The sequence below is a fragment of the Lipophrys pholis genome, assembly GCF_963383615.2.
Source record: "Lipophrys pholis genome assembly, chromosome: 9".
Taxonomy (NCBI): Eukaryota; Metazoa; Chordata; class Actinopteri; order Blenniiformes; family Blenniidae; genus Lipophrys; species Lipophrys pholis.
Window position 1 is genome coordinate 15,194,462 of NC_137639.1, and position 62,396 is coordinate 15,256,857.

The 62,396-nt window shown below is 41.2% G+C and overlaps 3 protein-coding genes across 5 annotated transcripts; all 3 read right to left on the minus strand.

The window, feature by feature from the left end:
• Positions 1-28,944: 28,944 nt before the first annotated feature.
• On the minus strand, positions 28,945-32,167 carry lratd2b (LRAT domain containing 2b). Its single transcript, XM_080472216.1, has 2 exons — positions 32,074-32,167; positions 28,945-31,820 (listed from the first exon to the last, which is right to left on the minus strand). Exon 2 carries the CDS (start codon positions 31,608-31,610, stop codon positions 30,786-30,788), a length of 825 nt encoding a protein of 274 aa, XP_080328342.1. The 5' UTR covers positions 31,611-31,820; positions 32,074-32,167; the 3' UTR covers positions 28,945-30,785.
• A 3,174-nt stretch (positions 32,168-35,341) lies between these two features.
• nsmce2 (NSE2 (MMS21) homolog, SMC5-SMC6 complex SUMO ligase) lies at positions 35,342-42,320 on the minus strand. 3 transcript variants are annotated; one of them, XM_080470664.1, is made up of 7 exons: positions 41,928-42,307; positions 41,684-41,826; positions 40,428-40,534; positions 39,977-40,130; positions 38,679-38,770; positions 37,189-37,295; positions 35,342-36,519 (listed from the first exon to the last, which is right to left on the minus strand). In XM_080470664.1, exons 2-7 carry the CDS (start codon positions 41,796-41,798, stop codon positions 36,390-36,392), a joined length of 705 nt encoding a protein of 234 aa, XP_080326790.1. In that variant the 5' UTR covers positions 41,799-41,826; positions 41,928-42,307; the 3' UTR covers positions 35,342-36,389. The 3 variants fall into 3 exon arrangements, with proteins under 3 accessions (XP_080326790.1, XP_080326791.1, XP_080326789.1); XM_080470665.1 differs by having other exon boundaries at positions 41,684-41,763; positions 41,928-42,198; XM_080470663.1 differs by having other exon boundaries at positions 41,684-42,320.
• A 31-nt stretch (positions 42,321-42,351) lies between these two features.
• Positions 42,352-57,174, minus strand: washc5 (WASH complex subunit 5). Its single transcript, XM_080472377.1, has 29 exons — positions 57,121-57,174; positions 56,319-56,591; positions 55,310-55,455; positions 55,008-55,092; positions 54,736-54,836; positions 54,214-54,406; positions 53,584-53,736; positions 53,287-53,400; positions 52,717-52,888; positions 52,116-52,243; positions 51,597-51,726; positions 51,204-51,316; positions 50,285-50,451; positions 49,381-49,456; positions 49,131-49,241; positions 48,542-48,682; positions 47,749-47,829; positions 47,160-47,261; positions 46,727-46,906; positions 46,455-46,579; positions 46,106-46,268; positions 45,867-45,969; positions 45,686-45,765; positions 45,488-45,591; positions 45,033-45,162; positions 44,829-44,925; positions 44,194-44,347; positions 43,501-43,588; positions 42,352-42,720 (listed from the first exon to the last, which is right to left on the minus strand). The coding sequence occupies exons 2-29, from the start codon at positions 56,502-56,504 to the stop codon at positions 42,664-42,666; spliced, it is 3,480 nt and encodes a 1,159-aa protein (XP_080328503.1). The 5' UTR covers positions 56,505-56,591; positions 57,121-57,174; the 3' UTR covers positions 42,352-42,663.
• Positions 57,175-62,396: the final 5,222 nt, after the last annotated feature.

Sequence of the window (62,396 nt, forward strand, 5' to 3'; positions counted from 1 at the left end):
GACCATTCATATAATCTCAGATACTCATCATCTGAGCAAATTTCTGTTACTGGAAAAGTTACTGCTACTCTTTTGGTGTTGACTAACCATTGTTCTTGTTTTATTTTGTATAAATTTTGTTTGTGTCTCTTCAAAATATATAGATATCTTTTTTTGTTCTTCAAAGGTTATTGTAGCAGCAGCTCTTCCTTCCATTCCATGCATTAGAGAGGAATGCAGTGTGCAACAATTGTAAAAATCTACATTTAAAGCATCCAAATACAAGAATATCAATTTTCACATATTGTAAAAAAAAAACTAAACTGAAAAAGCATAAAACACAGTAAAAGTGGGTTGATATTGACATTAGCAGAAGAAACACAATATCCATCTCAGAAAACTACTCTGAAATACAGCACCTACCTGTTTTTCTTTCCTTTTTCCTTTTTTTTTTAACTGGGGGTACCTGTATTAAAAACAACTTCTCAGCAGAAAATATGGTGTCTTGACATTTTCCGGTACTTTCTTCCTCTTTCCTCTCGTGTTGATGCTGTGTGACTGTGTGTTCCTCACTCTTTGTAGGAGCGTGTTGCGCTCTGTTTGTTGTTATGGTCTCTTTCCACGAGGCCTGTGTGTACATTCCTTCCTCTAAAAATAGAGACCTCTTTGGCAACCCTGCCACAGACTCACATGTGAGATGTCAGAGAGCTTTCTCAGTATCTGTCTGGCTCCATCACTTAATCTTCAGCTCTCCTTCTATGTTTTTATTCCTTTTCTTCTTCCTCAAGTGTTACATTCTTTCATGTTCTTACACCCACACAAAACCTCTTTTCCCTCTCTATATCGCACATTCCAATTCGCTCCATCATCTCTATCTCTGTCTGGCACATGATTGTAGCTGTAAAAGCAGCACTGATATTTGATAACACTCATTTTGTTGGCCGCTCACTCTGCTGGCTGGCTGCAGGAGCAAACAGAGGTATAAAAAACAGGATTATGTTACTGCAAAGGCAACATAAACACAGAGATTCGAATGGGTCGACATTCAATATAAAAGTGTAATGACCTGCAAAACATGCTGTCGCCAACCACAATTTTAGAGCAAAAGAACTGACCACTGGCTCAGTCCAGGTTTTTCAGACTTAGATCCCATCAGTAATTAGACTGGGGCTAATAGAGAAAGAACAGAGCGGTTTTACCCCAGCCATGTGATACTATGCTAAATGCACCTCTGTGGCTTCCGTCTGCCAGACTGCATTCATCTTTGGAGCATTACAAATATCCCAATTTGACTGTGCATCAACTGCCAATGCTTTCATTTCACATCTTTGTGTTTTGTTTTATTTTAATCTCATTTCCATGTCATTTGTTAGACGCTTCCTGAAACAGATGAAGCTTGTTCTCTGCAGTAGCGGCTTGCATGCAGTGCTTCACACAAGGTGGCAATGCGATTGCTTATCCATTTCTTGAATTTGGACAAAAATCAAAGCTTGCTTAACTTGCCTATCAAATGTGGCCATAAAAAACAGAAAACTGAAATATGACTAAAAGGCATTTTCTACCATCAATGTGCCATGTGCTTCTTGTCTCAGGGTTGTTTACAGAGCTTGGAAAATGAGACATAAATAAGTGTTCCACTGCCACTTGAGTGCCGGTAGACTTGTATGGAACAACAACAGTCTCCAGCTTATGAGGATAAAGCTCTTGTGTGTGTTGCCCATCTGTGTTCCGTTCGGTGATTTGTGGACAACTCTGCATCAAACACAAGCACAGGCGCCTCTGACATGGTTGCTCCAGATACGCCAAGTGCACAGACTGATAATGATAAGCTTGATATTTAGGCTGGGGTCAAAAATAACATCATGCATGACACCACAGAACGAGGACCACCTTCACAATGCAGGCAGTCACAATTACCCAGCGCCATCTAGTGGATGTGTGAGTTAAAAACTCAACCTCGTCATTTTTGGACAACCATTTTTCTTTTTTATGTAACTTTTTCCTGCGTTTGACCTTTATTCTGTGAGATTAAATACATTTATGCATCTACACTGAAACAACATCGACTATCTTGTTATTTAGTAAATTCTTATTCATACCCACGGGGCAAAGCGGACAGCCTCACGCAACAAAATATTAAAGATTAATGTCTGCCCATTTTGCATGGCACTGACATAAAAATTGTCTCATCGATTCATATCGTCAAGGGCAAAAGCTTAACTCGTTTGGCCAGAAGACTGCGGTGTCATTTTATCACTCACAGTCTCATATTCTGTGCTGTGATTGCATCCTTTAAAGTTAAGCACATTGTCAGCTCTCTCTGTTCCTTCACCTTGATTTAAAAAGAAAAAAAAAAAGGACTCATTAATGTCTGCCTGTAGGCAACAAGTTATATTAAAAGTTAGGGCTGTGGCACACACTCTGCAGCAGAGCATTTTCATACAGCAGTGTAATATTTGCCACCCACCACCCGTTGCTATGTCTTCATATCACTAGATGATTATCTTCTCATAAGCCCATGGTCTAATAGAGCCTACACCCCGAGGATTCAGATCCAAAAGATAAGAAATGTGTCTGGTGTGAGCATGTGTGTATGTGTGAAGGGCAGACAGCTCTCCTTGGTTCAATAAAAGACCATTTGAAAGCAACGTGGGCTGTTCTCTGCTCTTCACTTGATTTCATTTGACTGCACTCTACTCGGTGTATTTTGTGTTCATTGTTGTATCAAGTGATAATCTTGGACGAAATTGTATGTTATATTGGAAATATTTAACAGATTCAGCAATGCAAATTTAAGAAAATACAAAGCACTGGCTGTAAATAGGGCATTGGAGAACGCTTTTATCCAAAGCATTTATAATGATTATCTGTGGGCAGTTAAAACTGATTTTATGAATCCAGTATGAAAATGAATGACACCCTTAAAAAAGGTGCTGGTTCAGGGAAGAGCAAAAACAATTTGTTATCTTGCAGACGAATCTGTGCTTTTTAATATTACTGGTCCAGTGCTCACAAGTGACTCATAGGTCGACCAAAACCACAGAAAATACCTCCCTGTTCAGATTGCTTCACTGCTCCTTGATTCTGAATTTCTTCCCTGAATTTTCTTCTTGTTGTTTTTGCAATGACTTTCAGATTCTGTTTGAAGTAGGCTGGATTGTCACTCTTTCGTGTTTGTTTGGATGGCAGGCCTTGGTGCTGGGGGCACTGATTCAGCGCAGGGCGAAGTTTGCTGAGACGTACAACCCAAACAAGCCCTGCTTCCACAGCCGAGTCAAATAATGTTGTCTGAATACCTGTGATTTGTGCCACTGGCATTTGCATGGAGCGGCTCAAGGCAGCCACATGATCAGGAGAGGATGAACACTGTCTGAGGCAATAGGATGCCCAAGGCTTTATGAACCCTTCACACTGAATGGGACGTACGTACAAGAGTTCTGAAAGGGTTTCTGTTTTGTTTCTGATTATGTCTTTAACTGATCCAAGTACTAGAGCTCAGTTTTCAGCTCTAACTTTCACTGTGAGGTGATGCATCTAGCAATCACTGCTTACATTAGGTTTCATTGTTAGGAATACTAAGATAATGGTGCAATGTGCTTGTATGTGTATGTAATGTTTTGTGTAATGTGCATCATTTTCTGTAAATTTCCTGTGTACCGATGGGCCCCACCACAGAAAACGAAAACTGTAATGAAAAAAAAGGAAGCTTGTTGCATGTAAACACCTGCAAAGTATACGTTTGGAAAAAATGACAGGCTCAGGAATGGCCCTTTCTTCTGTAAACTTTAAGATTAATAAGCTTTATTTTTTCATCAATCTTCATCTGCAGGTAGACACTGTGCTGTTTGTTCACTCTGATGTGATCTCCACTCAGATATTCACTCCTGCTGCAAGTTTAAAATGAATAGGCTGACTTGTTTGAACTTCCTTAAGAATTCATATCACATTTGCAAATGATCAGTCAAAGTAAAATATTCAATATGCAGACTGGGATCCTCATACAGCCTCATCTGAAAACAACAATCATGTCAAAAGCAAACTGATATTATATTGATGTAACATTAAGTCTGACATTGATGATTTTATCAGCACAGATGAAGAATTGCACAAGTTTTGCTTTAAATGTTGTCCTTCCAAGAGCGTGTTCAGCTATCATTGTATCCACTAGGTGTCAGGCCAACGTAATTCAAATATCAAAGTGGTAAAAAGCTGACTTTGTCCCCAGTGACTTGGCATCAAGGCCAAGCGCTCAGTCAGTAAGTCAACATAAAAGATGCATAAAAACTGTGAGATGGGAGTTGTTTTCTATTTTTAAGCTGTTTATAGGCTTGCAAAACAAAACACCTTCTATAAATACAAATGAAGAAATGAGTCTATTAATTCTTTGAGAAATCCCTAAGCAGTTGTTTCTTTCCCCCTTTGCAAGCAATAATTTATTGTGTGAAATTGAAAATTCTCATTTTGTTATAGATAGCCAAGGCAATTGAAACAGACATTGAAGATCAAGCGATAGCCTCTTGAGTCAGCCTGCACTATTATTCTCGGGTGCGAGGAGATCCATGGCGAGCAACCCTGAGTGCAGTAATCTGGCTTTGATGGAGCGACGTCCACACATAAATCGACAAAGAGAGAAATCTACCAAGAAAAAAGGAGGGAGGTTTGAGGAGCAGCCTACAGAGACACAAAGAGGGGGGTTGTGTGTGTGTGTGTGTGTGTGTGTGTGTGTGTGTGTGTGTGTGTGTGTGTGTGTGTGTGTGTGTGTGTGTGTGTGTGTGTGTGTGTGTGTGTGTGTGTGTGTGTGTGTGTGTGTGTGTGTGTGTGTGTGTGTGTGTGTGTGTGTGTGTGTGTGTGTTCCTGCACATACATACACATGCTCCGGCAGGGATGAGGTCTTAAAGGGCTTATAGTTAGCTGCTTAAAATTCTTCTGATGTAACCAACACATGCAGGACATGTTATTTGGGAAGAAAAAACAAAGTGCATTGTAGCTACAAAACTGTGGAAGGGGAGGGGCAAATGCTATCATTGTGCCCTCGACTGAAGCTCTCCCAAGGTTCCTCTGTTGTTGTTGTGGCAGTCATTCAGTCACTGCAACTGTGCGACATAGCAAACACATCTATTCTTTTCATGTCTGCTCCAACAGAGCCAACTTATATTGTGTGGGTTAATGGGCGGTGCATTGATAGCGGATGGGTGTCTGTGAGTTTGTGCTTGCCCTTGATGTGTGTTATATGTTGCTGGATGTGTGGGTAGGAGGGGTTTGAACGTGTGTATGCGCGCAGCAGATATTGATATTCCACGAGCAGCAGAAGCTGAAGCCAGTGTCTTTAAAGTGTCAGCCCTCAGCAGCCAGCCAGGTGTACCTGAAGTACAGAAGCGAGAGGGCGAGTGAGGGAAAGGAGTAAAGAGAGCAAGGGGGTGAGATAGAAATAGAAAGATAGAGATAGAAGGAGAGAGGCCATGAAAAATGGCTAAAATACAAAGGCAGAGGAGATGAAGAGACAGACATAGAGAGGAAAGTGCCACAGAGAGAGAAAAGGATAAGAGAGGGAAATATGGAGAGAGGAGGAAGGGAAATAACACTTTGGTGGGTTTTCTGGAGGTGAAATTACTCAGATGTCTTTGAAGGCCTCTATGACTGTCTTCTCCCTCTGTATTCTGGGCCACATGCAGGCAGGCAGAGAAACAGATGGACACAGAGGGAGCGGTGGCTGCAGGGACAGCCAGTGAAAATGTCAGGTTTCAAAACAGAACAAATGAGCAGTTTAAATGAGCAGCAAGGGTCAGTGACTCCATGATAACACACGCACGCACGCATGCACGCATGCACGCGCACGCGCACACACACACACGCGCACACGCACACGCACACGCACACACACACACACACACACACACACACACACACACACACACACACACACACACACACACACACACACACACACACACACACACACACACACACACACACACACACTCACACTCTGCTTAGCAGTGGACAATAGTAAGGGTTCCATTCTGATCCCGACATTCCTTATTCTCTATTGTTTTGGGTGTGGGCTGATGATTCAAACAGCAGGTAAACATTCTATTTCCTGCCCCATCTTTCTCAAGTCCACTGTTTTTCCAAGGTAACCGAAAGAAAGCCGGAACAAATAGCACAGGTCTCCGTTGGGGGTGGAAATAGGTTTCAGATGAAATGAAGATTTTCCTTCTTTGTTGTCACAGATTCACCGATGACCAGGATGAATGTTTTCAAAGGGGCTACATATGTATCTCTGCATGTTCTAAAGATAAATAAAAACAATTGCATCATGTGACCATAGTTTAAGGTGCAGTAATGAGTGAACACCTATCAACCTTCGAATTTACTAGTTTGTGTCACTGTTTTGTTCTTTTAAATTGAAAACAAGCAGCACTACAATGGGAGTGGCTTTATAATCCTATCAAAAGGTTTTCATTGGTTTCAGATGTTGCCAATAGGGTGGTACAGCTCTTCTGTACCTGCTGGAGCCTTAAAGTAAGAGTTACTGGTTTTTAGCAAGTTTTTATATGTGTGTAAAATAATATTCATATTTAACATGTTAGGATAAGATTTTTTCCGATGCAGAATTTTGTGTAAGACAAATTCACCTAGGGCAAGACATCCGTCAAGCACTTTGCATTGCAACTGCTTTATCCGATCTATTCCGATAAATATCAGTGTCACCTTTTCCTGAAACGAAGATGCAAATACAAGATGGTTTTTTTTTCTTGACATGTTGTTGTGTAAATGGGTCCAAAAACAAAAATGTTCTTACTTTATCCACACTTCACCCATAGAGAGCATACATTCACACGTGGAGGAACAGAACAGTTTGGAGACCAAGGCTCTTGCTCAGGGAGCCCCTCCTTAGTGGTAATAAGCTGAGGCTGTACTTTTTGGTGTTGAAGTTTATTTTTATTTTTATTGAAAGGATACCTCATACCGCCAAGTTTTCAGCTCAAGGCTTTTAATCATATGACGATGCTGAGTGTGCTCGCCACATATACTCTGCCTCACATCCTCACTGTTGCTTCATGGAAACCTGTTACACCTCTCTTCACCTCCCTCATTCCTCATGGATTCCTCACTCACTTCTCCCCCTCATCGCCCTCCCTCGCTTTTCTAAACACCTTCCGAATTTATGGGACGTCTCCCTGTGTGATGCAGCTTGGGGATGATGACTGTACTGACCTTGTCTCATATTGGCAGCGTTTTGTCAAACCAGACCCATTTGTGCTTAAGAGAAGCATCCGAAGCTTATCTTATAAACAGCACTATCTAAAAGAAAACATTCCAATGAAAGAAGACAGGACTCTGTTCTGTGAACACAGTGTTTAGCTCTGAATCTGTTTTCTGGACAAATGCGTCTCTTTCCTGGAATGCCTTCATATTGATACAGCACCAGCTCAAGTTTAGCATTTTGGCCAGTGATCAGCATGTATTCAGTATTTGTTGGAATAGACATCAAGAATTTGCTTTTAGGTTGGAGCATTTCAGTTGAGTGTTTGCATGTTCTTTCTATGCCCGTGTGTGTGTGTGTGTGTGTGTGTGTGTGTGTGTGTGTGTGTGTGTGTGTGTGTGTGTGTGTGTGTGTGTGTGTGTGTGTGTGTGTGTGTGTGTGTGTGTGTGTGTGTGTGTGTGTGTGTGTGTGTGTGTGTGTAAGTCCTAAAATCCACACTGACCTCCTTTGTCTTGTGTCGTTCAGCACAAGGTTGTTGTCTGAACACCATCAGGTCAGGTGATAGAGCTCCTCAGTGTAGTGGGTCTAATCATTGTCTTTGATGAGGCCCAACACAGTGGCGTCGTCTGCAAACGTGTTGGCAGACGACTGATGGCAGAACAGTCATGTGTGTACAGTGTGGAAATGACTGGACAGAGCACACAGCCCTGGGTCATCGCTGTGTTCAGAATCAGGGTGGATGATGTCCGATCCCCAGTTCTCACCACATGAGAATGGTGAGAAAGTCTCGGGACAGTCCTAGGTCTTGGAGTTTCAGTACCAGTTTGTCAGAGATGACAGTGTTAAAGAACAAGCTGAAATTGACGAATTGGATCCTTGCATAGGAGTTTGAATGTTACAGGTGGGACAGGACTATGTGGACTGTGAGAGAGACTGCCTCTTCCGTAGAACAGATCCCCCAGTAGGCAAACTGAAGGTCGTCCAGACCAGCAGGGATGGCATCCTTGATGTGTTTTAGAAGGAGCCTCTCAAAACTCAAACTAATCATTTAGGCAGGTGACGGCTGATTTCTTTGGCACAGGCACAATGATGGAGGACTTGAGGTGTCAGGCAGGGTGGGATCATGGCTGACTTGCTGGTCACGTTGTTTGTAGTCCGTTAAAGTCCCGATGCCTTACCATATTAGCAATGCTACTTGCTTCTCTACTTACATTTCAAAATGATATCTAAGCGAAAGCTTTTTCTTATTAATATAATTTTTATTATTTTGCTGAGCTGAATGATCATTTTCACAGAGTGATATTTTTCTTTCCTCTGAGCATGTTGAGTTAGCCCAGGCCTTTTGTTGACAAAGACGCAGTTTACATAACGAACACGTTTGCATTGCTGTTCCATTTACCACAAAAAATGTCAGCCAAACTAACTTCACTGCATTTAAAACTTAAGGAATATTGTGAAAATGTTTTGAAGAAAAAGGGGGGGTTTAAGCTTGCGCTTTCTCATCTAAAGTTTTATCTTAGGTAACAATTCCTTGCCCACAATTTTAACAACTGCGAGAATAGAGTGCACCAATATCTTTGCTCTACTTGATAGAAACAGTTTATAGAAGAATTATCTACAATTGTACTCAAATAAAGAATTTATATAAAAATAAAGCTGAAAGAAGATGAAAACTTGTTTCTCGCAATAATGAGCAGAAGACTCGAGGGATGACTGTAGTCATACAGATATTTATCATTTTTAGGCTTAGAATTCTTCTCGTTTCACCTTAAAGGTATTTTAATTATTGAAATAAATTATTGGAATTCTAACCTAAGCCGTGCGTGCTGAATCCTGACTGATGCAGCAACTGGAAGCAAACTTTGAATGACTTTAAGGTGAATTATTGATCATAGTGAATGCCTTTTCTTTTATAACCCACCAAATAAATAAATAAGATGGTAATGAATTTGTGACCTTACAGTGACAATGTCCCTGGATCAAGAACAGGTTGGGCCTGGAGACTTTCTTGTATGGAGTTCCTCTTGGTGTCCCTGTGCATGCAAGGTTGTTTTTTTCGTTTTTTCCCACAATCCAAAAACATACAATTGATACAAATTTGTGTTAATGGGTTTGCACCGGGATGGACTGCTGACCTGTCCACTGTGTCGTCAGCTCGGAGAGGCTCCTGTGCTATGCGACCTCAGGTAGGATAAAGCAGTAATGAAGGTGACTGGAAAACATGTTACTTTACATCAAGTTGTTATGAAAAGCTGATTAAGATTAATGATGGCTGCTTCATATTTGGGAGACATTTTTGAAAATGGTACTCTTGAGATGTCTGTTTAATCAGGCAAGCGAGATTAAAGAAAGAAAAAGAAAAAAAAAGGTGAAGACTGAAATACCCTGTGCATGCATACTGTGAAAGATGGAGAGATGCAAGAGCACAGTGTTCGAAAACCCTCAGACTGCTGCCGAGGGGCTACAAAAGTATGGAATGACCACGGAGAGCTGAAGAGCTGGACTTAGAGGCGATCTTGCAAGCAACAGGTTGGGAGAGCCCTGGCAGTAAAGGCGAAGCGAGAGGCGTAGCTGAATTGACCTCAAGCCTAAAGACACTGGTTGCTCCTCCACCTGCTCAACTGAATACTTCCACGACATAAGGTATGTCAGAGCAAACGCATTGCAGGGGACATGAATCCCTGTGGAAGGACATTGCCATATAATGACTGGGATCACTGACGCTGATGTTCATAGATTTAATTATGAGCCGAGAATATGTGAACATAAATATGAACTTGATCCAGACACTCATCTGAACAATCAGGTCAAAGTTTGCAGGCTGCATTGAAGTAAACAATAATATCTCATTAATTAATTTAAATTGTAGTCTTTGCGCTACTTTCCATAAAGTGATGAATTGAAAGTATTAAGTGGACAATTTAAAATGATTCCATTATGAGAGACTTGGTTACGAGATGAAAATATTGAAAAATTTTATTTAGAAGGATATGAATTTCATCATTTAAATGGAGGCAACAAGAGAGGAGGGGGCGTGGCCCTTCATGTAAAGCTTGAATCAAAATGTTGATTAGTGCAGACGATGACTGCTGTGGTAGAAGATTTAATTGAGTGTATAACTGTAGAAATAGAAATGGAAAGACAGAAAAACCTTATTGTGCCATTGTGTGTACAGAGCTCCTGGCTCAAATGTGGAAACCTTCACAAAGAGCATAGAGGGAATTCTAGAACATTTAAATGACAGAAACACTTACCTCATGTGTGGAGGTTACAACTTCGATCTCTTAAACTTGTCCAAACATAAAATAACATAAAATCTTCCTGATTCGATGTGTAGTAAAGGGTGTCGCCCTCTCATTAATAGGCCCATACAAATAACTATGGACTCTGCAACACTTATAGACAATATATTCAACATTTCTCTGAAGCAGTCAAATATGGTATTCTGATAAATGATCTATCAGATCATGTATCTACATTTATTACTTATCAGCACTGTCATACAAAACCAAAAGAAGATCCACAGAAAGGATTTGTCAGACTAAGTACTGAAGAATCAGTCGGTTCAGAAAAGACTTGCTGGATGAAGAATGGGATGGGGTTTATGTTGAAGGTGTAAACTCAGCTTAGCAGTATGGGGAAACACATACACAACCACCATCAAACCGTTGATAACAATACAAAAAAAGCAATAACAATCATACATAAAACCCATGGAAGAGAACATACCAACAAACTATTTATAAAATCAAAACTACTAAAATTACAGGACCTTGTAAAATTACAAACACTAATTACAATGTATAAAGCAAGACATTTTCTATGGCCTCAAAATGTACAAATCTGGTTTTCAATCAAATCTGACTCATCTTGCAGGAGAAACTCAACTTCACTCTCCCCTTTGCCAGGACTTGGATTTAAAGCACTCCTCCACTGTACACCAATTTAAAAGACATTTCAAATGGACAACAATTAAATCCTATTAGCCACAATAATTACGTTAAATGTGACATTGATGTTGATCAAACGAGATTTGTCTGTGAACTGCAGGTAATGTTGTTTTGTAAGCTACGAGCTAAAATAAGTTACATGCCACCTTGATTTGATCCTGCTGTAATGACATGATTTGCATCTGTGTGACTGATTTGAATATTCTGTAAATTGTGCATTAGTCCATTTTGTATATCTTTTTCCTGTTATTGTGTTTTGACGAAAGAGGCACCCACTATAAGTTTAATCTTCTTTGTGCTCCCTTTCAATTATGTAAACATTCAATGGAATGAGCTTCACGAAATCTGAGAAAAATAAAATAACATGATTGAAATGAATAGAAAGAAAGAAAGAAAGAAATGTTTGAGGTTAACTCTTGACCACAAATTGCCCGTAAGTCTGCAGGTGTGTGTGTGTGTGTGTGTGTGTGTGTGTGTGTGTGTGTGTGTGTGTGTGTGTGTGTGTGTGTGTGTGTGTGTGTGTGTGTGTGTGTGTGTGTGTGTGTGTGTGTGTGTGTGTGTCTGAATGTGTGTTTCTCTGTTTGTCCTTAGTGATGACCTGGTGAACCCTTTGATTGATTGATCTCTGTGCTCTGCGACCCTGAAATGGAGAACTGTTCTGAATATGTTTGAGAAGTTATTTGTCGTATTGTTGAGCTTTAATAGTGGCCGCTACGAAACTGGAAAACGTAAGTGAAGTGCTAATGAGGCAATGCAAATGGAGAAAGCTGCTCAAAGCTGAACATTTTCCTCATATAAATCCAAGGTTCTCCTTTTTGTTTTTCCTTAAAAATAAAATTATGAATGTGAGTGCAATATGGTCTTGACATGCTCAAGGTCTTGTTGTGTTTGGCTGGCTGCCTATTTGTGTTATTATTTAGGAAAGCGAACACAAAGATAACAGTATCGGTTGCATATGCAATAATACAATATTACCACCCAGTAAATAATAAAGTTTATCAACGATTGGGCCATTTATCAAAATCACATTGCTTTATTGTATTTTTTTTTATTTTTAGGTCGTCCATCACCCGATGCCATAAAAAGTCACATGTTTCCTGAATAATTCAAAGTGGTTCAATTTGCTAAATGTTGGCGTAGTCTTCAGTATTTGTTTTTGATGATTCAAGGCCAACTTTAAAATGAAGTTAACTATCAACTTAATAATAATGATAATAATAATTAGGTTATACAACCTTGTGGATGCCTGGTCACGTCAGATCTGGGAAGATAAGCGAGGTAGGGCCTCGTCAGTACCTGGATGGGAGACCGTGAGGGATCACTAGGAAGCCTAGGTGAATGCAGTGTGAGAGTGAGTGGTTGGTGGTCGGAGGGGCCGATGGCACAGATTGGCAGCCTCGCTTCCATCAGTCATTATTATTAGTAGTTAGTGGTTAACGTGGTTCTCTTTCAAAATGGTGGAACCTCTGAACCAAAGGAAATGAAATAGAGTTATTGTCATATGCAGAACTTGAGGCCCTGCTCTCTTTAAATAACAAGTGAGCAAAACATCCAGAGGGCTACAGGAGACTTTCATGTGGTTTCCCATGTCAATAAGAAGGAGAAGGCAGGTGGCTGGACCTGGACCAGAAGAGGCTGTGATGATGCTCGAGTCAACAGGAGGGCTCATGGAAGAGTTATAGTTCACCTTTTCTTCAATGAATACCAAACACTTCTCAGATCCATCCGAGGAGGCAGAAGGAGCCCAAATCTCTTCACATACTTTAAAACCAGTGAAGCTAAAAGAAAGCTCTTCAGGGAGCTCCACAAACCTGCCACCAAAAATTGTCCAATCTGGTCGGAAAGTCAAGGAAAAGAAACAGCCATAAACATTCCGGTATCAATATGCTTTGGGAAACAGTTTGTCAGACGGTCATTTAAACTTTGAGTGAGGTTTTCATATAATACATTACCAAGGAACACAATACCCTCAGCCTGGTATCATTGGCAGTAACAAGTAATGCAAAGAATTACATTGAAGAATCCTAACACAACGAACGTAAAGTTTAATTTTCTCCTATAATTTTTTTGAAGTCGGTGTTAAAGTGTGCTTTCATGCGTACAAGTTATGCTACTTCATTCTGCAGTGGTGAGCACTCTGCACCACTGAGAACATCCCTGGTTTGAGTCTGGCTTAGGTTCTGGAACCTTTCTGTGTGGGGCCTATAAGTTTTCCTTGTGCATGCATTGGTTTTCTCTGGGTACTCTGGTTCCCTTCCACAGTATAAAGACATGCTTTTGATGTTAATTGAACTTATGTGTGAGTGTGAGTTTGTGTGTGTGTCTCTCTGTGTCGAAGTGGTGACTTGTCCAGGATGTACGATAGTCAGCTGAGGCTCTCTCCGGCACCTGCTCCCCTCAGATGATTAAAGTGCTATAGAAGATAGCCACATGGCTATCACCCGCCACAGCTTTAGGTAAGATATTGTTCGCTTGCTCCAATTCAGACCCTCTTTAAACAGTCTTCATTGCAATATTTGATCTGTCACATTGAGTTCTTGTAATTCTGGTTATCATTTGTATAACGTGCGATGACTCCAAATCAGTCTGAGATGCTTGGAGCTTTGTGACATGGCCACACCGTAAACACGAAAGCACGGACATGGTCAGAAGCAAAATATTCATTGAGGTTTGAGTGTTTAAACTTTGCTCCGTTGGAAGTGAGAGGGACAGAAGCGTGCCAGCAAAATATCGCCTACACTATTACTCCACTAGCAACAGCACCAGATCCATGCTTTTATGGTTATTATGGCAAATTATGACCTTACCTGCAGAGCAAATTTGAATGTTCATGTGAATATATAAACAAGGACTTCTCTTTTTCATTCTCATCGAGAGATGGCTTTTCCTTCTCTTTGGCTCCTTAAAGGAGCCACAGCTAAAAATGATGCCTTGTCTGTTATTATTGGGTCTCTGTCTGTCCTGCACCGGTAAGCATGATTGACCTAGACGTGTTATCTTAAGAAGTCATTTAGTGAGTGAAAAAAAGAATCCCCCCTCCCCCTTATTGACACAAATTATGACCATTGTCTTTATTTAAGTCTAATAGAAAAACAGAGCAACACTAGTCTACTCTAATGTCTCCCTGGTTAAATATGAACAAATGTGAGCGCGGGGAGTGAGCATTATTAAAAACGATCAGTCAGTCAGATAGCAACTCACACCCTCACTGCACTGCTGCCAGCCTAAAGCTGTATGTGTCTCTGTGGAGCCCCTGATATTGAATAAAGACATGCCACACTCACAGAAAATAGCAAGCCTTTAATATGCAGCGGTAGAAACTTTTCTTTTCCCTCAAGGCATTAGATTTTAGAGTGCCATATCGTGTAGTTCTATGGTCTGGTCTATGTGGAAACAGAGTCAAACACAGATGAGAAGGGACCTCTTACAGGAGTTGAGAGAAAGTTATTCAGGGTGAGGCAGGCCTGTACACTTTTTACAGTCAAGGTGCATTTCATTCTGGCGCTTCTGCTTTAACTGTATTTTGATACAGATTTGAGCCACTGTGTCCAAGATTCCAACCAAACCTTCAGAGAGCCACTGAGGACAACGCTGGCAGGGAGCGCATAGCCCAATCAGAACCCTGACACATGAACAATTGTCCAAAAAAAAGTTGATTTCCATTTTTGACGATAAAGAGGAATAAATAATATCACTTGTATGCCCAGCAAAAAAAAAAAAAAACATTTTCAATCACAGCCTTTTTAGACCACTTACCCCAACCAATCAGTTACTTTCATTCATTCTGCATCCCTGCCTGAAAATAGTTATTTGCTAGTTGACCTAAATGGAAGAAACCAGCAGGACCAGAACTACTGAAGTTCAGTTGCTCTCTGTGTCTCTATTCTCTTTATTTCTCTTTATTCACACAATCTGTAATCCCATGGTTGGTTGTCCTGGCAACGACGCCGGCCATGGCTTCGCCATGTGAGCAATGCAGCAGGGGCCAGAAGTAAAGTGCCCAGAGGGAGCCATGCAAATCACCTTCCGCACCCAATCGGAGATTCCTATAGAGATAGAAGGGTTTCAGGGTTTTTCGAGCAATCATGGTGTTACAACTGTCTGTGTTATTAGTGCTCTGGTTTGGTCACACAAAAAAAAAATCAAAGCAATTCCAGAGCTGGTATTTTTTTTCACTTACAAATTGATTTTAGTGCTGTGTTTACAAGCAGAGTATTTTTCTCTGCTTATTTGCCACTTCTCAAATCAATATTCACCAATAAGCTGGTTTTCTTTTTCTCGGTTTAGGCTAAGTTACAAATTGATGTTTGCACGTCAACAGTTTAGTCCCACATTCTCATATAAGCGAGATCTGACATTATAATGTTTGTTTTTATCCTCTCTTTGAAAACAAGTACAGCAGCAGGATTCTATCGTGTTGATGTGTGTGAACTAGGTAGCGTGGGAAACTGCTTTCCAGACCTTAAAAACATACCAAATACATGTCCACTTGCAGTATCAATACTACGTGTGGATGATCATGAGCTATATAATGCCAAGTGGTTTATACGTGGCAACAGTAGGATTCATCAGGCTCACTGTTGTTGAAGACTAAGCTCATAACCTTGTGCACCGCAACTCACAGCCTCTTCCATAATCTCTTCTACAAACTTTGAGTGAACCCCGGTGCACATAATACGGCCATTCAGGAGTCAGTTGCATGTGGAACAAAAGCTCAAATGCGCCGATCCTGAACACCTATTTTGTGGCAAAAACAGCTGAAAAACCACAGCGTACAAATGAATAAAATACCACACATAGATTCTCACAAATTGCCATACTCTTTATGTGACAGACTATATATCTGGTCTATGCTGTAATAAATAGACTTTCTAAGCACACAAACTCCACAAATCAAGAAAACATGAAGGCTTGTGACTGAAAGCAACATATTATCCAACACTGATCCTGTCATTCCTCAGACAGTTTTGCATATAATGAGACTGATATTGAACTGTTAATCAAAAAGAGTAAATGCTAAGAGGTAATTACACATGTCAGCTGCTTCGTGAATATATTTCAATCACAGTGACAGAGTAGGCTGGTCACTTTGATGGTGGATCCTCCCTCTACTGTCAGCGGGGAATGAAAGTCCTCTTCCCCGACTGGATTTCCATTTTGCTGTGTCAATTTCTTTTCTGCCTATTTTCCTTCATTTTCCATGTCCCAGCCTTTTCCCCGTGCCATCCGTCTGTGGCGAGCACTCAGATTTTCTATTTGAATCTCGTTTGCAGCGATTGTAAGGACCTACAATATGCTGTTGGTTATCCACAAAAAAACAACAAAAAGATGGCAGATATAAATTTCAAACTCTTGTCAATCATCACTAAGTATGCTCTGCATTCCACTCTGTTCAAAGTGTTATTTTCTCCAACAAAGTGACGGCAAGCAAAACAAAATAAATCTGTCAAAAACTGATGACTTGGATTAGTTCTGATGTTTAATGTGAACATAATTTACTATCAGCAGTTTACACACAGAAACTCAGTGTGACTTATGTGGATCACTTGTGCAAACAAGAGGACATTTGAAGTTGAATGGTATTTCAGTACAACCTACAGTTGACAGAAATCACTTGAAGCCTGTCAGGTCGCTTCTTTTCAAGTGTATAATTTAAATATCTTAAGCATTACAGGGATTGCAAATGTACTTGATGTCATGACTGATGGATGACTGATGAGTTCATCTCTGCCCTTGTTGGCTCTCTGGTAAAGGTCTTTACAGCAGAGCAGGACCTGACACCTGTATCATGGCTCGCACTCTTCACACTCTCACAGATTTGATTCGCGTCACATTCTCTCCACGGAGCTCTGTCACTGTGTACCAGACCTGTAAATACTAGTCCTGACCTTGAATTGCCTGCCAGCCCCCAAGATAATCCCGGCAGCCTCACAGAAGAGCGAAGAAACCATGTAGAAAAATCTGCAGGGAGAGCGTGACTGCTGGAACACTCTCTCTGACTTCTCTTTCTTGTTCATCTTTATGACAGTGGGTCCAGAGAAGGGAGCAAGCGAGACATGGGTGGGTGGGGAGAAAAAGGGGGGGGCTGTTTAGCTCTGCATGTTCCCGCCTGTTGACAGGCAGGAGGGAGACAGCAGCAAAGGAAAGGGACTCGGAGGCCAGAGACAAGCGCTGCGATGACAATGCATGTCACATTGATGCAGCCACGCCACGAGAAGTTGAGAATGGGGTCAACCTCACATGCCGCCTCGCAGTGTCTTAGCTCGAGGCTCTAACTCCAATTTTCACTGCTATCATTTGTTTGGTCTCTCTCTGTCTCTTTATTTGTCATTTCATCCTCTATAATCTGCTTCAGTTTCACTTTCCCCATCCTCCGTTTTACTCCCTGCACTGCTTGTCATTCTCTACTGTCAGTCTCTTCAAACTGTGCATTTATTTTCAAGGAAACAAGATTGCGTCCAAGAAAAACATACCTAATATCTGCTGTCACTTTTTACTCACAAATACTTAAGGAATGAATATATTATCATCAATTGCGCCATTGTCAGAGCACAGCAGGCCTTTAATTATACTCCAATCATTCATGTTTCTGTATGTTCAGACATACAGAAGAATGAAAAAAAGATTATTCATATTTTAATTACAGATAAACAACTGAATAGAAGCAATGAAAACATTCCAATGAATGAAATGTGACATCTGACAGATGAAAAGCGGTGTAAATAAATCATATCTGAGTATTTTCACAGTTCTCTAGAAATAAAATGCTGTGGCTGACATAAAAATTGAGGCATTTAAGAGGAAAAAATGTCTCCTGTATCTGGTCATTTCGATATTTAAGATCCAGTAGCACCAGATAAAGGTGAGGAGTTAAGAGGCTGTATGATGGATGACAGCAACATGTAATGATTTCCCTCCCTGGTCTCTGAAGAAAAAAGTGGTGGATGTTGAGCATGGGCACACCAATGATTTTTTTTTTTTCCCTCTTGCTGTCCTGAATGTTTGTTGCCGTCTTGTTTTGTGACTGTTCCAAACCAGTGATGAATGTGTAGAGAAGTGATTCGATCACGGTGACGTACAAGTGGCTCCACAGCTGCAGATGCATACCATACTGCCTCTGCCACTCATTTTCAAGGAGGGAACTGATGTTTGTTGATGTCTCCCGCTTTCAGCACAATGATTATTTGGATGTTGTGACTTGGAGGCGGTGACAAGCAGCGTCTCCTGAAGTTCACTGGCATCTCCTCAGCTGTACCTTATCCATATTCTTTTTTGATGTCGTTGACTAAATTTAGATCGACTTAACATAAGTTTACCAATGCTAAACTTTGAAAATCAATACTTACACTAGTACAGGTAATAGACCGAAAAAAAGAACTTGTTTGAGATTTCAGGGTGATAGTTAATTAGATTTTTGCCCTTTGTGGCTGTTTTCCTTGTCCAAGACTGTTAGAGGTGAGTGTGCAAAGAACATTTTTGATAGCTATGGACAAAGACAGAAAATGATTTTCAACTTTAATATCCAGTGTTAAACATATATATTTTTACTACAGGATATAAATACTTACTGCCTTGTGTTTTTCTGTCTGCCCTCTTTCAACTCAACACAAAGCGGGGAGGGTGGCAGCCTGGGTGGGCAACACCAAGGTGTCCAAAATCTCTGAGCAGCCCACTGCTCCACCGAGCTGCACAGAGGAGCTTAGGAAGAAAGAAAACAGTGCTAATCATTACGCACGCCCTCACCCTCCACCCTCTCCTTTCCTTTTTGCTTCTTCCCACCTCCTTCCGCTCATTAAAATAAGTCCGATAGAGCTCGCCCGCATACTGATGCATTGTTAAGCACTCTTAATTGAACTTGAGGATTCTTAATGTGCCATCATTCAAATGCTTAGTCTGTGTGCTCTCAGCTGCTTAGTCCGAATTGCCCTCTGTGCTGCATTTATCTCATCCCCCTCCACTGCACGTCCATTCAACGTTTGGTGGAAGGGAGAAAGGGCTCTGTGGCAGATTTGTAATGTGCGGGCACGGAGGAAAAGGACATCGACTCCTAATACAACAGAGGGAACAAAAGCCTTCTCCTGGTGCCAGTAGGGAGTTTCATCACCAGCCAGGAGAGCGAGAGAGAGAGAGAGAGAGTGGGAAAAAAGCACAAGAGTGAAAAAAAGTTATTGGACTCGATTGGGCCGGGTGACATCAATAGCATCCCAAGCAGGGCCACAAATTAGCCGGGCAAGAAGGAGCACAGCATGGGATCCGACAGCTGGGGCCCCGTGCGCACTGCCACCAGGGGATTAGCTGGGTTTCAGGATCTGACACAGAGGGGATGAGCGTCACGGGCAGAATAAAGAGCAACGCGGGGATTAGAGAGCTTCCAGACACTCCACCAACACTCATGAAGAGCTTAAAAGGCTATAGATATCATTAATGAATGGACAGGGAGTGATCAAGCGAGAGAGAGAGAGAGAGAGAGCGAGAGTAAGGCTGCAGGTTTTTGCTTTTGTTCGACCCTGACCCCCTTCCCCCCATGTTGCCACTCTGATTTTTAATGATTAGACATTCCATGTACATACATTAAAAATCAATGAGAGGCAGGCCAACAAGGCAAACTGCTCATGTGTTGATCATTCAGCATAACACACAGCACACCAGACAGAGATGGCCAGCAACTGACTGTATGCTAAATTCATGCCACCCTCTGAAGATTAGACCTGAATTATTCATCTGAGAATCGTGGTGAAAATGCCAAACACACATTTGAATATTTGTATGCTTTGGTATGAGTATACAGGAAAATAAAATGGAAAAAAAAAAAACAAAAAAAAAAAAACAAACAAGGGGGTTTTCATTGAGGTGTGCTGCGGGGATCTGTGTAAGTGTCAAATTCTGCATTCAGAGGCTTGTATGGAGTGATTTGAGGGGCCAGAGATGCTGTGTCTTGTTTTCTAAAAAGGAAATTGCTGAGTTGTCTAATAAACACCCCGTGGCTCCAGATAGGGACAGCCCCACCACCGAGCCTGCATGCCCACAACTGGAATATGACACAGAGATAACCTTTGTTCTAGGAACTCACAGCACAGCTAAAGAAGAGATAATGCTATCGAGCTAATACGGTATTGGAAAAGGCTGAACCCAAAGTTTACAGAATATCAGAGCAATCTTTGTACTTAAAAATACTACTGCCTCCTCATTCCATGGTAATGACACTGCAGCTGAGACTCATGGGATATCCTTGACAGGAAGGCATGAAGAGATAAGTCAACATGGAGTTATCATCTTCTCCGTCCCTTCGTCTTATTCTCCTCCTCATCTTCCTCCTCCTCATTCTCCTCCTCCTCCTCCTCCTCCTCAGGGTTCCGTGTATTGCACTAATGGAGTATTTATCATGAAAGAGTTAACTACTTATCACTGGTTTATTCCTGTAGATCAAGAGTAAACTGGGTTTGCTGAAGGGGCCGAATGCACTTTGATGAACTTCAGTCAAAGTTTAATGAGAGCATATCTGCATCCACAGCCAGGCCTCAGCTCGCTCCTTTTAATGGAATTTTCCTCTGTGGGAGCACGACAGGTGTTGTTTTTTTTTAAATATATATACAGAAGCCTTTGCGTAAAATACAAGTCCATGATAGGACTGTGTGTGTGTGTGTGTGTGTGTGCGTGAGAGAGAGAGAGAGAGAGAGAGAGAGAGAGAGAGAGAATCCATCAGGAAACGTGACACAGGGTCACCGATTTTGTCACATCTGAGGATAGAAAATGATTGCTTATTTCATTCTTCGCAGCATGGACATCCCATCAGTGTGCTCACTATGCCCAGATAACCGCATTCAACTTGTTTTGGGGAATGAATTATTTTTGGTGCACAAGCGTCCCTGCCTCCTACTGTGCACAAACCCGTAACCCGCTGTTGTCCAACTGTGTCTGGGACGCCACACCTTGTCCTTGTGTATCCCACCATTGTCCTCAGAGATCCCTTGAGATCCCCAGGAAGGGGTGTGTGGATGTACCCCTTCTTTCTCATGCCTCTGAACAAAGGCTGTATGATCTGCCGCAATATGCCAAAGGAACAAAGAAAATAATGCTATGTCTGTGAAGTTGTATCAATTTACTGTACCTCTTGTATTCTGATTGATGTTACACAGAAGAGCCTTGTTACAATTACTGTGCCTCTGTAGTCTTGTTGCAGATGCACACCGCAGTATTGTTGGTGACAGGTGCCTTGGAGGGAAAAAAAAAAAAGGACTTAGTGAGAGCTTAATTTACAAGAAGAAATTCGCATAAGTGAAGGAAGCATTGCAACACCAATAAAATACCATAATTGCTGTGATGGTGGCGTAGGCAATTTTTCAAAAAAGTTTTGATTCGACGCTCATAACAACAAGCCGTAGAAATTTGAACACAGCCTAATTACTTCTTTGTTGTCAACATACTTTGTTAAAGAAAAGAAATCAAGAGCTTTGTTGACAATAAATCTCAAAGTCAGATCTTAAAGAGAAGCATTAGCATTGCTTCAGAGCAAACGGCTCGAGTCTTGGAAGACAGTGCAGTAGTCATTACCGCCTCCCATTTTCACATTGAGATTTTAATCATTGGCTACAGTATTTCTGATTGATGTGTGAGTGTGTGTGGGGGTGTGGGGTGTTGGGGGGGTGTGGGGGTGGGGGGGTTGTGTACCCACATACATCAGTGCACACGGGGGGGTTGTAATGCATCTTTGTAATTAGTCTCATAATTATAAGGCAATAAACTGCAGTACACATGGGAGACTGATCCATCTCTGGGATACTGCAATTACCCATCTACGATGTGTTGCTGTGACAAATCTCCAAGAAGCTCGCTGTGCACTGTTTCTGCTCAAACACAGAGCACAGTCTCGGTTCAACATCCACAAATCTGTGTTAGATGTATGAGTTTGTTAAGATAGAAATTTTATTTGATTTATTTATCCGATGTCTTGAAGTGGACAACGTGCAGAGTAATGACCCCAGAAACATGAGCTTTTCCCTGATTTCTTTTCAAATTACAGTCCTGCTATCTTGTCTTACTTTATCCACTTTATTGTTTATTCTTCTCCAAAGCCTGTCTAGGCCGCAATCCCAAGTCCTCAAATACTGATGCACAACAGCTTGTCTTTAAGTGCTTGACAATCTGGTCGACGTGGTGATATCAGACAGCTACTGAGTGAGTCTAAATTGGCTTTACCTCCATTAGCACCAACAGTGCCTCATTATCAGCAGCCAAGATCTAGCCTGCAGGGCCAGACCTCTGTTACTCTGCCACCCACCAGTTCACACACACATACACACTCAGGAAGTCCCAGGTATGCACACGTGTACAGGGATGCACTCCGACTCTAATACCTCCATTTCCATATCTTTGATTAAGCCAGCAGGATGTTCAGTTTGCCGCCGACTACATCTGCTTTCATAGCATGCACCCACAAAGGATGATGGGATGCTTATCAGCTGGAGAGGGAATGGGAAATCACAGTTCTTTCCACTGGTGTGCAGCTGGGACAGCAGACTTAGCAAGGCCTTTGCCACGAAAATATGACATTGGAAATGTGAACCAGGTCCCCATTTGTAAGTGGCTTTGATTTGTTTGATTTAATATCAATGAGTGTCAACCTCAACAAATTTATTAACCACTCACATACACCGATGCATGCCAATGTCCTCAGAGCAAAGGTTATATTTGCTTGGTTTCATGCGCAAACAGATAGCGACACAGAGGAAAATGTCACATGGAGTCTAACCTTTTCCAACAATGTGCAGACCTTTTTTCATTCAGCATCAGTGGTCACAGTGTGACTCTAGCCGTCATGCCTGCAAGTCATGCTACAGAAATAATTGATCATTGAGTCGTTCCCAAGTGCATGCTTTCTCTGTGTTGCTATCACGCTAAGAAAATGCTACTAATGACAGATAGTAAATGCCAGGTTGAAGGCTTCAAATAACATTCACAACTAAATTAGATTCCGAGACGCATGGAATTTAATTCCCATATTCTCAACATTTAATGGGGGAAGAGACAGACTGTCAATTTTCACTTGCTCTTCTGCAAAATCCCACCAATAGATTTGGATTTTTATTTGGTTTAATGTCTATGGAAATTAGTTATTCGAAATGACTGATTGTTACTGTTACTGTTCTGACGCCTGGAAGTAATGCACGTAGTAGTTACTTCTGAGTTGAGGGCATCCATATGACTGTATGAAACAGCATTCCAACAAAATTCAGCAACACATGAAATACAACCATGCCGATTAAACCAACACTATCGGTTTCAACTCTCCACCTGTGGAAATAAGAGCTGCTTTTTGTAGCGTGCAAACTGTGCACTCGAGAACAAAGGCGTCTATTTGTACCTCGGGGCTGCACACTGATGTGATGGTTAGCACTCTGGCCTCGTGGCAGGAAGACTACGGGTTAAAGTTAAAATGATTGCAGGACAACTCGTCCACGGACGGCACCATCAGTGGACAACTCGTCCACAAAACTGCAACCCCGGACAACTCGTCCACGGATGAAATTTCTGAATTTTGGGGAGAAAATAAATCCTGTACAATGTACTTTTACAAATTGTTATTTCTATTTGATTTTTTTATATATTTTTCATGTAGCTAGTATATGTCCATATTTATGTAGTCTAGTATCATATGGCTTTATTTGTCTTTGTTTACCTCTTAATGGTAAACAAATTGAACAAGTGCATGAAAATTAAGTTTTTGGAATTGAAAAGCTTGATTTGAAGCCGCATATAAATATCCCAAAGTCGTAAATAGCCAGAAATATTGGCATAATGTGATCAGTATTAGATCAAAATTCACTCAACTTATTATATAACTCCCTCATTCTTCCATATCTGAGTTATGGTGTGGAAATGATTATAAAACAAACATTGATCCTATTTTTTTTTTTTTTACTTAAGAAGGCCATTCGACTCATAAATCAAGCTGATTATTCTGCTCCAACAAATCCTCTGTTTGCCATATCAAAGACGCTAAAAATACACGATATTGTCGACCTTAATACACTAGCTGTAATGTATAAGGCGCATAATTATAATCTTCCAACTCATATCAAGAAGTTATTCGAACAGAGAGAGTTGTTATGGCCACTGGGGTACTGGGTTTTTTGTGTCAAGTATACTTAATAATCCTTCCAAACGTGTCAAATATACTTTGAAGGTGACCAGGTTTCCTTCCACAGTCCCAAAACATGCAAGCAAGGTTGAGTGGTAATCCATAAATGGTCTGTGTTCACACTGTGATGGGCAAACTGTCCTCTGCATTTTACTCCTTGTTAGTGCGCGTGGGCTCCAGTGGCCACAAACACAATGAAGCAAAAAAGATAACTGCAATACGCTTATTACAGAGAGCAGAGAATTTATATTTTTCATTTAGATGCAAAATGTCTCGATGTAACGTAGAAAGGTTCTTCTTTTAACTCTCTTTAATTTTAGAGATACAACATATAAAAGGATAAAGGTGAAAGTCGGTGGGTTTTATTTGCTCCGTACTGAGAACGGTTGCTGTTTTCATCTTTGCTAAACAAATTTTTGCACGTGACACAGAGCGTCATGTTTACAAATATAGTAGGTGCATCTAAAAAAAACCGATTATGATGACAAAGTTAATTTTGACATAATTTAACATAAACAATATATAGACCTATTCCATAAGATCAGACCTTATCTTTTTTCATAGGCTATGATGAAAATTATAACAATAACATTCAGGCAGACTTGTAACATTGTGTTTCATTTAGAAAAAAAATCTTGAGATGAACCTTGAGATGAAGATTGTGGTGTGGATTCTGAGAATGATCATATGTCTTCCTTCAAGTCATAGCGATGAACTAATATTAGTGTCAGTATTCACACCACAGCTTTTCTTCTCCAATTATCTATAATCAATCTAAAATTTGACATTCATACAGACAAATGAGGCAAGGCACGAACGGCAGATCTAAGAATGTCTGACTCACAAGCGTCATTTATCTGAAACGGTTCAAAATTAAACTGGCAGAGGATTTTGTTTGTAACAGGAAAGCCAAAAAGTAAACACGGAAGCAGGCAAAGAGGAAGGATGGGTTTCCTCTCCATTTTCTTCCCCGTCTGGGACTTGAAAAACTCGGCTCTATCCCTGACAATTAATCTGACAAAGCACAGGAGCAGCAACATGGAATTAAAATTTGAGGAACAGCAAGAATGCTGATAAGCACTAATTTGATTCCCTGGGATCTGGGGGGAAGGTTTTCAAAAGACAGCCGCAAGGGTAAGCTCTATTAATTGACACGGGGAAAAAAAAGAGGCTCCCTGAGGATTTTCACTCTGGCTGTCTTGTCAAGCACACTCCATGCAGAAAAACTGACACTTTTCTAAAGCGGTGCAAGACCTTTTCTAGACTAATGTGGCCTTTATTCAGTGTTTATTGATTATGGAGGATACATAGTGGTGGAGTGGTTAGCACTCCTGCCTCAAAATGAGAGTATCCCCAGTTTGAATCTGGGTTGGGCTTTGGGATATTTCTATGTGGAGTTTGTTCTTCCTGTAAGTGTGAATCTGTGTGTGTGGGGGACTGGTTCCTGCACCCCGGAGCGCTAAGATGCATGGATGGAAGTATGGATGGATGGAAAACAACCTCTATCTAAAATAGTTGTCATTATTTAAATTTTTTTTTAAATCTCTTCAACTGGAAAACAAACCTCAATAGGTCTCCATTTGTCTTATTGCACAATTTTAAAATTGTAATTTCTGTTTTAAAGCCAGTAAAGTTAAATATATAGGGCAGGAAATCCTGTGATGACTCAGAATGAAATAAATGTTGATCGCTCTTGACGTTTGGCAACGAGGTGAGGAAGCACTTCTCAACTTAGTTCAACTTGTCAGATCGCTCATTCGTTCTCACTTTAATTCATTCATTTGTTCGTCTCCACCATCCACAAAACGGTGTCCGTGTTCCCGACAGTCTCCTCGAGCACTTTCTTGTTGTCTGACTTTGCTTATGTAAACCACACAGACTCGACTGACCAGACACGACAGCCCAAGTGAAAATCGAGCCTGATTCCATTCTGAGTAGCTCCACTTCAGCACTCTGTTGACCAAGTTTTCACACTCTCTTGTCGGATTAAATCAAAGATTCTGCAGGGCTGTCACACAAAGCAATCATTCCGCATGACTTCTTGTATGTTCACTGACGCTAACTTGCTACTTTGTGTGGTTTCCTTGTTATTTCACTTGAACGCCACGGTTTCTTTGAGCTGATCATTTGTGAACACCGCACTTCCTCCGTGTGCGAGCTTGTAATTGTGACTTTACCTCCACAGTCCTACCGCTCAGTCCTACAAATGTACTCAAGGAAAGTCAAAGAGGCCACAAAGGAACGAAGGAAGGAAGGAAGGAAGGAAGGAAGGAAGGGGACATTGATTGCTAGCCTGGCCACTTGTATATGAGAGCATGTGCGGGGGACAAGAAAAAAAATCCGGTGTAAAAGCAAGCTGTCAGCCCACAGCAGGACAATAAAGAAACACAGAACAACACCGGAATAAGACGAACTGTAAACAGAGTCCAGTCCAAGACCAGTTGGCCGGAGTCCCATGTAAAATATTAACCCTGTACAAGTACATCCTATCAGTTGAGGGGAGGTTTACAGTGAAAAGACACCAAAAAAAATGTAATAAAATCTGCATGAGTTGCAACACTTTGGATCAATGCTTGCTAATGAATGCAGTCTAGTCCATTTTAAAGTTACAAGGGCTCGTGGAGTTTCATTATGCTCTCTCTAATTCACAGGAAATGGAAACGTCTCTCATAAACATGATTCAGGTAAGAGGGTAATGAAAATGCCCTCACAAACAAAAAACGGTGGCGCTCTTCCCCTGCCTAAAGCGCAGGTTATTTATAGGCCCTCTTATTTTCACAATTACCTGTTAGCATGACCCCATAGTGACTTGATGTTTGAAATGACACTCTTCATATTCATATGATTGTCTGCAGAATGTTTCATCAACAATACCTGATGCACTGAGCGCAGCGCTGCTAATCGAAAGCTTCCAGACTCGTATAATCTCTTTCAATATCTTATCTAACACGCACACTGCTTTACCCATCAGCCATTCAGAAATCTCATTCTTTTCTCTTTAAAAAGGAATCCATCTATCGGCCAACACCTCTGCAGCTCACGCATGTTGTTGGTGCTGCACAAGATCAAGTGGTGGAAATCTGGCACTCTGATAAAACTCCTCAGGTGAGATTTGCATTCGAAACAGCTGAGTACATCACATGAAACAGTCAAATGTGCTCAAACTAACCGTCTTTTTAACCACACAGTGTTTGTCCCTCTTGGATAACAATCTCACAGCGGCTGGAGGCCACGTCCAAAATACCCTCTTACTTCCTGCAGGGCTGTCAGATACAATCTCTTCATGAGCAAGATCCTCTTAAATTCAGACATGTTTATTTGCACTTGAAGAAGTTTGTTTTTTTTCTCTCGTTTTTTGGAGATAACGACATTCTAAAACATAGGGTGGGTTTGATTTGAGCTCTGGCTTGTCCCCAACTTCTGTAACGTTGCCAGTTTTGCCTGAAGGGTGTGGGCTTTCCTCCAAGCCTCCAAAGGAAACATGACAGACTCGCTGGGAAAACGGCTGACATGAGTGAGCCAACATGTCAAACCAAAAGCTTCACAGTTTTTTTTCCCACCGCGCTTTGAACCAAATCACTCTCACTTGTCACATTTTGTGCAGTTTGGTTACAGATTGCACTGGTGGCCTTTTCTCCTGGAGTAATTTCAGCTCCGTCAAGCCAGTGGCTCAGATTACATGATTTTATTTGGAACTGCATTAATTTTATGTGGAAACAAGATAAATAACAGCGACCCTGTGGAGAATAAAAATGCTATGAGGCTAAATGTTATTGACTAGTTCCTTTTGATTGCAATGTGAAAGTGATGTTAGACACCAACATGTCAAAACTACTGCAAATTTATAGTTGTAATTTAGTACGTTTCAAAGATTTTAAGTGAGAAATATTGTTTATAAAATAAGGACTCTTCTCTAAAACTACTCAAAGTATTGCTTACTTTTTACTGAATTTAATTGCAGTGCCAGTAGCTTCAACATATCTGTATTAAACAGGGCTAAAAGCGCATTTCTCAGATATTATTGAAGTATATAAAAATTCAAAAAGATTTTTTTAAAAGGACTTTATGCTGCAGCTCAATTGATAGAGCATCTTCCTCAATTTTGTCACTTTATCTTTTTTGAGTGAATCAGTCTAAAGTACTCCGAAGAACTCCCTTAAAGTGTTTTGGAGAGAAATTCTACAAGGAAACATAAAGCTTTGCCTTATATATATTTTTTTGCAGACAATGACACCAGAGAACAGCTTTAACTTTTCATCAACATACACGCTACAGGATGAAACAATACTCACGCTTACATTAACAGAGCTGACGGTGAAAACAGGCTTCTCCTCTGCTCAACAGCTGTTTTTTTAAAAGTTTATATAACGAGAAATACTCTTCACAAAATTTTGCAGAGGATGCTGAAATGAATGTAATATGTGATGGTGTAATTCCGTTTGTGCTTTGTCACACATGATGAAAAATGGGAGTTAATATTCACAATTACACAATCCCACTGGCAGCTGTGGAGCTGTGTGCCGTCGCTCATTCCTGCGGCTGCTAAAATATATGACTGAATATCATAAATATGCATCATGTTGATCCACACAATTTGTATTTTATCAGCATGGTGGACCACAGAGAATTGAAGAAATGCTAATGTGTCCAGCAGCTTTTATATCTGGTACCTGCTCTGGTGATAATCCTGCCCGGGGTCCCAGAGGGACCTCACCTGCAACAAAAATCACTCCCGAGTATCATCCCCATACGAAGGTTACCCGCGCAAAACGTACCAGCAAAAGTAACTCATCTGCTGACTGGCTATGAAGACTGCAATGATCAGCTTCCTCTGAAGCACAGACAGAGCGGGGGGAAAAAAACAAGACGTGGAGCGGTTCAAAACAACCTCAGAGCCAGCTGTAATTTCCGTTGCAGCCTCTGTATATGTGAACACATTACAAAGTGTTTCACAGGCATTCATTGTTCAATGGCGGCTTTTAGATTTTCATAAACATTTCAATTTATGGATCTATATCCTTGTTGCAACCTCAGATTTGCTCCCATGCTGCATTTTCAATTTGGATTTATAAACAGCAGTGGCATCTTAAAGGCTGTCTGCAATGTGATTTGGCTTCAGGTAAAAATTTTGCCTATTAGTGCCTGCACACAAATAAAACTGCACCTTTACCCTGCATTTAATAAATGTTGTAATTCAAGGGTAAAGCCAAATATGGAACACTTCGAGCCTGTGGCTAAACTTTCATAAAATGACTTCTCTTCAGTTGGCAGCGGTGTAAACAAAAGCAAAATGTCCAGTACTGTTTGAACACAACTTGACAAAAGCTGATGCCTAAGTTGTTTCAAGGGGCTGCCGCTGTGAGGAAACTATTTAGAGCAAAACTGGCAGGAATGGCTTCAACTGCAGAGTTAGCAGACACACTTTTCTCACAGCAGCAAGCAAAAGGCGGAGCTCTTACAAGTTGAACAGGTAGAGCAGAGGCTCTTCCAGGGAGTGAACTGGGATTGAAATGGTCCAAGCGCTGCTGCTATCAAATCCTCTGTGCACTGCAAAGGCTACACTTTTGTGTAACAGAATGCAGACTTTGCTTTGAATACAAAATAACCTCTCCTTTTTCTGAGATTCGCAGTCTGAACCTATTGATCAACATTGTACCAACATTCAAGCAAAATTCATTTTAAGGTCAGTCACAGCTCTTCACTACAAAAACAAACATTACTTTTCAAATATATAGATATTTATTTCAATAATCCTTTATACAAACATCCTTTTCTATTACAAAAAAATAAACTGTTGGAATGGGTGAATCAATAAAAGTGCACAGTTATGGTGTCCACAATGTATTTCAAGAGTAAAGCTGTGTGATGAGTCGATACAAAGCAACAGAGGGAAGAGTTTGAGGTTGAGACAATAAAAAGCACATCAAGGTCTATCTTCCATGCTGTATTGGTCTCCAACACCTGAGATATACAGGAGCAAACACTTTCAGTCACCTGGACAGACACAAGTAAAAAGGACAGGTTCTGCTCCTCTGTGCAAAATTTCATTGATAGAAAAATAATCATGAATATTTAAGATCCGACTTCATCCTCCTGATAACGCTGCAGGTGCAGCTCTTATGCAAACACACCTGTCACAAGTCTCGACTCCAGGAGTTGGGTGTGAGATTTAATATTCTTATTGGGATGTGTGGAATACATTTTGGTTTGACCCTTCTGATCTTCTTTGTTATTCGATATGAGGGTGAGGATGTTTCCCCTGGTGTGAGGCGTTGTCTTTTTAACACATTAAACATAATTTTCAAACTTCCTCTTAACAGGTGGGCCACACCAGTTGCCCCAGTGGCACATATGTTCCCAGGCTTATGGACAGAGCTCTTAAGTGGTTAATTGGAGGCATCAGCTGTCCCCCACCAGCACTTTCAGTCCAAGCGCATAGCTGAGCCTTTTCATGGAGCTTCTCCTACAACCGAAGCTCCAAACGCTCCCTGATGACCACGGCATCCTCGTGTCAGTTCACAAAGCGCTCCTCTTTAATATCATGCGTTGCATTCAAATGGTTGGCCAGCTCTTGCATGACAGCATCTTTGCCAATTTGATCGTTCCTCCTCTTTTCCATGATCACGTCCTCCAGACTCTGAAACTCCAGGACGTGACTCTTCTTTTCGGAAAACATCAGTTTCAACCTGTACGGCTGCTTCCCAATCCGTATCTCCCCTCCGATTTTGAACTCCCGCTTACCAAACCGACACCAAGCGGCAAAACACTCGGAGTTCCTCCAGTACAACTCTCTGTCTCTGGAGCCGACATGGTCCAGGGCGTTACGCACGATTACCTCCGGCGGGAGCGCGCGGTACCGATACAAGCCGTTCACGATCCTGCCTTTTTTACCCTGACTCACATCTGTCAGGAAGTTGTTCTTGATCTCAGCCCGGTGCAAATGAACTACCTGGAAGTCCCCGATGTACACGGCCCAGTGTGGGTACTGGCCGGTGGCTACAAACTCCAGCAGGTCTCCCGGTCGGCACTTGTTCAGCAGACTTTCCGGGGAGTGCGCGGCGGCTCCGGAGCTCCTCTCGTAGACGCACTCGTCCCGGTAGTAGATCGCGCACTCCAGCTCGTCCTGGGGGTCGAAGGGTTTTTCCTCGTGGTTCACCGCGCGGCTGTCGGCAGAGAAGCGATCCATATGATCGTCCTGGTCGTCATCGTCGTCGTTGGAGAAGATGTAAGAGACGCCGATGCGCGGTCCGTCGTCGTCCGGGTCGAACCCATTTGGATCCGACGTTGGCACCTCTGCGTAATTCAAATGCGTAAGTTTCTCCACCTGGTTCCCCATAAAGGTGGAGTGTGGACGTGGAGCGAGACGAAGCTGAACAGAGGAACAGGATCCACCTGTTCTTGACGCGCTCGTCTCACCGGGCAGGACGCGGAAGGAGGCGCAGGGTTGAGCTCCGTCTTGACTAAATCCAGAGCGGTGAGGACGGACACCAATAATCCATGTCCAGCTGTAGCCCGAGTTATCCAAGTAAGCGCCAACTGTGCGCACCTACAGTGGGAATAAACAAGGAGTCTTTAAGACTGAGTTGACAGTGCAAACAGGTGGTGCTTGGTCTAAATTCCCAACAGGTGCGACCTGACTCACCTGTTGGTTCAGAGTTTGCACAACAAATACATTTTTTTTTACTTTCTTATATTACAATAAAGAACTCCTCTCTCACACTGCTGCCGTCTTGTTTTTACCCTCAGCTCTGCATAAAAATCTTCTGGTGAGTAAATATCCGGGAGGTTGTCACACTCACCTGGTGGATGAGCAGCTGTCAGCACTGTCCTGTCTTCACATCGGACCCCAAAGTGCTCCTCTTCCTGTTGCTCTGCTCTACTAAGAACCACGGTGTTTGTTGCAGAGAAACTCGCCCAGGATCCAGCGGCTGCGGGGAGGTGGTGCCTTTTAAAGAGACAGTGCGTTTTTTGAGGCTTATTTGCATATTTGGAGGGAGGGTAGGTAATTGATCTGATATATTTCGAGTGCTGTTTGATTTGCCTGCATGATTCCTCATTTTGCTGTCAATCACCCACTGTATCCAGATAGGGGGGGGGGGGGGGGTTCTCATAGCCAATACTTTTAATATAGTTCATTCAGTGTTTATGTCACTCTTATCTCTTTTTCTTCTCTTATGTTGTAACAGTTTTTCTTTCAAAATATGTTCATTGATTTAACGTTTTCACTTGCAACATATCAATTACCACCCATCTTTTTACCACCTTGTCTTGAGTCAATCTCAGCTGAGAGAGAGAGGGAGAGAGAGGGGGAGAGAGAGAGAGAGAGAGAGAGAGAGAGAGAGAGAGAGAGAGAGAGAGAGAGAGCGACCCACACACTCAAGCTGACACCTTCATGCAATGTAGAACCAACAACATCAGAGTTGTGGGCTGCCGTCGCCAGTTCCAGCTCACAATGTACAGGGTACATGGACGTCCACAACAGGACAAACACAGAGGGACAGAAAATGAAACATTTGCATTTCAGAGTCACCGTGTGTTTTGTACTGTCAGCGGAAACAAAAATGCCTCAAGAAAACTCGTACATTCAAACGCTTGACATTTTAACCACGCGACAAGCGCTAACCACTACAGAAGAAACCTCCAGGAGATGCAGATATCCCAAGCTTTGAGTTCCCCAGCTAGAGATTATACAGGAAGTATTGTCTTGCACTACTGTATGACTCCCCAACATTATACAGGCAATAAATGTACAGAAAGGACGATTTCTTTGTGCATCCCTCAGCCCATCTCAAGCATGGCAGCTGTAAACAGATTAAGGCAACATTAAAGAGACCAAAGAACCAGACGTGTCCGTAAAGAAATGGCACTTACTGAATGTGACGTCTGTGAGAAGGAGATATGGCTGAAAGTGAAGCAGATTACATAGATAACAAAGCAGAATGCAGCCTTATCAAAGAGACATGTATGGAGATGTTGGCCTGGAGAAAAGAGAAAGTGACAATTAATGTCTTTGAAAGAGCTACTTTTTACAGTTGCAATTTGAGTGCTTTAATAAAATTGTCTCATCACCTGTGAATCATGCTGAACAAAAAACAAGTACCTAATTAGTTCTGATAGAGCAGACAATAAAGCACATTTGAGGAGGCCACTAGTTTTCTGTTGGAGTGAGGTACAGAAATGATACAAATGCATTAAATGATATGTCCTGTGTTAATGGAACACTAGCATTAATTTGAACCACTATCAAAGTCTCATTGCTTTATGCTCTGATAAATGTCATTATACAGAATAATTATGCATGTTTAAATAGTCTTATTTAGGTGAATGTGAATTTGTGCAGTTTTGTGTCCAATCACTTGAGACGTATCTCAGAATGGTGGAACAACCCAATTAATCCTGAAAACTATTAGATACATTGTCTTTATTCTTTAAGGAGAAAACCACTGGAGAACTGGCTTTGCATTGGATTTTTACATCTTCATTAGAACAACCCAAATCCTCGTCTCAGGACAGTTCAAACATTTTGACAGAAATTGCAGGCTGTGCAAAATAATTTTTTCAGAGGTATCTTGTGCAGGTGGACCTAAGATTGAAAAACTTTTGGGGTTTATTCCCTCCTCACGGCTCTTCCTGTGAAGTTCTGACGTGTCTCTCCTATGAAGGAATTGCTTTATCAGTGTCAAAGAGGGAGGTCAGACGGTGGGCAGCCTGGAAGAATATAGTTCCCTGAACAGCTCAGTGTGTCAACAGCACAACGTGCCCGGCTCCTTTTTGATGGCAGCTTCAAAACTGTTTCAGAGAAAAAGAAAAGTGAAGAAAAAGCATTACACCTGGATCAAACTGCTCTTTTGGAGTGCTGGTCTCATCCCAGCCCTGCTGTACTCCCTCAACCCCAACTATGGCACTGCTGTGACCAACACTGTTACGCCAAAAAAGTGAGAATAACCCAAAAAGTTAAATACACATTGCACAAGCCAGAAATCGAAGCTAATGATGTCTGAGACACTTATAATACCTCCTTCTTGGACCTTTGCAAAGGGATGCATGTGAATTACAGAAGAGAAGTAAAGCAGCAAACATCCAACAGACACTAATAGTTATTTCCTTAGTATGATGTGCTTTTCTAATTTTATTGAACTATTAAGGACATGCAGTTCGACATCAGTTTAAAGAAGCATCCTAATGGCTCCAGCTCTGATATGTTAAATGGAACAGTGCTTTTGACGAATGCACAAATTGAACCGTAGTTGACTAATTACCTGTGACTTTCCATGTTGTGCAATAAACGATTCTCAGAAAAGTAAATTAAAAAATGAGTAAGAGAGGAGGAATGAGTGAGTCAACATTAGCTGGAGCAATTGCTGCCACTTAATATCTTCATTGGTGAAATGCTCTTAGTGCCGTGTGACGCACACGCCGTAGAGAAACAGCAATTAGTGATTTATTTTTTTTTTTTTTTAAATGCCTGATGCAAGGTTATTAAAAGATTAGCATTACCTAGTTCCATCTTAACACAGCCTTTGTTTGTTTCTTTGAAACAAAGAGCCGTCATGAGGAGTGGGAGCATGTACGGGGAGATTTAATCACATAAGTGCATTTCGGCTCAAAATTGAAGACTAGTTTGTTCAGGACTCGTTCTCATAACAGTTTTATTCTCAATGGTGCCAACAATTTTCAAAAAAGTGCTGTATTTTAAAAAAAAAGTTATACTAAGTTTCATAAACTCCTGAAGGCTGACTAGAATTACACTCCACAGCTGCCTTTTGTTTTCAAACTCACGTGTACATAAATGTTTCTTTTCATTTTGGTGCACGGTACAAAATAGAAGCATGGAGACGGGAGTGTGTAATTCTATGTGAACATATAAAGCTGCACAGAATGACAAGCATTTTTTTTACTTAGTACATATGTTTACACCGAACGTGGTCACGTCACAGCAAGAATGTGTGGAGTTTGCATGTTGTCACGATGCATGAATAGATTTTCTCTATGTTCAAGTTCCCTGCCAGTCAAATAACATGTTAAGTGTGATGTATGTGTGTGTCTCTGTTTGTTTGTCCTGTGATGGACCGCCGGCCTGACCAGGATTACTGTTTTCTTCCACAGTCATACGCTAAAGCAGGGGTCCTCAATTCCGGGCCTCGAGGGCCGGTGTCCTGCATGTTTTAGGTTTCTCCCAATTGCAACACCCCTGAATGCAGTAAGGGGCTCGTTACTTGGCTTTTTTTTTTTTTTTTTTTTTTACAAGCTTGATGATGACATCAACATCAGATAGAGGTGTGCTGAAGCTGGGACAGAGCTAAACGTGCAGGACACCTGCCCTCAAGGCCCGGAATTGATGACCCCTGCTCAAAAGGCCTCCAGCAGCCCCTGACCCTTAGTTGGATAAGACAGTAAAGAAAATGGATGGCTGGATACGTCTGGAGGATGCAAACAGGTCAGTGTGCTGTTTTATTCCCTCCAAAGCATCACATTAATCTTTACAGGCCAAGTAATTTAACTCCAGTACATTTCTTTTTCAGAGAGATGTGGACATTATGAGTAAAGTAAAACAGCCTGAAAAGTGTTTTCATCCCTGAACCAGTGCAAAAGTGAAAGTACGACCTTTAATGTAATTCAAAAAATACATTTTGTTAATGACTTAATAATTGCAACTAAAACAGTACTAAAATGTCAGCAATTCACAGATGCAACATCAACGGCTCGTTTGGTATTGAAAGAAATGTCGAAAATCGGTCAGGGAATAATTGTCATTTTGAAGGTTAAACGTGCAGGGAAAAAACTGTTTAGCTCTTTCAATGATAAAGTTTGAAGACTTCAGGTCGACAAGGTCATCTACCAGTAATCCTGACTGAGCAAACACCTCCCTCTAGTGGTCAGTCCACTTACTGCACCAGGCACATAAGAGCAATTCATCATTTATGCCAACATGAACATTTTATTAACATTCGGTAACAACGGAAAAAAGGCATTGCATCGAAAAAATTAATTCGACTCACAGGTGAGTATTTTCCGAAGTATAAAAATCGGAATGAAAATTGGTTGAACATTTATAACAGTGTATGCACAGATTTATGACTCAAAATTCAGACAGTGATTACCGGTAATAATCCAGCTAATTGAGATGAACCGTACTAAGTTTGTTGCTTCTTCTTTTGTGGTTCTGAATCTTTCTCCTCAGAATCTGGTCAGGAATGAGGTCTGACTCATTCACGTCGGTGTTTCCACAGCCCACCACAGGACAACTACAGAAAGCAAATGCAACATGTAATTACACACATACATGTTCAGGTCTCATTGAAATTATTGGTTCTCTGTACATCAGATTTGTATTAGTTAGTCTGCTTCTTTGTTGTATAACTGCATGCAGAGCATTAAGCGTTTAAAGCGCATACGGTTTCAGCTGCTAATTGCCAATTAGTGGTCGGACTTTCCACTTTTCTACATTCTTGCTCGTGTGTGTGAATGGTACACAGCGAAAAACCTTTCACCACCTCACATTCTTCCATCGCTCTTACGTCAAACCTTTTGATAACTCTGAAGAATTGATTAATGGGCACTGCAGGGCTTTGACAATATTTGAAAATAGTGTCTGATGAAACACCGTTGAAGGTTTTTCATCAGCCACACACCTAATCACAGCGAGGGGAGAGCACCGCTGCTCCAGAAGAGCGCAGTGACCACAGTCAGACAATAGGCAACAACATGGCCCAGCGCTGGGATTTCATCAGTGCTCCACTAGGACCAGACGCATTTAATTTGATTCCAACATCAAAGCAGTGCAATAAAGAAAATGTGAATTTAGGAGCCTTTGCTGGTCCCAGGCCAGCCTGCAGAGTTGTTTACTGCTCTAAAACCTGACTCAACTTTCCAGCCCTCCTCTGAGGGGAGCGGGGGCGGGGGGGGGGTCTTACCGGCACTTCTTTTTCTGGCTGTGTCTTTTCCTGATCAGGCCCAGGATGGCTCCTTCATCATAGTGGTGATGACACTTTTTATTCTTCACTGGGTTCACCATTTCCACCTTAAATACACATAAAAAGCGGAATGTTACAGAACGCAACATGGAGACTAAATCATGGCGTTGGTCTTTCCTGGTTGGTTACCATGTAAATAGTTGTAAATGTGAATCTTCAGTCAGTTAAATATGCCCACAAACCCAATTGCTTGTTTTGGACCCAGTTGTTTCTCCCTTAATAAGAAGCTAAACCATTAAACCATTCAAACAGCTACACCAGCTTCCTAGTGACATTAAAGCAACAGGGGTCACAGTGTTTTTTTAAAAGCCTTTTTAAAAGCCTAGTTTTTGAGCCTTGTTCAAAAACATTTCGTTCTTGAATGCGCCTCCAGGCATATGTATTGATTGACAATAAAGCATTATCTATCCATCTATCTATATATCCATCTATCTATCCATAACCAAATATGGAGACATTGGTTTCTCCTGCCTCTGCCAACGGTGTGAAAGAGTTGGAGAAGCAAAGATCCTGACGTATCCATGCTGAAGTAAAAACCTAAAGGTTGGCCCTTCGTTTCTTTGGAAAAGCAGTTTTTAAGATGGTACCATCCGTCTGTACTGGAAGGTGTGAAGGAGAGAGCGAGCAGACAGGGAGGAAGCTTAGTTGAAGAAGAAGGTCAACAGCTGTTCCATTCTTTAGAAACTGTGGCATTGACGGAAAGTAGAAGTTGAACTGGAGGCGGCGAAGTGGAGAATGGACAGAATAAAGATTCAGGACAATAGATGGACTTTTTTTTTTTAACGGGAAAGTCAGAGAGCTAAGGGAGTGATAGCTTGGTCATGTATGTAGAAGAGGTGAAAGCTCTGTCCAGAAAATGGTGCTGAAGATGGAGCTCCCGGGCCGAGTTATAAGAGGTGCATGATGCAGTGATGGAAGACGATGGTTTGAAAAAGGAGGATGCAGGAGACAGACGTTATTGGAGGAAGATGATCTCCTAACTGGTTTTGCTAAATCTAGAGGACCTTCTGGGACACCATGACGGACTACATGCTGTGTCATTACAAGCTGTAGTGTTTCTTTGTTTTGTTGTTTTATGTCAACCTCAGCTGTCTCGGGACTCTGAGTCCTCACCAAAGGGCAATATTGACAAATGTATTTTTGTAAATGCTCAGAGCTGTTTTGGTACAGTTCTGTAGACAGAGGTCATGTCTGCTGGTGGGACCGCTGCAGAGGCTATTTGTCTGACAGCTGCACCAAAGCTTTGTAGTATATTGTTGGTTTTGAATCGACTTTGTTGGCTCCAATAGCCTTTAAAACAAAGAGAAAAAATGGCGCACCTCCATGGTAACTGAATTGTCCCAGTGAGCAACAAATGATCCTGAAAGTCTGTATTTTGTCGGAAGAACACCAAGATAAACTATGTGAACTTTCAAGAAGCCACGAGGTACCTGCGTGAGAGGGCAGGTAAAGTTGACTTGGGCTTGTGAGACAGCAATGTCCTCATCCAGCTCCTCCATGTCCTCTGATGCCTCTTGACTGTCTAAACACACAGCACACATGTCGGTCGGTGACGTGTGAACTCATCACGGTAACAATCATAGTCTGGATGACTGAAAAGATGCCTGGCAAATGTCCGGTTGGCATCAAATGGCATTTAATTCACAGAATGCGGCAACATGTGCTACTTATATAATGACAGACTTTTAACTTATCCTGCACACGTAATCAAACACTTTGAAGACATTATCTCCTTACACCAAAATAGCCGATTTTCATAATTCTCACTGTGGAAAAAGACACTTAGATGTGCAGTCATACACAAATCTTAAATAACATGGCCCTCTGTTGGTCTACCACCAGGTACAAATTTTTGGTTGGATGCTGTATCCCCCATAGTTTAGAATCTATAAACAATAGAAAGCGGATCTTTTATGGTTGCTTTCCGTCATTTTAATTAGCCTCTATTACACAATTAAAATCACACTCTCTATTGATTTTCTTTAATCGTGATTTCTTCTCAAAATGAAAAAGAAAACATCATGGGGAAAGGACCGCCACTTTGGTCTAGGTTTTCCTGTCATTGTGACCCTCAGAAGCTCTTTCTTCTGAAGAGGGTGGACCCTTCAACCGGGACATGAGGTGAAACCTTTCTTCTCATATTATGGATAGAGTGCGATATCTGCTGCTCCCTTGGACAGAGATCACCACTTCAACCCGGAGACATGGCTAGTCTTTACGCCGGATGACCTTCCTGCCATATCCGTAATATGAACCTGGGTCCCCCGCACTCATCCGCTACCACTGAACAATAAAGGTTTCTGACTGGTTAGTCTTCAACAGCACGTGTAACACAAGACACCGAAGTATATATTATCCAAAACATCAGCCTCAGCTTATGGAGTGGTAAGAGGTTATTCACAACATTTAGGGCCGACTCGCAGAAGTGAGCTGGAGGTCTGCAGAGAATTTATAATGCATGGCATTGTCTTTCTGCGTCCTATTTTTTAATTAGATCTCTAATGAGGACACCACCGAAAAAGCAGCAAAGAATGGCCACAGGGTGACAAACATAATCATTCATTAGTACACAGAAGACGTGGTGTGTTTACAATTAAGATAATTATCCTGGAAAAAAGGACACTCAACGCTGCCCTTGTGTTTTAGCTCAGAAAGCGGTGAATACACAGCACTGAGCGCTGTGGTTAAAGACATTTCTCCCCTCTGTTTGTGTCTCTGCAGGCCTTACCTCGTCTGGAAGAGCTGTTGATGCTCACTTTGAAGGCCATTACTTTCCCGTGATTGTGCAGCTCAGCATCGGAGAGCTGAGCGATTCTCTGTGCGTACAGCTCCTTCACTTTATCAGACAGGCCGAACATGGCCTCCGGCTGCTGTGCGTTAACCTACAGATTGAAACTGAAGCATGTTAGACCGTTTTATTGATCTTCACAACGAGTCAGGATCAGTGTTTCTCCTGCTCTTTTAAAACAAGCACCAGACAGACATCATTAAAGAAAATCCATAGCAGGAGAAGTACGGCGCACTAAACAACCTTAAAAACCATCAGACATCATTATGCGTGTTTCATTAATTGAAGTCCTCCTCAAAGACGTGCATCTCTAGCTTGACCTGGGCATTTACAAGAGAGAGCCTCTTACATGTTGCCGTCTGTAGTGGAGTAATTGCCAAGTGATTCTCACCTCAGCTGTGACTTGCTGCACAGTATCAACAAAGTAGTTAATATCTCTGTCGAGCCTTGCACACTCCAGGATCGTGGCTTCCAGCTCTTTGATCCCGGGGCTCATTGCTTCAGCACGCACATTGATAAATGGAATAAATAGAAAAAAGAAGCATTCAGATCACTAGCAAACAGAAAAAGTGACAATATGGCAAATACATTTGATCACACATGTATATGCAGTGTTTAATTAATGTCCTCAGTGAATCTTCATGACTGACCACTGTATCAACAGCTATATCTATCATTAAAGTTCACATAACCAATTTTGACTCATCCAGTCAGTGGAGTATCGTCAATTATGATTACTAACGCACTCTATTTTATGAATTAGTTCAAATATATTATACTGTAAATGTTAATATTCATTTAAAGAAAACTTCAGCAACATACAAATGAGTAGAAGCAAATAATAAGTTTAATAACATTGTCAGTGAAGAGTAGGACAGTAGCGCAATGATTTTAACAAGATGATGATTTTAATCCACAGAAGAGCACGTTCTCCCTCTACTGTTTTTTTCCTGACACCCTGGCTTCCTCCTGAAGTCCAAAAACATACTATTATAGACAAATGCTGACTTTAAATTGTGAGTGGGTGCAATGTGTGCTTGGGTTGTAGTTTAGCTCTGTGTGAGCTCTGTATTGAACTGGTTGGTCGAGGCTCCAGTACCTCTGGAGAAGACTGATAGATGTTTTGGAGAGAACAGTGGATTTCCAGTTATTGGATGAAAAGAGCCACTGATCAACAGTTAGAAGCCAGTCTGGTCGAATGTCAGAGTGAAAACACGTCGCTGTAGTTAATGTTTTACCACTTCCACTAACATGGAGACAGTTTTTGTCAAAATTCAACAGAAATGTCGGCTGACTCGTGTTTCAGCTTCCACATGTAAACAAAAACAAACTTCATCACTGTGGAGGGAATATCATCACTTTGTGGACTATTAGTTTGCCTTTAAACTCTAAAATTGCTCTTTAAGACATTACCTGTATGATGGGGATTATTGTATGGTATAATTATATTTTAGCATTTGGAAGCAACTCTGTATACAGTAAATATGATTATACACAAACTAATGTGGATGTTACAGTAAGTATCGTTACTGGTCTCTTACATTTTCCCACAAATAAACTGGACGAACAAACATAGCGTTTAGAAGCAACAAAATTAATCTGGCAGTAGCTAACTGAAGCGTGTGCAGGAAACGGATTATAATTTACCCTCGGTCTCCGCCAGGTCAATAGCCACATCTGTCACGATGTCCATCCCCGTCCCCAGGTCTTCCAGACAGGACTTCAGGCTGGACAAAGTCCCGTGAACAGCACTCAGAGACATTTCGAGGTGTAACTAAAATCCCCGGAGACTACCGACACAAACAACAGAAGCCAATGTGGCTCTATCAGGGCTAGTTTAGCACCACTTGCTAACGTTAACGGTAGACGGTGTTTCGGATAAACTGGTTACCCGGTGAAGTGGTGAGCAACTTCCTTTAGCGTCCGTTGATGCTGCAGTAGATGTTAAAAACCCAGATATAAATCCGAAACTGTCCTGGCGAATGCCGTGTAAACGATAAAGTTTCGAAGTGTAGCACCTTTTGAGAGTCTTAATTCAACGTCTAGTTTCTAAACGGAAGTTAGTAACCATTTAACAAGGAAGCCAGTTAAGCCGAAACACCGGGACCGCGAATGTCGGCGGTAAATGAGTAATCGAACGACTGACAAATCTACACTGTTTCAATCAATATTCCATTCAAAAACACTATAAGATACGAGTGATGCTACAGTTAAACTAAAAAAAAAAACACAAATTTCCCGCGTAGCAAAATGTACAGCAAAATGCTGATTACGACTTCCGGGTGAAAAACGCCCACCTCAAGAAATACAATTTTCTTCAAAAGATATTCTTTATTAATGGATTTCTTTTAGAAATGGCACAGAAAGGTTGTTGAAAAAAGTTAGCAAATTAATTTATAGACAATTCAATGCTCTATGTACAATTTATTAATTAGTGAAGTCTAAACAATGAAATGTAAGTACACATTTTAACAGGTCTCAAATCTGACCAGATGGAAATAACACTAGTGATTTCAAATCTACAATTAATTACATTGATTACACCTTTCCTTAATGTGACTACAGTTATACTTCTGTAGAAAAAAAAGGCAATGGCATTTTTCAGAAGAAACGCTTCCTCCAGATCTTCACAGTATGGTTCTGAACTCGTCAAATATGAAGCTGGGCACATGAGCTTCAGCCACCTGAAGAATGAAGAGAAAATTCACAGAAAAACATATAAGCATCCAACAGAAAGTGCAGTTTACAAAAATAAAACAGTTTGAAATGTATTTGTGTTCCATTAAGAAATGGATTTCAATTTATCATGTTCTAAAACTTGGGTGTTTTATTTTTCTAAGTAACATTACAGTTGCTTGATGTGGGACAGTGCGATAAAACAACAAATAGTTTATCAGCTGTTATCACTACCGCTTTATCCGGACCAAAGGAATGTAGTGCATTTTTTGTGGAAAGTTAAGGAAAATAGACTGTAAAAACTGTAAAATAACTTGATATGATAAGATTACCATTTACAGAACTATGAAAAAAATGGGAGAAAAAATGTATTCTGTAACTTATAGTTGGATGTAATTGGGTTCAAAGGAGTGGTCCCCAATTATGCTGTAAAAATCAAATCCTGAGTGACTATTATGGCTCTTCAAGCAGACAATGTGACTTTCACGGGTTCTGTAAACATAGCACAACTTAGCTTCAGTGAGGGTTTGCTTGTGTGAACTCTCACTTGTGTTTCTCCACAATATCTAAAATAGGTTTTCACCACCTTAGCACTGGGGATTAAGGAACTATTGATTAGTGTAATTCGATGATGCTTCAAATGATGATGCGTGTGCAATCACCACTGGCTTGTTGTGTTTATGTATTGAAGACATGAAAAAATACAAGTCATAGCACAAAGTACCACAAAGTAAATGAATATATGCTATTTTGAATTCAGAGTTTTAGTAAAATGATGCAAGTATTACCTTACGTGACAGCTTTGTGTACTTCACATAGTCTTCAAGGAACATCAGAGCTCCCACCACATCAGAAGGCATGTCAGGTATTTTTTGACTGGAATGGAATGGAATTAAATTGAAATGGAATTCGATCAAAGTGAATACATACATTTCTTAATAGTTACTGGATCAAAATAATCCATCATTAAATCCATCAATATATCAAATGAAAAACTACACACGATTATTAATAAAAAGAGAAAATAATAATATAGAAGAGAGGTTTTAAAGAGATTTTTCCTGAATCAAGGAGGTCATCTTTCCCAACTGTACCAGGATTCAGTATGTACTGACAATTTGCATTTCTTTTTTAAATGCATTTCTAATGTATTATCATATATATCTATGAAACTGCACTATTTCATCTGATCCTGGAGAATCAACACAATATGCAAAAGGGCAGATTAGTAGTTCTATCCGAATAACCAGAAAGTCCTGTGGGGCTATGCAAAGTGGCAATGAAAAGTATTTATCAGTGTTTTAACCCTAAATAAAATTAAAACGGGCAAAATTTTAGCAGATGAGGCATCTTTGTTTCCATAAATGTGAGCTCAAGTGGAAATGAGGGCGGCTCTCCTGGTACTTTGGATTACGTCGCTAATTTTAAACAGAGAAACAAAACAAATTCAAAGCGTTGTGTTGGACCATTCTACAACTTACCTTGTGCACTGCTCCATAACAGAGCGGATGAACTGACCAATGAGAGCCAAGAACTGCTGAGTGTATCTGGAGTGGAACTGCTTCAGCAGAGTGAGCATGCCGAGCACCAGCGGCGGCCAGTCAACTGGGTCTGTGGCTTTCTTGCAGGTCATCCCTACAATCATAAAAAGAGGAAGAAGGGAACATAATTATTGGCCGCTGACATACAAATAGATCTTCACATAGCAACATGTCTGGAACGCTGATTCCACTGAAGATAACAACTTCTTAGACCATGAACCGAATGTCCTAGCATTACTTGAAATGTCCAGGTCCAACTAAGGAAGTCTTACATTTCCTGCGGTAATCCTGTGTGAGTCCTCAATGACTGTAAGTAGCTTATCCAATTAAAACAACATGCACAGGACAGGAAAGCCAATAATTGGTTTGAAACAATGTGGGCTGCCTCTCATGTCAACAAGTCAGAGAACCAAAGATCACAGAGACAAAGCTTTGATATTTTGTACAGCTTTTTAAGAAAGATATATTATACTATAATTGTGTAAAACACAGTGAATCAAGTGTTTTTTTTTCTTGTAAACACCAGCTTTGATGAAGGCTATGATATAACAGACTGGTTGCGGAAAAAAACATACCTTGGTTTTTGTTGTACTGAAGTTTAGGCAGCTGCGCGATAATAAACAGGAAGTTGATGATGGGGAAGTAAGGGAGACGCTTGGTCGTGATGTAGATCTGTGTGAGAAGTATCACGAAAAGACAGAAAGATATTTGAACTCATGGTCAAATCTGAGTTCAGCACAATGGTAAATCCCAGAAAGCATCTTTGATAATCTCCCAACCTTGTTGAGGGGGTTGTGAATGCCGGCAGCCTCCAGGTACGCAGTGATTTCATACAGGAGAGTGTTATCCTCTTTCGGGTAGGGCAGGGATGGGTCTTGGTAGTGGGCCTCAATATCTGCCAGCAGTGACCTGGTAGGGCCAGAATCAGATCAGGCATAAATCAACAACAGCATGAGAAGAAAGGTTGGGAGTATACCGATAATCAATAATCAGACAGTACTTGTGCATTTTGTATATTAAAAAAAAAAGCTAAAGCATTCATCATGGAGTCATTATATAGACTGTTTTTTATCTGTTTGGAGTCCATAAACCTCAAGAAATAAAACATGCAGATCAACTCAATAGCTTTTTTTTTTTAAGATGTTAAATGAAGAGAAACCAGTTTCGTCGACAATGACTATAAAGCTATAGCTTTATATTATGAGACAAACAGTCCAGTTGAGGATGCTCTTACTTGTTGAGGTTTTCCAGGGCTGCAGCCAGGTGTTTGGAGTCAAACTTACAGGAGTAGTTTAGCTCATTAGCAATCTGCTGTCTGAGGATCTGCATCTGACCAACCTAGAACACGCACAGGCAGCGGGGAACCCTTTTACAGTGTCTATTCATCTGCAAACCTATTAGATAGCGGTGTGGGTCCGATATTGGCCGATACCTTCATGATGGCTTCAAGGTATCCACCCCAGATCTTCTGGCACTTTGCACCTGCACTGGCATACACTTTGCTAGCATTAGCTAACCAGAAGGAAAAAAATAAAACAAAAAAACAGATTACATTTGCGATAACAATTCCAAATATATCGTAAGATTACGACGTTCCGTAACAGAGAGCTTACCCACAATGCCTTGGATTGGGTTCACAGCACCCAGCATGGTTTTGAAAACATCTACCACGGCTTTGTCCCTCAGGACGGTCTTCTGAAGCATCGTTAGGAAGTTCTGGCGAAACAGAAAACAAAGTTTCAGATATGGGCAGGTCGCCATACTATGTGCAATGATCCTTTTTGAAAGCTCTTACAACATGTCAAGGTTTTCAGTTCTGTCGACCAGCATGAAGTTTCGTATTTAGAGTTACCTGGAGTTCCTTAACAATCATGAAGCAGAGGAGACGGTCAAGTCCGTTGAGTCCAAATGTCCCCAGAGTGTTCTGGATCTCGGAGAAGAGCCTGTTGTTGGTCACCTCCTGGTGGCTCTTCAGGTCGTACCAGGTGTTCATCTGGTCGATGTAACACGTCACTCTAGAAAAGGAACCAGTGCTCGTCATGTTGGTTCTATGCATTTGTACTTTATTGCATGGTCTACATGTTTAAATGTAAGTTAAGTTCTTCACAGTAAGCCACACGCTGAAATGTATTCATGGATAGGAAGCACAAGCTCTATTTTCAGTGTTATGGATTCTTTGGCTGTGGTTGAGTCGACATTACTTGGGGTCGGTGATTCTGAGGATCTCTCTGCAGAGACGCCCGATGAAAGTGGCAGACTCATCCACAGAGGGGAACTTGGGAATAGGGATGTGGGTGGATTGATGCACGCTCTGCCAGTCCTGGATCTGAATGAAATAAAGCAACCAGCCAATCAATATCAACCTCAGTGACAAACAGGCGAACAACCCCAGCATTCGCTATTGATTGAACGGGGATGAACTGCTGTCTGGGCACTGCTCAGGGACATTATCAGAGCTGCAGTGCAGGCTGACCTTGGTCCTCAAGAAACTGTTGCACTCTTGTTCCACGTTGTAGTTGACGATGCGGGACACTTCCTCCTGCCAGATTTTGAGGCCATAAATGCTGACATAGTCCTGGATGTACTCAAACGACCTGTAGAAGCCGTCCATGGTGGCACCCATGTCTTTTAGCTTTGGCATCAGTTCACTGGGCTACGAGAGAAGAACATTTTACTCTTGATCAGCCAAGTTTAATTGTTATTCCATACTCACTGTAACAAAAAAAGACCTAGATATCGGCCTTAAGTGTATAACTGACATAAAAAAAATGGTGAACATTGCTGTCCATGTCACAAAAACTTTCTGTCTCCTCTATCATCACCTGATTTTTCACACATTAGAACCTTCAATTCATGACTGATAACAAAACCACAATCAGAAAACTGTGTGGGGAAGAATGTGTCACCTTAGCCTTGGGGTTGAAGATTAATCCTTTGTGCAAGGCATAAGCCACCCTCTTCACCAGCTCCTTCCTGATGCCATCCTCCAGAAGCTGCTTGGGATCCACCTAAAACATCCCAGCACGTTAATCCTTTACATTTCAACTCTAAGGATTTTTAAGTACTTCCAAGACTCTGAAATACTTGGAAAGTGGTGTGATTCTCACCAAAACAACATATATTTCTCAATTTTCATCAAAAAAAAAGAAAAAAAAAGAAACACAAATGTGCTTTAGTCCTTCAGTAAAGTGTGCTATTTACAAAAGAACAATGAATATGATCCACTTTTTCCATTTTGAAGACAATTGCTAGGTACAAGAAATATTTTGACAAAGCTAATGAGCCAAACAATATGATGTTCATCTTGCCATCAAAAAATACTTCAAAAATAACATTATAAGAATAAGCAGAAATATTTTCCTTATGTTCAGGTATGTCCTTCAGTTTTCCAGTGTTATTTTGGAAGGAAACATAAAGAGATGCACACATTTACTTTAAGAAAGGAAACCGCACTCACAGATGACATCAGTGCAGACACCCTGCTTTAACACTTACCTTAATGATTCCAACTAGAGTGGTCTTCATCATTAAGATACCCTCAGTGAAAATCGAAATGTCATGCGTGAGTTTCGCCACCTGCAGTCCCATGAAGCAAAACAATATTCAGGCACACAAATGACATCACAATCGAGTGAGAAAAGAGAGCGAATCAGTTCAATGTGAAGGGACTGTAGTCCTCTAGTTTTACCGCCATGTAGTTTTTGAATCAGAGATATTATTCCAAACATCCTGTGGAGACGTAACCACAGACATTGTAGACTGGGTCACTTTCTTCTGTTGTAACCCCCCCCCCCCAGAAAGAGTCCATCATGTTGAGATCAGAGCGTCGTTCCCAGAAGTCATTACTCATTTTTCCATCTATGATGGCGTCTAATGGCATAAATGTTATGCTTCTGAAGAATTTAGAGCCCATCAGACGCCTTCCTGACAAAATTACATGGTGGATAAGTAGCCATTTTCACATCTGCATCAAACTTTTGCACAGTACTGTAGTTCACATACAAGTTAAAAACTGTAATCTAAGTAACATCAAATGCACGTTTTTGTACCTTGAGAAGAAACCAGAGGACCTGAGGAAAAGCTGTGTGCAGGGAGAACATGCATATTCCACACAGAAAGTCCCCTGGGCCCAGATCTCAACGGGGAGATGCTTGCTGTGAGGCGAGCATGCTCACCAGCACATCACTTATGTTCACTTCATTTCATTTAGATGCCTTCCCTCACTTTACTTAAGTGAAATCCTTAGTAACTCCCAGAGAGCATGAGTCAATTCCAACAGTTGGCTTACTTCATAGCGAGCGCCCAGCTGGGAGAAGTCCTTCAGCTTGTCCTTATCCAGCCGGGTTGGCACTTCCATGATGTCGTGGATCTGAAGCTTAATGATTTTGGCCAGAGAGGTAAACATGCTTTCTGGGATGATTTGCAGCACCTGACGGCAAGAAGATAAAATACCCACACTGAGCACCAACATGAGTGTAATACTTGTTCGAGGGGTTTTATGGCAGAATAGTGGAGATCAGTCTTTGCGAGCAGATGGTACAGGTGCTGTGGATGAAGGATCCTGTGTACAGCTAGAAGGAACAAATCTTCTGTCATAAAGTGACACAGCATGAGGTTGATGACACCAGAAATTAGTCTCATCTGAAGGTACACATCCACTAAGTATTTCTTTTGGGGTAAATTCCCCAAACAGATGGTCCTACGCACATTAATCATCACTGCAGCTGCTACTGCAAAGAAACTCAACAATAATTTGGAGCATGCAGAGCTCCCAGCTCAACTGGGAACACAATACGGAGTAGCCCATGCAGGTGTCAGAAATTAGAAGGAACTCCATGTAAAAGCTCAAGTGCAGACGCTACTGAATCATACTGTACCTTTCTGACGTAAGCCACCAACTCCCCTGAGTAGAACTGCGACACACTCAGCAGGTCAGCGCTGTTGGCCTGGTTGATCCGCAGCAAGGGAAGATCCAGAGCAGACGCCAACTAGACACACAGAATAAGAGAATCATTTTTAGGGACAATTTATGCACATCAAGTCACACTAAAATAAATGTTTTATCGATTCTTATTATTCTTTTAGAAGAGTGTGTGGATGCATGTGCTGCACACAAAGAGTCCTCACCTTCAGGAATGTAGCTCTGAGTTTGGTGACCATGGAGGGGTTGACTCTGATGCTCTCCTGCATAATGGATGTAAAGCTGCAGAATAAAACATAAACCAGCAGAAAAAAAAAAACAAAGTTGAATTCTGCTGCGTAGACAGAACAAAAACCAAAGTGACTGAAATCAAAGTCAGAACAACAGCAACACTGTGTGGCCTTTTTGATGGTTTATGCTAACGAAAGCTCAGCAGAATATGGCATACAGTTTTTAAGCTGACCTAATGAAAGATAGTCTTCAAACTATGCATGCTTTCACATGGAAAATGATTTAGGGATTACTGCAGCAACACTGCCAAATATGCAAGAAAATTAATTATTTACTAACTGAATTGTTATATAGGTGACAACTCCATCTGTCCGATTTCTTTCAGGGAGAAAATGCAAACTCTCAGAAGACCCTTTTACTGCCCGACTCCAACTGAGGACCTCAGCAACAATATGCTTTTACAGTGGTGTCATTCATCCATCCAGCTTATAGAACCCAATATATTGTGTGGCAACTGTGCTTGTTGCATCACCATGATTCCATATCAATTATAATAATGTTCACACAATTCTTTTTACAAAATGAAAACGCAAATGCAAATGCTTACAGCAAAGGAAATACTGAAACATTCGTATTGATTATACTTTTTTGAGATTAGGACATTAATTGTTTTCATTTTCAGGCATACTCAGTTTTCCCGTTTGTACAAAATTCAATCAAAACTCTTTGAAATGACGCACAATGACAAAACACAAACTGAGGCTTTACCTGTTGCGTTGTGCGACACCCTTTTAATACTCACTGACTTATATGACACCCCACAGATTAATCAATCTACTGCCGGGTAACTTCTATGTGTGTATTTCAAGATGTAGCCACCTGTCGATTATTTGCCACGCGTAGGAAAGGTCGCCAACAATTTGCATGGTGATGAGCACTTCTTCTTTAATATTGATGGTGCGGATCATGTGGTGAAGAAACTTCCTGGTGTCGGCAAGGAACTGACAGACCTGCAGGTTGGACTCCAGCTGGTGAAACTCCTGGACCTGAAAGGCAACGAGAAAACATTTATTTTATAAGAAGACAGTCGAATTAAACACGTTTGTAGAGCCTTCCTACATCAGAACTGACAAGGCATCTATCTTTGTTTGTGGATTTGTATCCCTTCGCTTTTAACCCTTTGTTGTGTAAGTGGCCTTATTTGTGATTTTTTTTTTTACTTAATTTTTTGGTTTCTTTGTATTTAGTAATTACACATTCATGACAATCACATAATTTATTAAACTGTTGTTGTTGCTTTTTAAATTTAAATTACTCAATTACATTTTTCTTAACAGATTTTTAAGTATTTACCTTAAAAATGTAATTAGGAATTAATTAAATAAAACATTTTCCCAACGCTTTTAGTAGTAAGTCATATTTCTGGGACATATAATACATTAAATAGAAAGACAGTGGTACTCGTTAACATGTTAACATGACTTTTTAAGCTCAAAATGGTGAAATATTTGTGATTTGGGTCAGCATAATGCTTTTAAATACATATCATGGCCCATAAGCATGTTTATATGCAAACTTTAAAGTACAGAAATATCCTGAGAAAATGCAAAGTGTGACGTTTTAATTAATTATCTCTCGATGGTTAATAGCAGCTATGCACCACACCAAAAGCTTTTATCGGGATTCACCTATTATAAATACTTCTGTGAAATGGAAGCAGTGCATTAAAACCCCTATCTTTCCACAGATCTAATCTTGAAAATGTAAAGCCACAGAGAACTAGAATTATCCTGCTCACCTCAACCAGGGCTTGAATCAGCTGAACCGTCTTTCTCCCCGCCGCCGTGGAGTCCTCGTAGTTTAACGACTCGATCTGCTTTGAGATTTCCCGGAACCAGGCCTGTAAGTTCTCTGTGAAGGGTGGTGTCGGCGTGCAGAACAAACAGGTGGAAGACATTACCAAGGTGTTGAGGAAATAGGTTCCTCCGCCGCAGCTAAAAGTAGTACGACTGATGTAAATTTAATGCACCTCTCTCTTACCTGTGCATTTTTACCCAAACTATTTGCTGCTCCAAAAGGAGAAATAATCTATTAAATGTGAAGTTAGCGACGCTGCACAGGGGAGGCAAAAACTTCATCAAAAGGCATATTTATGTTCCTTCACCACATCCAGGCTAAGAGTGTTTCTCACCATTTTTCTCCACCCTGGTAAGAGGTTTGACACCGGAGAAGACTTCGGCCAGCTCCATCATTCTCTCTGATCCCTCCTTCTTGTAGCTCTCCCATTTGATCTGCTTCTCCGACAGCATCTGCTTGAACATCTGGAAGAGGGACAGCGCAGATGCTAAGTCGACGAGCAAGGATTAGTCAGACGAGATGTGTAATTAGAAGATTAAATTTGTGTCCTCTCCTCATGATAAACTGGCTAGCCATATGCTATCTCGCTGTATGCGAGCAGGCAACGGGGACAGACACATCTAACAAGAAGCACAGCTGGACAGATCACTTTGGAATTACTTTGATATCCTTTTCAAACTTCGGCTCAGTCATGACAAGAAAGAAGCGAGCGGGCTTTAAAAAAAAAAAAAAAAAGAGAGAAGAAAAAATCGTTCACATTTCATCGTCCCCTTCGCCGTTAATGACAGTCTGCCGCGCTCGGTTCTCTCTTTATCACCGCTGACTGTGTGTAACGTCGATGAAAGAGTCTCACCTCTTTGAGCGTGAACTCAAACTGAGCGGTGTCAAGCAGCAGCTGGAACAGGATCCTGGGGTTGTATTTGGAGTCGTTGAGCACCTGATCTTTGATCTGACGCAGCCGCTTGTTGTTCGGGTCGTAAGCTTTCAGAACAAAGACACATCGGCACATAACTTTCATTTATACGGGTTTAAAACCTCAAGGAATAAATTCACTATATGCACAAAGCAGAATGACTCAATCTCATCTTTAAGAGTATCTATGAATTAGAAGGCGTGAACTGGATTGTGAGGAAACGCATCAATTGAAACAACAAAAGTCACATTGTGCCTCGATCCAGTCATCTGCTATCATGCTTTATCCAACGTAGGGTTGCAGGGCAAATACTGAGTCAAGCAGTCACATCAACACGCCCATTGGCAATTTAAAGTCATGATGTGACTTTGCTGCAGAAGTAAACCAGAGCACCTGGAGAAAAGCCATTTATTCACATTTAGAACATCCAATCAACCCCAAATCCAACTCAGACTCGAACTCGGGACATTCACACTATGAGGCCGGAGTGCAAACCACTGCACCACATTCCCCATTCAAACTATTTCATAAAATCCCTCACCTGACTCTGCAGAGTGCAGCATCAGCCAGCGAATAGCAACATTGCAGTCCCTCAGACAGTTGAGTAGCTTGGGAATGTTGTCCAGGATGATCTCCTCCCTCAGAAAGCCCTCCTTCAGCAGCTGCTGCACCTGAGGCCTCAGGCTGTCCATGCTGGCTGCATAGCGAGTGGCCTGAACACAGTGTCATCATATGGGTCTGATAGGCACTTTGGTATTCCTTCATTTTCGATGATTGCTTTTTTTTTATATATATATACTTTCTCTGAGCACCGGCCATTAGAAAGAACGGCACTGTCGAACATTCACTCGCTATAGAACAACCATTTATTCTTCTGAGCAATGACTTTTGTAATCCTCATTTAAGCACGTCCTCGGGAATACTCTTATAGGTGGCATCTTTGACTTTCACTTGTGCTTTAATAGATATTCTTTACAGTCACGGTGGACGCCTCACTGACTGTGAACACAGTGATCAGGGCCTGCATACAGTAGATTAAAGCACAAGCAGGACTGTAAATTGAACAGTTTGAAGACTTTGTGATGGAGAAGCTAATGCATTTTTTTAATACCTGTTCTTTGATGTTGGCAGAGTCCAGCGTGTAGTTGAGGGCAGTCTTGGCGGCTTTGTAAGGTTCCCAGGCCTCCACCAAGTTCACCGTGATCCCCATGTAGATACTGATGACCTGCAGAGAGACAACAAGTGTGATTAAGTTCAATATTCCCTCTGAAAAACTGAGATACGACAATAAAAACAAAAAACCTACAGAGTGCCATTCATCAAGGAGCTGGTGAAACAGTTTCATAACAGGTTCTTGAGCTAAAATACAAGAAATCCAATGTACTATGATCAAAACCAAATGTCTTACCCAGTTGTCAGGAAAGTACTTGTCCACTATTTCCCTCATCTTGGCCTGCTGGGTGTGCAGTATGGACGGGCTGAAGTAGAGACAGACGTAGAGCATGGCTGCCTGGTTAGCCAGCGCCGTGCTACGATGCTCTGGCAGAGGGTAAGCAGAAACCTGGTGGAAGGAAAAATATTGTTATACATTTCAGACATCAAAGGGAGTTTCAGTTTACCTGTTTGGGTCATAAAAATTACAATTTATTTTTACCTATCGCCATAATTCAAATATCATAGAATTGAATAATTTCTAAATTAAGAAAATAATTCCTGACTAGAATTAGTACACCTAATATGTTAAATGAAGTTGAAAAGTTTGAAACAATCGAAGTTCGACAGGTATTTGTAAGCTTCAAATATCCATTTACATGCCACTGCTCACCAGCCACAACAGCTGTAAGTTTTAAGAATTTTTTTTAAATCAATGTCATTCATGATGAAACCAAGGAACCTCGTCTTTGTTGCTGATGAGGTTTTTTTGTCCGACACTCCTATGTCCCCTCTTAGGTCATGTCCAGAGGATAACAGGCAACAAGCCAATTTGAGGAATGGAAGCAATAAAAAGTACAGAAGTCCTGTCATCCGGGTTTCTCACTTGGTTGTAGATGTCGTCAGAGCGCAGCCGTCCAATGACCATGCTGATGAAGGTGTTGCTGATGGGAACTCTCTGGAAGTAGCTCTCCGGGTAGTTGGCGGGCCGTTTCGCTACGGGCTGGCTGGAGTAGCCGGTGCTGCGCAGGAGCTTGCAGATGTCGTCCAGGTTGGAGTCGACTGATGAGCGAGCGGCACTGAGGAAAATTTGAACTTCAAATTTAATGCAATGCAGAAACTTGCAAGTTAAAGGTTAAAAAAAAAAATCAAGTTGTGATGGTGTATTATTGTAAGGGAAGTTTTGTTGCAGGACTTTGCCCAAACTATTGGAAATATTCAGTCTGCCCCATATGGCATTCTTCTATGTGTTGACATTGAGGTTAATTCTTGTCTCGCTTAAACAAAGGCACTCAACATTTGCTGCGAGTGAGCACGCTGTCTGCATGCGCCGAGCGCGCCGAGCTTGCGAGTCACTGAGGGAATGTCGTGTGCATGTGTGGTGAGCGTGTGTGAGTCACAGGCGTACCTGTATCTATAATAAGACACAAGCATCCTCTCCCTGACCTCGCCTTCGATTTTCTGGTCGATAACCAGCAGCATGACTCCGTACAGGTAGAGAGCCTCACACTGAGCGGCAGACAAAACACACACAATCAAGACAACGTATGGAGGAATCCGTGACACAGGTGACGAACTCTCACATTAACTCATCAGACATCGATGGTCTGAGGATTTTTAGCTTTTGTGGTAAACTGTTATTGTAATACATGAATGCTAATATGCATTTGTGTTACTTACCAAGAGCTGTTTCCCGTCCTCATTTAGAAGCACAGTCTCCAAGGTCTGCTGAATATAAACACCCTCATATAGGTCATCCAAATATCTGGAGAGATGAGGAAATAATAGAATAGCATCAGTGTTTTATTCATGTTTTGGAGTTTCACAAACACAAAAACCGAGAAAAAAAAGAGTTTGCCTCAAGGGAATTGACTATATTTGTAATCTTTCTTCCAATGGTAAAAATCCAAAGCACATTTTGCCTTCTGAGAAACTCGGTGAACTAAAAGTGAACTCACCCAAGTAACCCGCTTCTTTCTCACCTGTTAAGATCGACTATATATTTGTGGACACTCTCAAAGGCCAGGTAGAACCTCGACAGAATTTCAATGTTGTTTTCTCTGAACTCCTCATCCAAGTCCTGAAGCTCAGGTTTGGCCTCCAGCTTCCCCTCATAATACTCAGGACCCTGCAGGGGAAACATAGGATAGTAAGATAAACACAGTCGCGATAAAAATATCTTTATGAAGATATTTTGTACACAAGTACTTACAATTACAGCAAGCTAATCTACGGCAGTTAATCTAACAAGGAAGGTATAACATAGAGCTTGTTAGTTTTGCTCCATGAAAAGATTAATCTTATTCAGGAGTGATGGGAGGAGGGATCCTAAAATCGGCTGCAGATTAGAGCAGGCGGCGACAGTAATGTTTTCGCTGTGCTGGACCTTGGTGGTGAAAGGAGAGCAGAACTGCAAAGCAAAGGTCTCTGTGTACATATCATATTGTGTTATGACTGAAAGAAAGAGATTGTGGACACAAGCAACTGAAATGAGTTTTCTCCCCAGGGAGAGGATACACTCTTCACGATTAAGTGAGGAGCTCAACCAATTAGATAACAAACAATCCCTCACTCTCACACACACACACACACACACACACACACACACACACACACACACACACACACACACACACACACACACACACACACACACACACACACACACACACACACACACACACACACACACACACACACACACACACACACACACCCACACACCCACACACCCACACACACCCACACACAGCACTCGAGAGTCAACACAAGCCACTGTGAGAACATGCGGGATCCTCATAGAAAAGCCTGAATTTCAGAGTAAATGTTCTTGCTGTGGCGTGACTGTGCCGACCACTGCACCAATGTGCTTCTTCGTTTATATTCTTTAAATAACATTTACACAGAATGTTAAATTCCCCACTTTCTCACTACAGAAATATTTGATCATGATTATCCATTCAAGTTTTAAACTCTTGAAATGTATTGTACCTTGAAGTAGCTGAAGTCACAGATAATGTCCCCATATTTCTGCTGGTCACTTTTGTCCTTGAGCCTAAACACTGTTGGGATGAAGTCAGAGAGACGCAACAGTTCTGCAATGATGGCATTTCCTCTTGACACTATCCGGAGGATGGCCTGTCCACACAGGTTGTTCTCTGCGAGAAAGTCCACCATGATGGATGGATGAGGAAGAGGATGAGGAGGAAAAGGACAGGAGGGAAGGTAACCACACCTCGTCACTGACTTCTGTGGCAAACAATCCTACAAAATAAAAAATAGAGAGAAAAGGAAAGTGAGTTGTTCACCTCAAGACAACAATAGCATAGTTCAGTAGTTGTGGACAAATAAATTATTGAAATAAATGATTGTATTGGAATACTTGCAATCACTGCGTTGTTAAATATTATACACACAGTTTGTGCAAATCGATTATGTTGTTATGTGGTTCGTGATGCTTGACGTTCATTTGACAAATGTTTATGTCATAAATCCGACTGACTCGGGAAACACACAGATCCCCTCAGAACGAACACAGGGGGACAGAGTGTACTCTTGAACGGACAGATGTTGAAAGATTTCAGTTATAATATGATCCTGCTGCCTCTCTTAACCATTAGCATCGAGCTAACTTTAGCATACACGTCCTGTCATTAACCGGGCTGCTGCTGCAGACGACAGCGCGTGCAAGCGGGCGGGCGAACATTTTAATTAGTGTTTGTTCATTTTAAATATCCTCCCTTGAAACGAGTGTCATTTTTTTAAGCGTTAGATTGTGAGAGAAAGTACTCGCCTTCCTGAGGCTCTTCTTCCCTGTTTACTTCCTCATGACCAACCACATGACTCTGCTTGCTGCCGCCTGGGTGCGTTAGATTCCCTCCAAGCAGCGCGCCGGAGACGAGCGGGAACAACTTTTACAAATTGTTGCCAGGAGTATTTATAAAAAAAAAAAAAAAAAAAAAAAAAAATATATATATATATATATATATATATATATATATATATATATATATATATATATATATATATATATATATATATATATATATATGTTTTTCAGAATAGATCACTCCATATTTTGTGCTTTACAGATGGCAGTAAGAAATAGTGACAAATTTTAAATAAGTTCAGGCCCAAACCGATGACCAGTGAAGGCAGCATGAGTTTGATGTAAAGTAACCTGCAGTCGTTTCTGTAGATGGCGACAGAGATCCACTGGAGCCTCACTTAACTTTCTCTCTTTCTTCTCCCCCTCCACGCCGAGGACGCTGCAGATTTGTGGCTCCGTGGGGATGCGGTGATTTGCGATGATCAACTGGGGAGAATAAGCCTGAACTGAAATTAAACCAACCCAGTGTCTCAGACATCAAACCACGGGACAGTAATGTAAAAATCCTCTTCCCTATCCATTGCCCTTCAACTGACTAATATCCGTACAAAATAGATTTTTTTTATTTTTAAAGGGTACTGATTATTTCCATCACATCAGCAACAAACCACTTTAAAGCTACTCCGTAAAAGTCAACTGGCTGCAGTCATAATTATCTTTGCTTGTAAATAACCATCACATCTGGAACAAGAACACAACTTGTCTGCACAACATGTGGCCAAGTATGGATGAATGACCACCTGCCCTCATGTTTCCTTCAAATTCTGATTGAATTGGACTTTTATTGCCAATAAGTCTAACACTATGACAGGCACTTCCTTTCAGCAGTGTGAGTCTGAGGTGAACAACAGTCATGTGGTAACAGCCGTTCGTTTGACCCTTCACCTCCTTTATCAATCCTGTTACAACTGAATTGATTGTGTGTCCATATAAGATTGTAGTCACCCTTAAACTGTTCCAAATCTTTGTGATACAGCACTTTTGCATCATTGTATTTGAGCTTTATCTTTGACAAGCTGAGGATTTTCTGCTTTGGGGTATTTTCTTTTCACAGAGTGGTGATTGACAGCAAAATGGGAGACAGAGGGTGTGACATATGGCAAGGTGAGTTACGCTTAATGTTAAGAATAAGGTGCCTCTTATCTCGCCAAGCCACCGGAGCACCGTTTTTTTCAATGCCTTTTATGGCGGGGACAAGAGAGACAGACAGGGAGAGACAGATGCAATTTAGATTCATAGCTTGCCTCCTCATTGACCGGCCTGTCCACAAACTACACACTGTGTCCCTGCGGCAGCGGGATTTATTACCCGTTTACCATCACACCAAGGTCACATTCTCAGCAGCACCTGGGTCAGCAATATGGGCTTCCTGGGAAGCATCATGAAAGGTTCTTACTAATGAGGTCTCGTATTACACTCCTTCTTTATTAACCTTCTGGCTCCTTGAGGGTTTTCTCTTCTTGTTATCTTGATTGGTCTTTGTGGGATCTCACCGGAGAATCATTTCACTGTAAAGTATTAGATGGTTTCTGTTGAATCCCATACATATGGAGAGCACAGTTCACAAAAACAGTGCATTGTTATCTCACGGAGCAGTTTTAACAAATACTTGTATGTTCATTTAACAAGCGAGTGACTGCTCGGTCTCTGCCCATTAAATACTCTCACAGATCTCGTTCTCAGTCCCTGAACAGCGTGGCAACCACTGCCTGCTGGATCAATCCATTATGTATTATCAAACTCAACTTATTAAGAACTTTGAAAAATATTTTTGACACAAAGCAGAAATGGTATGTTATAAACTGCACTCTGGAGTAATTGGCGAGTCATTACTAAGCCATGTCTATGATATGCAAAAATGGTGTATCTCTATAAAGGCAAGCGCTTTAGCAAACACATATGTGTTCCCCGAGGCCTCGCGTGCCCTTTAACAGCCGCAAGTTGACTCGTTGAACTCCACTACTGATTAAATCTTTTCATAACAGAAACTTTCACACTGCTGTGAAATGTGCAAGGTGATTAAAGGCTGCCCAATTTGTAGTCCAGGCCCACTGCCATTCTCTCTCATTGATCTTTTTCAGGCCCTTGAAATCGTAGCTGTGCGCAGCAGGCTTCCCTCATCAGAATAAGATACCATGCCTACAGTCCCGTAGTTATTCTGTCAGCAAATATTGTGGCATACAGCGTGATGGACTTTGTTGTTTCTTATAATAATTTGGTATGAAATGCAAAAGTGGAGCTTCTGCGTGTTAGAGACTGGATAAACATCTCAGGTCAAATTTGATGTTGGTTTCTATTGTAGGAGGTGGGAAAGTGGAAAATGAGAAGGTTGACTTATGACATATCTAATAAAGATGTTAATATATACATAAATTTCAGACTCTCTTGTCCAGAGACATCTGACAGTTGTTTCACAAGGTAAGGGAGCCACTTTACCCAAAGCTGAGACCTCGGTTTGCAAGCAGCAGATCATAGCAACATTCTGTTGGGTGTGTTGCTGTGCATCTAGGAGCCTAATCACCCCCGAGACCCTATGGGTTCTCTTGAGGTGTCTATGGTACCCAATTACCACCTACAGTACCACCATGAGGGGAGCCACATAGGTTTTGAAGGCAGGGGGCTTGTCGACATGGAAGCCTGACATGCTCTGGTCCATCTTTCACAGTTATCATGTACAATCTGCTATTGAAAAGTGATTTATCTGAGGCAAAAGTATCTTGCACGGCTTTGACAACATACAAGATGTGGTTTCTGGATTTTAAACAGTCATAAAGTCCAGCAGAAAATGCTACCTGCACATGCTGGTTTTTCTTTCGAGCATTTGGACGAGGTTCTCAGTGACATTAGAGTGGTCCAGGTGCCTTCCATCATATTTTCATATATTCAGATTACTGAAAGTAGAAACCTTGCGTCCCAGTATTGTGTCTTGCTGATGAACTGATCAGAACATACCTTTAAACTGAAAGACAATATCGGTTTGAACTGTGGAAAGGAGGTGAAATACTCCCTCCAGTTCACGTAAATTCTCTAAAGCACCAGTAGAGGTATGAAAGCCGTACGTCCATTTTGAATAACTGCTTCTTCCAGATTAGGATTGTGGAAGCTGACAGCATCCTAATGACATTAAGGTGACAGGGCTAACCCACCATCGCTCCGGAATAAACAATCCTAAACATACGGTATATCCCAATTAGACGTTAGTTATGATACTGGTGGAAACCAGTGACTGAGACATCCACCTAAAATCTCGAGAGTTAATATCTGATCACTATGAAGACCATTTCATATGGTTGACGTTCTATTATACCCGGATTATTCAATAGTGCTTTTTACCCTGGATCGGGGATTTGTCATTCTAGAAGAGACCTTGTCCCTCTGGACTGATATATTTCATCATTTGATAAGGGCTGCTGCTCAGGATAACTTTATATTGCAGTGACTAGTGGCCCAAACCAAACAAGACGTCTTCCAGAGCCACTGGATCCTTCAGCGCAGAGGTCACGCATGAATGCCTGGTCAACCATAACTGCAGACCTTGTTTCCTGATGCCTTTGCTATTGATTGAGTGCAGAAGTCAAATTAGTCCAGGTTCCTAAGAAAACACAAGCCATCTAGGTAATCTTAGTGATTGAAGCTCCTGCTATCGGTGCCCCTGCAGTGAACTCAACAGGAACTGTATTTACATATTTCTTTCCTTTCATATTGAAATTAAATCAGAATCAACTGGGTCATTTCGCCACATGCCAGAGAGCATGACTGGATGGTCTGGACTTCACTGTACCACAACCACTTTGTAGAAGCATTCATCTTTATAATCCTGTTGATTTGTCACCAATCTGTGTTTTAGACTGGCTCGGCTTGCTTTCATTTACATTTGAAAAAAAAAAAATTGCCCCCTTTCGATTTCCCATATGTGTTGCTACAAAATGAAAGCAGAAGCACAACACGAATACACACAGGAGAAAGACAAGAAAAGTCCGCGGAAAGGTTGTTACATCAGTTGCACTTGATGCCCAAAACACTTCCCACGAGGAGCTACGAGGCTAACAAGTGGTTTCAAGACAAATAGCAAAGGCTGATTGTGGTAATGCTCTAATATCAGATTCAATCAAGCAGCAGATGTCTTTTTATTGCTAGTCATTACTGCTGTCATACTTATTAGCATATAAATGGTTTCCAGGTCTTTCGAGACTTAAAAGTTATTGCATGTGTAATTGAACCTGATCTCTGCTCTGCGATTGAGATGTACCATCGTACCCACGCTGATGTGCACTCAGGGTGCTGAGCATAGTGCTGAGCATAGTGCGCACAACACAAAATGTAAATATTCAAACATGTGACAGCCATCTTTGCATATTTAACTCCTTTTCATGCACAGATATACACATCACGGAAGTTTTCAAATCTAAAACACGAAAAGGGGAATGGCGATAGGGGGATGATTAGCATTTATAATTATTACGATTAATGTTGTGAACGTGCCACAATCCTCCCAGGACTGTTTCCTAAATTGCACAAGATGGTCGTATCTTAAAATTTTTCCGCATCAAGCATCACTAATGATCACATATCAATATTTTTACATCCTGCTGGATGTAAAGTAAAGCGGCAATTACCAACTAGTGCGGTGGTTTCTGCCCTTGAGTGCTTATTTTTATTCATTAACAAGAAGCAACAGGATATTGGTCTTTAGAGTGGTAATTCACTCAGAATCTTAAGTGGGCTATGATAAAGTAAAGAGGTTTTGCAGTTGCCACTCAAATTTAAGTGACAGACCCTTGTGACAGAGAAATGACTGAACTGAAGCGGACTGTAAAAATTCAGTAGAGGTCATCTTTTATTGTGGCAGGTTTATGTTAGATATGTGATGAAATGGCTCACAGTGAGGCACTGAAATATTAGGATAATTATCACAATGTCTAGGATTATCTTGCCGCCTTGCAAAATAGAGCGGTTTATCCACTGCTTTGGCCAAAACTATAATATATCAAGAAATACTGAATATATGGACATTAATTTTTGCAGATAGGTTTCCCTGGTATTTATTCTCAGTCATTCTAACCCCTTTTTCTACTAATACGAGCAGGTCAAAATTAATGTGCGTCTTTCCAAAAGCTGTGCAGCACAGATAACCTTAAACACGTGAGACAGACTCTTGCACTGTGTTTATATTTCAAAGA

Bases quoted from the DNA above. Each gene is read 5' to 3' on its own strand.
- lratd2b (XM_080472216.1), bottom strand. From the start codon at position 31,610: ATGGGGAACCAGGTGGAGAAACTTACGCATTTGAATTACGCAGAGGTG.
- nsmce2 (XM_080470663.1), bottom strand. From the start codon at position 41,798: ATGTCTCTGAGTGCTGTTCACGGGACTTTGTCCAGCCTGAAGTCCTGT. The intron at 38,771-39,976 runs GTAAGGCCTGCA...CTGTGTGTTTAG, and splicing joins CAACAGCTCTTCCAGACGAG to ACAGTCAAGAGGCATCAGAG. The intron at 37,296-38,678 runs GTACCTCGTGGC...TGTGTATTTAAG, and splicing joins TTACCTGCCCTCTCACGCAG to GTGGAAATGGTGAACCCAGT.
- washc5 (XM_080472377.1), bottom strand. From the start codon at position 56,504: ATGGTGGACTTTCTCGCAGAGAACAACCTGTGTGGACAGGCCATCCTC. The intron at 50,452-51,203 runs GTGAGCAGGATA...GTTGCCTTTCAG, and splicing joins TGATTCAAGCCCTGGTTGAG to GTCCAGGAGTTTCACCAGCT. The intron at 43,589-44,193 runs GTAAGTTGTAGA...ATTCCATTCCAG, and splicing joins GTTATGGAGCAGTGCACAAG to TCAAAAAATACCTGACATGC.